Genomic DNA, 72,089 nt, shown 5'->3' on the forward strand with positions numbered 1-72,089 from the left:
TTCTTAAAGTTCTCTATCATCATCATGGGAAGTGAGTTTTAGATCCAAATCGTGCTTTTCCAATGTGATGGTGTATCCAGGATTTTCTGTGGTGGGGGAATTGTGTTCTGATGATGTCAAGTAAACCTAAATTCTGTTGCTTATGCTCTTAAGTTTGCTTCCCAGCCTCTGACTATCTTATTTCCACCTGTCCTCACTATATCTGACTGGAGCCTGTCCTTCCTATGATGCTGGTTGTATTAGAACTCCTCAGAGTTCAACTGTTTCTGTGATCCTATGATCTCAGGATCCTGAGATCCTGGGTGTGTCAGAGTTCCCGGGAATCAAGCTGCCTCTGAGACCCTGAGGTTCTAGTGTGACCAAGCTCCTGTGATCCTGTGATCCTGTGATGCTAGGCATGTTAGAGCACTTGGGAGTGGAGCTTCCTCTGGGTGTTGTGGGACTGATTGCAGAGTTCCTGCCCAAGTCTGCATCCAAAGTCTGTTCAGGGAACCTGCTCAGACCAGAAGTTACATTTAATTTTAAGGAGCACTTAAGTATTTAATTAATTAATATTCGAGTTTTGTATGTATGTTTTTCTGTATACTAACTGCATGTGTTTCCAGCAGACCCTGGAAGAGGGCTCAGATTCCCTAAAACTGAAGTTATAGTCAGTGGTAAGCTGTTCTGTGGGTGGTGCAAATTGCACCCAAGTCCTTTCAACCACTAAGCTATCTCTCCAGCTCCTATCCTCATTTTCAGTGGTACCCTCTACATAGTGCTCAACTCACTATTGGATCACTGTTGTACAATGCAGACAATGGGGAATGTTCTATTTGTTCTTGATGTGCCAGGGGATGTTCAAATCTCTTACTGATACAAAGAGGTAAGTATGGTTATCAGTCACTGACTCACAGAATTTGTAATTACCAGGAATATAACTGTGCTTGGTCCTTCACACAGTGTCAGAGACTCAGTGCACACCAATGAATCTCTTTTGTTTCAGAACACCATCCAGATGGACACAGGGTTTTTATCCTACAAATCTGAAATGTTGAGGTTCAAATGAAAGAAACACATGTGAATCACCATATAAAGTCCATGGTTCTTTTTTATTTCTGGGTGCTCGGTGTGATGTTTCTACTTTGCACAAATAAGAGCATCATATTTGGACTGTGTCTACACCCAAAATTAGGTTTTAGCACTTAGTGTAGGGCAAGTGGAGTGTAGACAAACCACAATGTCAGAATCTTTTATCTGAATTCACCCTGCTGAGAGGAGGATATGTATAGAATAACTCAGCCAAAGAATTAGAATAGGCCACTGTTACTCAACTTTTGGCTACTTTATTTCTTCTTTATTCTTATTCCTTCCAACCCCTCAACAAAAGGCAGGAGAGAAAGATGACAGGCAGAGGGGAAAGGGAATTTCTATATTGTTAGACTATGTTCTGCTTATTACAGGTGTCAAGATATTTGGGGTAATCTTGATCTTCACTGTCAGTTTATATAATTTCTTCTTATTAGCTCTTTGATCATGACCACTTAATAAACTACTGAAAAGCACATCCAACCGCCATCCAGCCAACCAGCCCTTTCTATCAGTCCTCTAACATTTGTATATCCTCTGAAAAGTCTCCAGAACTTCAAACATCATACACTTACCAAAACTACTTGCAGCTGGTAAAATCACACCCCTGCTAGAGCATCAAGGTGCTGTGGACAATCTGAAGCGGCCCCATATCCTATACCTGGGATCAACATTAAAACATATTCTTAAAACCTTTCTTTGTTTTTCAAAAAAAAAAAAACAAAAAAACAAAATTATTACTACAGAACTCACTCTAAATCTGGCCTTAGAAGATCTTTGGGCTTTCGAAAGTGTCTGGCTGAGGGAACTATAGAGTCTTATTAAAAGGGAGACCACTAGAAATCTTGGCTCCAGATCACTGTCCCTTGTCTCCTGACTCCAGGTGAGTGGGAGGAGTATAGGTAGGGTTGGAACATACCTGATAGAGCTAACAGAGAAGAATGATTTATTAGCTGTATGAATCTCATAGCTTATAGAACCAGCTATTGAACTGCCATGAGAGCCACAGGCAGGATTGGTCACTGGCATCTCTTTTTCCTGAGTATTAGTACAAGAGCACAGCTGCACGGATGTCCAGGCTATTAGGCAAACTGTTCTGATGTCTTACAAGACTTCACATGATGGTCAGGGTCCCTATGAGAGGAACAGCAGTCATAAGTCCTCCTTATGACTCCAGACCTCAGGGTTTAAGTCTAGACAAATCTTGCCTGCAGGCAAATAGTAACAGACACTGCTGGTCTAGACAGGTGACCTGTTCAAATGTCATGTTCCTGTTCATATTTGAACCATATTTTATAGACCTTGCAATATTCATTAACTATGGGTCCCATGACAAGGAAACTGAGAGATACAATGGCCACATCAGGCTCACATAGGCAGATTTGAAGCACAAACTATCTGTCTTAGTCACATATCCAGTGTCTCCACCCTGGAGGCCATCTCTGGTGTCTTTAGAAGGGAGGAGCTGTTTTAGAGAGGTATTAATCTCAGCCTTTGGCAGTTTGAGAGAACATCTGATCCAGGAACTGAAAACAAGTGGATGGTTAAGGGTTGACTCTAGAACTAAGTCACCGGCCTGTGTTCAATTTCTTCATAATTCCAGCACTCCCATCCCATTTACTAGACAAGATATTAAGTGTTATCTGGTGTGCCACTATCACTCCTCCTGGAACATAATGGACAGGGCTTTGCTTTGTTTCTCCCAGTAGATGCTGTACCATATACATGCCTTTCTCTGCTCAGTGAGTCACTGAATGCACACAATAGCATCAGTCTCTTATCTTACCTTGTTATATTCAAACAGTAGCATCTGCCTCACATTTTACCTCATTATGCATTTTAAAGAAATAATCATTACAGGAATTGGCCTTAGATCATAGGTATTAATAGCAATGGTCTTATACAGAGAAAATTAGTTTTCTATATCCCTAGCCCAGGTCTGTCACACATACCTCTTTCTTCTAGCCAGAGTTCTAGAAAGTTCTTGCTCTCTAACTTCTACCAGTCAGATCTGCTTCTGAAAATATCCATCTAAGAGAGCTGGAATGATAGTTGAATGGCTAAGAGGACTGGATACTCTTGTAAAGGATCCAAATTCAGTTCCCAGCACATAGATGACAGCTTATAACCATCCACAACTCCAGTTACAGGGAATTCAATGTCCTCTCCTTGCTTCTTTGGCACCAGACATGATTTTGTTTCACAGATATACATGTAGCCAAAATAAGTATATATATATATATATATATATATACACACACAAAAGGTTAAAAGAATGAAAATGCCACCTGTAGTTCACAAAATGTCTTTGCTTGATGTTTATCTGTATGAGACACATCATTAGAGGCCAGTGACAAAGCAATGGTCCTGCTTCAAGTCTGTCTCCCCCCATACTATAAGCATCCATGCTTACTATTTTAAGTTTACCTGTTATGGCTGGTCAAGGAATTAATCAGCCTCAGTTTGAAGGAACCACAGGAAGACTGGGGTTATCACAATATTATTGAGAACAATCAGACTTTTGTATAGCCTTATCAGAAACAGAATATAGCAGACACAGAATAGTGGCAGTTTCTATAATCAATAAAGTTGTAGTTGCCAGGATACAATGACATCTCTAAGGTATACAGGGTATATAAGATTAATATTTAAGACCAATTTCTGTATTAAATTCTATGCTTCCTTTCCTTTTAAGGGAACATAGAGAAACAAAGTAGATTAAATGATTCACTGCCTGAGGGAGTCCCCAGGTTTCTTAGTAACTGAAAGGTACACAGAGCCCCATGAGGCATGGACCCTAACCTTAAAATCCTATCATGCATACTTCTCAAAGTCAGGTAGTCAAAGCAAACTCTATGGTCTCCTGAACCATATCTTCAATATCCTAGATCATTCTGAGACTCATCCTTTAGTATTTGGTGTCCTGTACTTTACATCAGTAACCCTAAAACACCTAGGAAGATTGGTCCATGTTATTATCCAGCCTGAGTAGTTAGCTTAATTCCAAGTCTGCTCTTGGTATCATGTGTGAAATTTCTGTATAAACATCAAGTCCCGAGGATATATTGTGGGTGATTTTTAGGGAAGTTTAATGTGAAATCTTCATGTCTTATATAGTGAATAGTCTTGAGCAGTAAAGTCCTGGAAGGCACTCAACCCAGCTTAGAAATTGAGATCAATGAATCTGGAGGGACACAGTACTCCATAGTGCCAGGCAGGCAGAGGGTCTGTAAGAACCAGAAGAATCAATAGTGCGTTGATTCCAGGTTCTTGCAGCTCAGCTCCCATATCACAAAGACAGTTCCTCCTACAAAGCACAGGAGACCCACCACCTCTCACCACTCAGGTCCTGCTATATCTGCCTGTGTGTCATCTTATCTTTGATACTCTAAGGACATGAATTGGGGGTGAGTTTTAGAGAGGTTAATACTGGTTGAAAGAGGGAACACCAGGGCCAAAAAAATGGGAATGGGTGGGTAGGGAAGTGTGTGGGGGGGAAGGGTATGGGGGACTTTTGGGATAGCATTGGAAATGTAATTGAGGAAAATATGTAATAAAAAATATTAAAAAAAGAGGCCTTTTCAGAAGTCCCACTGTTGTCTGAACAGCACTGATACCTGAGGCTAACATCACAACTGACAATTCTAACCCCATGGGAGGGATGTTGAGGATGGTGCCTTAAAGCATGAACATAAAACTCAGAATATATCCTAATTGTGGAGAATAAATGGTCAAAACCTCTCAGAAGATTACAGACTGAAGCTGTCAGAGGACAATTAGACTCTCACTTATTCAATGTTACAATTGACATTAATCTGTAACTGAGTGGGTGTCATTTGAAATGACCCATTCATCCTGAATGTTAGCTAGCAGTAATTTCTGTTTCATCATGGCTATTACTGAGTAAATACAGAAGGCCAGAACAATAGTCCCACCTTGAGGTAGAATGGGTTGGAGGGACTTCTGCATTGAAAGGCTCATGGTGATAGAGACACATGGGATATCTCAGATTCATGCTCAGTGAACACTGTGTGTCTGTTTTGGGTTTATGCTGGTGATGGATCAGGGGCTTGTGCATGCTACATTAGAAATTTTGTACTCTTCTGTCCCTTAAGCTCAGGTTGGAACCTGTTTAACTGAGATGATAATAGCTCAAAGAGATATTATGGCCTTCTCTAGAACATAACTTCCCCTTCTATCTGTTGATATAACATGTGGCATTATTCTGCTTGTTCCAGATGGTTCAAATGTCTTGTGCTTATCCTTCTTGAATATTAATTTCTATCCAGATACAAACATCAACCTCGCCAGCCATGTTGCTTTTCACCCTCCTCCCTATACACAGTACTCTTGATGCATCAACAGGAAACCTCAATCATCCTTCCAAGAGTGCTTTATCCCCAGCATCACTATTAATAATAGCAGATAAGATTCTATGTATCACTTGTCCGGAACTATGCCACGAGTCTTGATAGGACCACAGTGAATAAAATTAAAGGTCTTTGTAAATGAATCTGTGAAGTGTTAGCACCGAGTGTTGGGGTGAAGCCTTGGATTTATGAATAGACAGAGAAACTAATTCCCAGCTTGTTTCTCTTTGTACAAACAAATCCCAGTTCTCTCATGAGATTTCAGCTCTGTTTCTTCCCCCTCTTCTTGCATCTCTGATTTCCACTGGGCATCCCTGAAGTGTAGAATTTGAAGGTGGGAGGAACTTCCCAGGTGGGGAAAGACTATTCTTAAGGACAAGTAGAGTTTCCTTCTGCCAATAACTTATGCCTTTCTGTCTTCTCCATTTGCTTTTATAATCTCCATGACCCAGAAGGAACACCCAGATCTTTAAATGATGCTCATGTTCTTTTGCCCCAAATGCTCCCAGCTCTTCTCTTGTATCAAGTAGTTATTGGCTTCATCTACTTCCAATAGAGCCAGAAGAGGCAATTGATGAATATGCCTTGGAGGTTTTTCCTGAGTCAGAATGAAACTAATATTTTGATGGTATTGTTTCACTTATTCTTCACTATGTCAGTGGTGGGCATCACAACAGGATCTGGGAAATGTGAAAAAGTGAAATGAGATACATGCCCAGAGATGTGTTTGGCTCTGAAGATACAGCTGTGTGTGTGTGCGTGTGTGTGTGTGTGGGGGGGGGCGCAGTGGGCAGCAGCACATGTCATGACCATAGAAGACAGAGTCGGACATTCACTTGAAATTTGTAGAATTTTGGTGAGTCTCTCTGTGGAGTAGGACTTAACAGTTTGAATTAGTGTCTTAGCATGAACCAGTTAACTTAACTCAGCCCCAAATTTTCTGAGTCTCAGCTGTAAAAGTTTTCTCATCTGAGTAACTGTCTTATCAAATTCCATTGTGGGCATATCTATGGGGGATTATTCTAACTGATGCAGGAGGACTCAGGCCACTCCAGGGACTACCATACATAGGAAGATGGTCCTAGTTTGTACAAGATTAGGTAAGTGTAAGCAACAGTGTGAAGCAGAGAATGAGTCAGCAAGCAGCATGTTTTCTGCCTTGAATTCCTTCAGTACAATACTATGACTCATATGTCAAAGGAAAGTGCATCCTTTCCTCTTCCAAAGTGCTTTTGTTCAGGGTGGATTTATCACAGCAAGAGAAGGAAACCTAGAAAACTGTATAGGTAAGAGTGTATGACACATACATTTGAATCAATATTCTCTATACTCAACAGCAGAGCCCGTCTGCACCCTCTAGGCAGAAAAGGGAAGGATTTAGATATCAGAGTAAGGCCAGAAAATGCAGGGGGAGCCCATACACTTATGTCTTTTCCTTTTATTAAAACTTATTTTTTACACTCCATATTTCATTCCCTTCTGTCCCCCATCCACCCTCTTGTGGGACTCTGGGTGTAGGGGAAGAGGAAGGAGGGAGAGAGCCTGAGTCCGGCCAGTGTTCCTGTGATCTGGACAGGTGGATACTGGAGGACTCCCAGATGCTTACTAAGTGTCCCCGGGTGGGCATCTGGCTGTGTGAAGCCACTGATCCCACACTGTGGTGGGGTGGACAAGGGGCAGCCCCCAGTACAAGGTTCTCAGTCTCTGGCATCCCATGCTGGACATGGCAGAGGAGCTGAGAACAGAATAGGGGCCCTGGGGTGGTACTCGGTCCTGGAGAGGAAAGAAAGAGAGGTCAGGGGCAAAAGAGGGGCGCTGGATGGTTCTCACACAGGTTAGTGTCTTTAGTCCGGGCCTTGATGAACAGAAACAGTCTATGGTTTTAGAACTTTATGGTAGAAAGGCAGGGGGAAAGATAGAAGATAAAAAAGAGAGAGACCACCAGAGACAAGAGGAAAGAAGGGTGAAGGGGAAGAGAAAGAGAGTTAGAGAGTAAGAAAGGTGAAGGCTTAGAGAAAGAGAGGTAAAAGCTTAGATAGTAATAGAGAGCTTAGAGAGTGAGAAGGGGCCAAACAGCCCCTCTTATAGTGGTATTGTTATCTTGTTGTTGCTAGGTAACTGTGCAGAAGAGTCTAGCCAGAAGGCAAGAAGCTTGGAATGTTGTCTACGTGACTGCTAGCTACATGCTTCTCTTGTGGGGCCAGTGGAGGCAGTAACTTTGAAAAGATCCAGGAGTCCAGGAGACATGAGGGAATGCCTTCCATCCCATGTAGGTGGAAATTACCACCGATTGGGTCCCATGGGGTTCAAGATCTCAGCTCGACTGGAGACAAAGCTGTCTGTGCATAGCCCATTGCCCCACACCCTCTGATTGCTCCACATCCCACACCTCCTCCCCATCCCCTGTCTCCATGTAGATGCCCCACCCCCACCTGACCTCTAGACTCCCTGGGGCCTTGTGGGTTAGATGCATCATCTCTGAATGAACACAGACTATGAAGTCCTATAGTGTATATGTGTTGGAGGCCTCATATCAGCTGGTGTATGCTGCCTGTTTTGTGGTCCAGTGTTTGAGAGATCTCCAGGGTCCAGATTAATTGAGACTGCTAGTCCTTCTACAGGATTGCCCTTCTCCTCAGTGTCTTTCAGTCTTCCCTAATTCAACAACAGGGGTCAGCTGCTTTTGTCCATTGGATGGGTGCAAATATCTGCATCTCACTCTTTCAGCTACTTGTTGGGTCTTTTGGAGGACAGTCATGATACATTCCTTTTTGTTAGTGCTCCATATTCTTAGTAATAGTGTCAGTCTTGGGACCTTCCCTTGAGCTGTATCTCACCTTGGGCCTATTACTGGACCTTCTTTTCCTCAGGTCCCTCTCCATTTCCATCCCTGCAGTTCTTTCAGACAGGAACAATTATGGGTCAGAGATGTGACTGTGGGCTGGCAATCCCATCCCTCACTTGATGTCCTGTCTTCCTGCTACAGGTGGGCTTTATAAGTTCCCTCTCCCTACTGTTGGGCATTTCATCCATGATCTCTCCCTTTAAGTCCTGAGAGTCTCTCACCTCCCAGGTCTCTGGTGCATTCAGGAGAGTGCCCCCAAACTATTTCCTGAGGTTGCCTGTTTCCATTCTTTCTGCTGGCCCTAAGGGCTTCAGTCCTTTTCCCTCACCCAATATCAGATCAGATTCCCCTCCCCGCACCGTGACTTTGCTTTTGAATATCAAGATAAATGTATATGGATTTATCTTTGAAAATTTGCAGACAAACATGTCCTTGAAAGACTTCCCATCCTTTGGAGGACCACTACTTTCAACTTTAGTCCAGGTTTTCCTAGGAAAAATTTGGAACCCTTTTTAGTCACATCCTACTCTAGATAGAATTAGGAGATCTTCAGAGCACAGTGAGCAGGATGACAGGCCCTGAATCCCATCTGTGCCAAAGGGGTCAAGGAAGGTCACATTTGACTTGTTGACCATGCCTGCTGTATGCCTAGACATGAGATTGTAGTTCTCCCAGTGATCTCCAGGAGACAATATCTGGATACACAATCAATACTCAGAAAAGTGCTTGAGCCATGTCTTTCCCTTGCAGACTGGTTTTCATCCCTAAGTCTACTAACCCAGAGATCCCATTCTAGACCCTACTCTGACCTACCAGCTACTTCCTGTGCCTGAGAACACCTCTCTATCTGAGTAACCTAGAATGCCTCTTCATCCTGGCTTCTCTCAGAAGGGTGATACCACTGAGAAATCACCTAGACAATGGACATAGGTGACCAAAGAAGAGCATAGAGGACATGGGCTCATCCAACACACAGTTCAGATAGCACATGAATCTAGAAAGTTTCACTGAAACTCTCTGTAGGAAAAATGGAGCACAAAGTTCTTTCTAGAACGCATGTCACCTTTTCTCATACACTGAAGACAAGAAACTCCTCACATAACTGCTATAGAACATTTCTCCTGCATCAGGAATTTGACTGGTGATAAATAATTGCTATTCATTCCTAGTCACCACTCAGCTGGTCCCTTTATCGCCCTCAGAGACATCTTTGTCACCTTCTTGCTGGGAATGAATCTCATCTTCTCAGAGCACTCAGTACACAGAGCAGACTGTGTTCTTGGTTGAGTCTCTGTGTCCAAAGGACACCTAGGTAGGATGGAGACTCCCTCTTTGATGCTGACAGACTCAAGGCCATGATTCAGCAGATGTCAGCCCTAGGATGAGCTGTTATTCTCTGAGGGCATGGGGATGCTTATCTGCTTTTTTGCTTAGTGTGCTTCTTGGAGGTAGAACATAAAGGGAGAAAAGTTGAGAGGGATTCAGGACAGTACTGAGAGTGGAAGGAATAGATCAGTGCCTTAGGCATAGACCCCACTACCCACAGCCCATTGGATTCTGGAAAGTGGTCCTTTCTTGGGAGACACTCAGCTAAGAAGAAGGACATACAGAAGAACTTGGGTGCTGTGCTAGAGCTAAAGCTTTTTTCCAGAGGGAGGAGAGCACAGATAGAAGAGAGATGGAAGCATCCTCTGTCCTTCCATGCAAGTGGTGTACCCACTTGCAGGGGCTTCTGCTCACAGGTAAGTGTACCCACTTTCTGAGTGTGGAGGTAGGGAAACTCAGTAGCCATCTGGGATCTCCTAAAGAGGGTAGGACCCCAAGATGAAACTCAGGATTTTTATTTGCAGCCATAGGGCAGAAGGTACACTGAGGGACAGAGGGTCAGCAGTCAGAAGCTCTCAGGAGACAAGAGATGATGAGGAATTAAAAAAGCCCCAACCACTCACTATTCAAAAGTCACAAGTCAGTCATAATGGCTGCCATAATCTGAAGATTGATGTTCCCAATTATAACAGTGGGACTCTGCAAAATGAGTAAAATTTGATGGGGCAGTGAGATGTCTCAGTGTTTCTATATGTGACAATCTGAATTTATTCCCTAACTCCTACATGGTAAGTGGAGGGAACAGAATCCTGAAAATGACAAATGTGCCCATAAATGCCCCCACCATGAGAAATGTTCTTCCACAGAGCACTGCTGCATGTGCACATTAAGACAGATACCATCACAAAACACATATACAACACATAAGACAATGGAAACAAAATCAAATCAAACTTGAGTACAATTATTATAGTTAATGGCAAACCTGGGACCTACGTAGATAAACCCATTGGCCCTTCCTTCCTTCCTTCCTTCCTTCCTTCCTTCCTTCCTTCCTTCCTTCCTTCCTTCCCTCCCTCCCTCCCTCCCTCCCTCCCTCCTTCCCTCTCTCCCTCCCTCCTTCCTTCCTTCCCTCCTAGCTATCCTCCCTCTATCCATCCCTTTCTCCCTCCCTCCTTTCATTCCTTTCTTTTTCCTCTCCCTCCTTCTCTTCCCCCTTCCTTCCTTTGGTTTTTGACTGGTTTCTGGTCTTTTATAGGAATTGCACCTTCCAAAGACATCAGACTGATAGATCAATGTAGCTCCCCACAAAACTCTGAATGTAGTGGATCAGAAATCAGACTGTCTTAGAGTTAACGTCACAGTTTCTCTAGAACCACAAAAGGAACATAGGAAAAAGGTCAGAAAGTGAGGACCTTCTAGAGGAGTAGGCCAGAAAAACCTTGACCCTTACACCAAATAAAATTTTAATGATGAGGGATGTGGGGATACTTAGCAGTGAATCAGGCAGCACATGATCAAAGAATCCCATAGAGAGGAAAGGACATAAATGGTCTGAGGGAGTGGAGGTTATATTGTTGACATTAATCAAGGAGGATGGGCACACCCCTATCCATACACCTAAGCTAAGTGATAAATACTTCTGTTCAATATTGACTGTTTTCCTCTATTCCTGCCTAGCCTCCTTTTTAACCTGCTGTCACCTGCCTACCACTGCACAAATAACCATTGAATTAGAGCCACCCCAAGTGATTGAAGGAGAAAATGTTCTCATACGTGTCAACAATTTGACAGAGAATCTTATAACCTTAGCCTGGTTCAGAGGAATGAGGATTAAGAGCCCTCAAATTGGACAATATACACCGGCCACTAAAGTTACTGTGCTGGGTCCTGGTCACAGTGGTAGAGAAACTTTGTACAGCAATGGATCCCTGCAGATCTACAATGTCACCCAGGAGGACATAGGATTCTACAGCCTACGAATCATAAATAAACATGCAGAAATTGTGTCAATAACATCCATATACCTCAACGTGTACTGTAAGTAATTATTTGTTATCTCTGGGTGCTGGGTGGGATTCATTTCACTAGAAACACAAAAGAATATCATGCCTGCCTGTGCCTACCTCCTTCTTCACTGTATCTTTGTGTTGGACTTTGAACATTTATTGCAGGACACACATGCTGTAGAACAAGGGCAATAGACCAGAATCCTTCATTTGACTTCCCCTTGCAGATAGGAAGACACGTGGTAGTGAAATCAGTCAAGGATGTCATCATCTCTTCAGGAATGTATAGTTGAGAAAGACCCTTAATCAAAAAATGTTGGGTCTTTTTGAGAAATTCCCTGATTTCTCACCAGGAATATGTCTTTGAGAAAGACCACAAGGGACAAGGATTCAGTCTGGTTGAGAAAGCAAATGGGGCCTCTGAAAAAGATGAGCATCAGGGAAAAAAAAAAAACCTACATTGCCAGGGAATCATATTCAAGTCTCCTTCCCCTAATGTAGTTTCTTTAGGAAAAATAGGGGGTTTTCAGAGAAAAAAATTTAATTAAAACAAGACAAAACAAAAAATGATGTGGAAGCCAAGGGGAATCATCTAGACAAATGTCCAAAGCATCCACAAAAGCCCAGAGAGCACATGTGCAGACCCATCACAATGCTCACCAAACAGAAGAAATGGGAGCATCATCCTGAAACTCTTCATGGGAGAGTGGAGCCCATCCCCTGTTTCCAGGAATCAGGTTACTTATTCACATAAACCTAAAGTGTGAAACTCCATAATCTGGTCAGAATTCTCCATTGAGAATAGTTCTGTCTCTTTACTCATGCACCGCTCACCTTGTCCTTTTGGTGCCTTCTCAGGAATCTCTGTCCCCTTCCAGCTGAATGAAATTCCATCTTTACAGAACATTGAGATCCCAGGGTAGACTGTGTGTGCAATTAAGTTTGTGCTTCACACAGGAAGCACAATAACTTTCTTTGGTGCTGACCGACCAAATCTATGTCACTGCAAAACTCAGCCCTGAGATAATCTGATGTCTTATCAAGGCACCAGGATACCCATAAGCCTTTTTGATTACAGTGTAGTTTGGAGAAGTAAAATATAAAGAGAGAACGAGGAGAGGGACAGCTGGCAGTACTGAGAGTAGAGTGGGCAGAGCAGTGTTTTGAACTCATACCCACCCATAGCTCATGAGACTCTGAGAGATGCTGCTGCCTGTGAGGAGGCTCAGCTCAGAAAGGAGGAAGGAAAACAGAGCTTGGGAGCTGTTATGTAGCAGAAGTTTCACAGTGAAAGGACTGGTCAGGTCACAGAGACCAGGGAGATACCCTTGTATGCCTTTGCAAGGGCTGTACTTTCTTTCTATTTTAAGCAAATTACAAACATTCAATTTAACTTAGGAACCAGACGCTGGGATGAAACTCTGCTAGCTCAGAGAGGTAGAGAAAGCATCCAGCTTACCTTATCAGTCAGTACCCCAGATGGAAGTTCTCCTTCTCTACCTCATCTCAGAAAACCCTCAAACTGAATGTCCCTCCCTTTTTCTTCCTGTGCATCTCTCTGTCTTTCCAGACTCCCTCTTACTTTCTGTTTTTTGTTTTTGTTTTTGTTTTTTTCTATGTCAGTCCCTGTAAACTGTCTGGTTGCTTTGCCTTTTGGCCTATGGTTGACTTTTTAAAATCTTGTTCACAGTAAACAGAAAGCTCTTGGATTAAAGGTGTGTGGTGTGGCTGAGCCAGACCATAACTAGAAACAGGTTTTTTTTTTTTTTTGAGTAAATAACATAATCTCAGGATTCACAGTATTATCAAATATCTTGCAACAGTTCCCCCTTTTTTCTCTAACTAAAAGAAAAGATTTTAACTCTAATACAGTAAAATTATTTACTATTATGGTCTGGGAATTGACACACAAATCATACATACACCAATCTCTGTTAAGCAAGCACAGCTTACTGAATGCACAGCATGCTAGGTATTGAGGACCGGAAGAAGGACAAACCTAATTGTGGCACCAGTCTCTCCTCAGGGCAGGCTTTTCATATGAAAAACCAGGTTCAAATGTTTGAACGCAAGCAGTGACGTGGTGCAGCATTTTTGACTAACTAGGCAAAGTATTACCAGCTAACCTTTAAACTGATTGGCCCTGAGTGAGTTAAGAAGGGTGGAGGACAGGTGGTGAATAGGAGAATTTCAGAACATTGAGACAACAAGATACACGTGATTCAACCATAACTTCTTGGCTTATTTGTAGCATTCTTTAGTGTCAGCTGTGGATAATTACTTTGGGAAATAGAGTCTGAAAATATGAACTTAATTTCACCTTATGAGCAAAATGGAGACTGAATACAAAATGACTAGTTATGTTAAAAAGAGCAGGCCTCAACATTTACAGCAATGAAGTATTTTTTTCCCCAAGCTTTCCATGATGTCCAGCTTGGTTGTGTTTGATAGTCTTAGGATGAAGTATTTTTGAGTTTTGTAAAAAATTCTTGTCAGTCTTCTATGAACTCAGGAATTTGAATGTCCTGAGCAGTTTTTAATTCAAAGTTGATTTTTGGATGATTGTCAGCTTAGTGGCAATCCTAGCTAGGTAGACCACAGCAGTCAACCCAAAGGTGTTACCTGTTTGTGGAGAATCTTCTGGCAGAAGAGGCATGGGGCATTTTTGTCTAGTGGCTAGTGTTACAACAATCTAGGTAGCTTCATCAGTGAAGGGCCAAACCATCTTCTCTCAGAACTCAAAGGTTACTGTTAGAAATGGTAGAAAACTTAAATAATTTTTTTGTTTGTTTTTCGAGACAAGGTTTCTCTGTGTATCCCTGGCTATCCTGGAACTCACTCTGTAGACCAGGCTGGCCTCGAACTCAGAAATCCACCTGCCTCTGCCTCCTGAGTGCTGGGATTAAAGGCATGCACCACCACGCCCAGCAAACTTAAATATTTTAAATGGAATATTAAGCAGATCTCAGAAAGTTTTGAGAACCACAGTCTATTAAGTATGCCCAAGGTACAGAAACTTTATTCTTAGATATCTGGTTCAGACTCAAACCTGAAAACACATGCAGGAAGTCAGATGAAGCTTAATTTGAAAATTAGTTAGTACTCTGTAGGACTATCAGTGCTATAACAGAAAGCAATATGTATATTCTGAAAGATTTTGAGATAATATTTATATATCAAGAAAAGTTTAGAGAGTCAAATGAAAACCAAAAGATTATGAGATTAGTGGAAATAACTTAGTCCCTTATTTTTTCTTTTCCTGTGTACCATACCAGGTGACACTTTTGATATGAAACAGTGATCTTGGATTTTCCTTTAACAAGCATGCATGGATTTAGAGACAAAGAAAACCATGCTCCTAACCTAAAGCCAGCTTTGATTTTAAATCCATTGGTCCCCACAGTTCAATATGTGCCTCTTTTCGGGGAAGGGTGACTGGCTTAGGGATGGGGATTATAGGCAAGTGAGCTATTTTCTCACTGCAGAAAGGCACAGACCCCTTTGCTACCATATATCTTGATCACTAAGGGATTAGGATACATACCAGTTCTATTGTAATACATTTCCTTCCATAGCTAAGTCGGCTAGGGTCTGTGTCCTTGAAAAGATCCAATTTATCATTTTAAGGGGCCACCTTATGACCATACGATGGTTGACAATTACTTACTATAAGGTTTCCCATGCCTCATGAAATGTCCAGATTTGTTTCTCAAAGACAGAATATTTATTCTCCATATAAGCAACGTGTTTTCAATTGAAGCCAACAGAAAATGCTGGAATATTCCTTTTTGATTTATAAAGAGTCCCTAATCACAAATTCACCAATAAATATTATATTCACAATTAGGGTATCATCTGGTTCAATATTGGTCAGGGCAGTATGTATAGAGATGACTTTACAGGCAGTCACAAAAGATACTCTTTGTTTATTTTCCCACTGGAAATTAGCTGACTTCCTAGTAACCATTTAGAGGGTTTTTATAGTAGTCTATAAATGTGGTATGTGATTTTTCTAGTGTGTGAACATATCAATTAGGAATTGTATCTGAATTTTGTCCCTGGGTAATGTGTGCCACCACCACCTTGCTCACTATAACTCTGTAGTTTAGAAAACTAAATTGTAGATATCAGTTTGTCTCTGCTGACATTAAAGGCATGGCTATCACCCCCTTGGTAAACTATTTAACTTAAGTCCAAATCACTCCAATTCTTTTTAAAAATAATCTTTTTAATATATAAGTATTAAATATATTATATACTTATTATTCCTTTTATTTTTTTTACAATCCAGGCATTGCCCCCTTCCTGGTCCACCCTCACACAGCTCCTCATCCCATTCCTTTCCCTCTGTCTCCAAGAGGATGCCTGCTGACCCCCCTCCTCTTGCAAGGCCTGCCCATTCCCTGAGTTCTCAAGTCTCTCGACTATTAGGCTACTCTTCTCCAACTGAGGACCCACCAGGAAGTCCTCCTTTGTATATGTGTCAGTGGGCCTCGGGTCAGCTCATGCATGCTGCCTTGTTGGTGGGTCAGTGTTTGAGTGATCTCAGAGGTCTGGGTTAGTTGAGATTGCTGGTTTTCCTATGGGGTCACCCTGCTCATCAGCTTCTTCCAGCCTTCTCCTAATTCAACCATAGTGGTCCCTGACTTCAGACCAATAGTTGGGTGTAAGAGTCTGTGTCTGTTCCAGTCAGCTGCTTGTTGGGCCTCTCAGAGGGTAGTCATTCTAGGTTGCTCTTTGTAAGTAAACCATAGCCTCAGTAATAGTGTCATGTTTTGAAGCCACCCCTTGAAACGAATCTCAAGTTGGACTGGTCATTGGAATGCCTTTCCCCCAATCTTCATCATTTTTGTCTCTACAGTTCTTTTAGACAGGAACAACTCTGGGTTGCTGCTCTGTCTTTCTATTGGAGGTGGACTCTACAAGTTTCCTCTCCCCACTCTTGGGCAGTTCATTTAAAGTCCTTCCCTTTGAGTACTGAGAGTTTCTCACCTTCCAGGTCTCTGGTACTTTCTAGATGGTCCCCCTACCTCCCAACTCACCTCCAGTTTTCATATTTCCATTTATTCTGCTGGCCCTCAGAGCCTCTCTCCTGTCTCCCCCATAATTTATCATGTTCCCCCTTTTCCTTCCCCCTTCTTTCCCACCTAGGTCACTTCCTTTCTCTGCCTCCCTTGATTGCTTTCTTCTTTTTCCAAAGTGGGATTGGAGCATCCTCATTTGTTGGGTCTGAGTTACCTCACTCAGAATATTTCCTAGCTCAATTGATTTACCTGCAAAATTCATGATGTTCTTGTTCTTAATAGCTAAATAATATTCCATTTTGTAAATGAACCACGTTTTCTGTATCCATTCTTTTGTTATGGAACATCTGGGTTGTTTTCAGGTTCTAGCTATCATAGATAAGGCTGCTATGAACATAGTGGAACATATGCTCCTGTGGTATGGTGGGGCAGCTTTTGGGTATATGCTCAAGGGTGGTATAGCTGGATCTTTAGCTGGATCTACTTCCAATTTTCTGAAGAACCTCCAGATTGATTTTCAGACTGGTTGTACCTGTGTGCAGTCCCACCAGCAATGGAGAAGTGTTCCTCTTTCTTCACGTTCTTGCCAACATGTGTTGTTACCTGAGTTTTTGATATTAGCCATTCTGATTTGTGTAATGTGGAATCTTAGGGTTGTTTTGATTTGCATTTCCCTAATCAGTAAGGACATAGGAACATTTCTCCTCCACTTGAGATTCTTCTGTTGTGTATCCTCTGCTTAGCACTATACTTCATTTTTTGATTGGGTTGTTTGGTTTTTGTGGAGTTTAGCTTCTTGAATTCTTTATATATTTTGGATTTTATCAGATGTGGGGTTAGTGAAGTGTTTTGTTTTGTTTTGTTTTTCTCGAATCTGCAGGTTGCCAATTTCTCCTATTGACTATTTCCTTTGCCTTACATAAACTTTTCAGTCTCATGAAGTCTCATTTATCAATTCTTGATCTTAGAGCCTGAGCCATTGAAGTTCTGTTTAGGAAATATCCCATCTCCCATCCCCGCACCAATGAATTCAAAGGTCTTTACCATTTTCTTTTCTATTCGATTCAGTGTATCTGGTTTATGTTGAGGTCCTTGATCCACTGGGACTTGAGCTTTGTACAGGGTGACAACATGGATCCATTTTCATTTTCTAAATACTGATTGACAATTATTCCAGCAGCATTTTATTGAAGATGATCTCTTCCTTTTTCTATTGTATATTTTTGGCTTATTTGTTAAGGATCAAGTGTTCATAAGTGTGTGGGGTTTGTTCCTGTGTCTTCAATTCTATTCCATTGATCAACCTGGCTGGCTCTGTTCCAATACCATGCAGGTTTTATTACTATTACTCTGTAGTACAGCTTGAGGTGAGGGATGGTGCTTTTGTGGAAGTTCTTTTGTGGTTAATGATTGTTTTTACTAGCATAGGTTTTTTTCTTTTTCCATATGATATTGAAAATTGCTCTTTCCATGTCTGGGAAGAATTGGATTGAAATTTTGATGGGGATTGCATTAAATCTGTAGATTGCTTTTGGTAGGACAGCCATTTTTTGAGATGTTAATCCTACCAATCAATGAGCATGGGAGTTCTATTTTCTGAGACTTCTACGATTTCTTTCTTGAGAGACTTGAAGTTCTTGTCATATAGATCTTTCACTTGACTGGTTAGAGTTAACCCAAGATATTTTATATTATTTGAGATTGTGGTGGAGGATGTTGTTTCCCTATTTCTTTCTCTGCCTGATTATCATTTGTATAGAGGAAGGCTACTGATTTGTTTGAATTAATTTTATTTCAAGCCATTTTGCTGAAGTTGTTTATCAACTGTAGAAGTTCTTTGGTAGAAGTTTTGGAGTAGCTTATGTATACTATCATATCATCTGAAAATAGTGATACCTTGACTCCTTTTTGCCAATTTGTATCCCCTTGATCACTTTTTTTTGTTGTGTTATTACTCTAACTAGAACTTCAATTACTATATTGAATAAATATGTGGAGAGTGGGCAGCTCCGATTTTAGTGGGATTGCTTCAAGTATCTATCCATTTAATTTTTTTTTAAGATTTATTTATTTATTATATGTAAGTACACTGTAGCTGTCTTCAGACACTCCAGAAGAGGGCATCAGATCTCATTACGGGTGGTTGTGAGCCACCATGTGGTTGCTGGGATTTGAACTTCGGACCTTCGGAAGAGCAGTCGGGTGCTCTTACCCACTGAGCCATCTCACCAGCCCTATCCATTTAATTTGATATTGGCTGTTGGTTTGCTCTATATTGCTTTTATTATGTTTAAGTATGGGCCATGAATTCCTGATCTCTAATATTCTTAACATGAAGAAGTGTTGTATTTTCTCAAATGCTTTTTCAACATCTAATGGGATGATCATGTAACTTTTTTCTTTGAGTTTGTTTATATAGACAATTATGTTGAAGAATTTTTATATATTGAATCAACCTTGCATTCCTGGGATGAAACCTACTTGATCATGGTGAATGATGGTTTTGATGTGTTATTGGATGCTGTTTGCAAGAATTTTACTGAGTATTTTTGAACTGGTATTCATAAGTGAAATTGGTCTAAGATTCTATTTCTATTTTTAGTTCTTTGTGTGGTTTAGGTATCATAGTAATCAATGCAAGACAGAATGAATTAAGTAGTGTTCCTTTTGTTTCTATTTTATGGAATATTTTGAGGAATGCTCATATTAGCTCTTCCTTGAAGTTCTCGTAGAATTCTGCATTAAAGCCACGTGGCCCTATGCTTTTTTAAAAATGAATTATTCTATTTCCTTAAGAGATATGGGAATGTTTAGATAGTTTACCTGCTTTTGGTTTGGCTTTGGTACATGGTATCTGTCTAGAAAATCATCCATTTTACCTAGATTTTCAAGTTTTGTTGAGTATACACTTTTATAGTAGGATCCAGTGACTTTTTAAAAATTTCCTCAGTTTCTGTTATGTCTTCCTTTTTTTCTGACTTTGTTAATTTGAATACTGTCTTTGCACCCTGTAGTTAGTTTGGCTAGGGGTTTATGTATCTTGTTGATTTTCTCAAAGAACCAGCTTTTGGTGGTGTTGATTCTGTGTATTGTTCTCTTTGTTTCTATTTGGTTGATTTTGGCCTTGAGTTTGACTATTTCCTGTCTTCTACTCCTCTTGGGAGTGTTTGACCTTTTTTATGTTCTAGGGCTTTAAGGTGTGCTGTTATGTTCCCAGTGTAAGTTCTCTCTAATTTCTTTATGAGGGCACTTATTGCTATGAATTACCTCTTAGCACTGCTTTCATTGTGTTCGATAAATTTGGGCATGCCATGTCATCCTTTTCATTGACTTCCAGGAAGTCTTTAATTTCTTTATTTCTTCCCTGACCAATTTAGTATTGAGTAGAGAGTTGTTCAGTTTCCATGAGTATGTGGGTTTTTGGTTGTTTTCATTATTATTAGTCTGTGGTGATCTGATAGAATGCATGAGATTATGTCAATCTCATTTTATCTGTTGAACTTATTTTATGACTTACTATATGACCAGTTTTTGGAAAAGAAGGTATATTCTTTTGTTTAGGATGAAGTGTTCTGTATATATCTGTTAAATCCATTTGGTTTAAATCCTCTATTAGTTTTGCTGTGTCTCTGTTTAGTTCTGTTTCAATGACATGTCTATTGGTGAGAATGTGGTATTGAAGTCTCTCACTGTTATTGTGTAGGGTTCAAGGTGTTTGGAGCTTTAGTAAAGTTTCTTTTACAAATATGGGTACCCTTGAATTGGGGGCATAGATGTTCAGAATAGAGAAGTTTTCCTGGTGGGTTTTTTTCTTTGGTAAATATGAAGTGTCCTTCCCCATCTCCCTTGGTAACTTTTGGTTGAAAGTCTATTTTATTGGGTATTAGAGAGGTAACTTCCACTTGTTTCTTGGGACCATTTGCTTGGAAGAATTTTATCTAGCCCTTTACTCTGAGGTAGTGTCTGTCTTTGTCATTGAAGTGTGTTTCTTGTATGCAGGAAGATGTTGGATCATGCTTGCATATCCTGTTTGTCAGCTTTGTCTTTGTATTGGAGAATTGAGTCTGTTGATATTGAGAGATATTAAAGACAGGTGACTGTTAGTTTCTGATATGTTTGTTTGTGTAGGTGGCATTATGTGTTTTTTACTGTTTCCTTTTGGTTTTGTTGTGAGATTATTAATTTCTTGGCTTTTTTCTTTCATGTTATTACCCTCCGTGTGCTAAAGTTTTCCTTCTTGAGTCCTCTGTAGGGCTGAATTGGTAGGTAGATATTGTTCAAATTTGGTTTTGCTATGGAATATTTTGGTTTCTCCATCTATGATGATTAAGAATTTTTCAGGGTATAGTATTCTGTCTTGGCAGTTGTGTTCTATTTGGGTCTACATGGCAACTATCCAGGCTCTTCTTGCTTTTAGGGTCTTTTTTGAGAAGTTTGGCATAATTCTGATAGGTCTGCATTTGTAGGTTACTTAGCCTTTTTCCCTTACAGCTTTCAATAATTCATTGTTCTGGGCATATAGTGTTTTGATTATTATGTGATGGAGGATTTTCTTTTCTGGTCCACTATATTTTGTGTCCTATATGTATTTTGTACATTTATGGACATGTCTTTCTGTAGGTTGGGGAAATTTTCTTCTGTGATTTTGTTGAAAACATTCTCTATTTCTTTGAGCTGGGAGTTTCACTCTCTTCAGTACCTATTATTCTTAGGTTTGTTCTATTCATTTTGTCCTGAATTTCCTGGATGTTTTTGGTTAGCAGGCTTTTTGTTTTTGTTTTTGTTTTGTTTTGACTAATAAAATTTATTTTTATTAAATATTTTCTTATTTACATTTCAAATGTTATCCCCTTACCTTCTTTCCCCTCCAAAAACTTCCCTCCACCTGCTCACTGACCCACCCACTCACACTTCCATATCCTGGCATTCCCTTATACTGGGGCAATGAGCCTTCTCAGGACCAAGGGCCTCTCCTCTCATTGATGTCTGAAAAGACCATCATCTGCTACATATGTGACTGGAGCCCTGGGTCCCTCCATGTGTACTCTTTGGTTGGTGGTTTAGTCCTGAGAGCTCTGGGGGTACTGGATGGGTTCATATTGTTGTTCATCCTATGGGGCTGCAAACACCTTCAGCTCCTTGTGTAATTTCTCTAACTCCTTAACTGGAAACCCTGTGCTCTGTCCAGTGGTTGGCTGAGAGCAACCTCCTCTGTATTTGTCAGGCACTGGTAGAGCCTCTCAGGAGATAGCTACATCAGGGTCCTGTTAGGATGCACTTGGCATCCACACTAATATCTTGGTTTGATAAATGTATATGGGATGGATCCCTAGGTAGGGGCAGTCTCTGGATGTCCTTTCCTTCTGTCTCTGCTCTACAATTTCTTTATGCATCTTCTCCCATGTGTATTTTGTTCCCCTTTCTAAGAAGCACTGAAGTGTCCACACTTTAGTCTCCCTTCTTAAGCTTCAAGTGGTTTGTGAATTATATTTTGGCTATTCTGAGCTTTTGGACTAATATCCATTTATAAATGAGTGCATACAATGTGTCTTCATTTGTGATTGGGTTACCTCACTCAGAATGATATTTTCTAGTTTCATTCATTTGCCTAAGAATTTCATAAATTAATTGTTTTAATAGCTGATTAGTACTACATTGTGTAAATGCACAAACTTTTCTGTATCTATTCCTCTGTGGAGGGATATCTGGTTTTTTTTTCTAGTTCCTTGCTATTATAAACCAGGCTGCTATGAACATAGTGGAGCATGTGTCCTTATTACAAGTTGGAGCATCTTTTTGGGTATATGTCCAGTAGTGGTATAGCTGGTTCCTCAAGTATTACTATATTCAATTTTCTGAGGAACCACCAGACTGATTTCCACAGTGGTTGTTCCAGATTGCAAGCCCACTAGCAATGGAAGAATTTTCCTCTATCTCCACATCCTTGACAGCATTTGCTGTTACCTGAGTTTTTGATTTTAGACATTCTTTCTGGTATGAAGTGGAAGTAATCTCAGGGTTGTTTTGATTTGCATTTCCCTGATGACTAAGAATGTTGAACATTACTTTAGGTGCTTCTCAGCCATTCAGTGTTCCTCAGTTGCAAATTAATTATTTAACTCTGTACCCTATTTTTAATAGGGCTATTTGGTTCTCTAGAGTCTAACTTCTTAAGTTCTTTGTATATATTGTATATTAGCCCTCTAGTAGATGTAGGATTGGTCAAAATATTTTCCCAATATATTGGTTGCCATTTTGTCCTATTGACAGTGTCCTTTGCCTTACAGAAGCTTTGCAAATTTATGAGGTCCCAGTTGTCAATTCTTGATATTAAATCATAAGCCATTGGCGTTTTTTTTCAGGAAATTTTCCACTGTGCCCATGCACTCAAGGCTCTACCCCACTTTGTTTTCTATTAGTTTCCGTGTATATAGTTTTATGTGGAGGTCTTGATCTACTTGGACTTGAGCTTTGTATAAAGAGAAAAAGGTTGATTGATTTGCATTCTTGTACACACTATCAGGCAGTTGAACCAGCACCATTTGCTGAAAATGCTGTCTTCCCCACCCCCACCACTGGATGAATTTGGTATTCTCCTCATTTACATTTCCAATGCTATCCCAAAAGTCCCCCATACCCTCCCCCACTCCCCTAACCACCCACTCCCACTTTTTGGCCCTGGCATTCCCCTGTACTGGGGCATATAAAGTTTGCAAGTCCAATGGGCCTCTCTTTCCAGTGATGGCCAACTAGGCCATCTTTTGATACATATGCAGCTAGAGTCAAGAACTCAGGGGTACTGGTTAGTTCATGATGTTGTTCCACCTATAGGGTTGCAGATCCCTTTAGCTCCTTGGGTAATTTCTCTAGCTCCTCCATTGGGGGCCCTGTGATCCAACCAATAGCTGACTGTGAGCATCCACTTCTGTGTTTGCTAGACCCCGGAATAGTCTAAGAAGAGAGAGCTCTATCTGGGTCCTTTCAGCAAAATCTTGCTAGTGTATGCAATGGTGTTAGCATTTGGAAGCTGATTATGGGATGGATCCCCGGATATGGCAGTCTCTAGACGGTCCATCCTTTTGTCACAGCTCCAAACTTTGTCTCTATAACTCCTTCCATTGATGTTTTGTTCCCAATTCTAAGAAGGGCCAAAGTGTCCACACTTTGGTCTTCGTTCTTGAGTTTCATGCGTTTAGCAAATTGTATCTTATATCTTGGGTATCCTACGTTTCTGGGCTAATATCCACTTATCAGTGAGTACATATTGTGTGAGTTCCTATGTGACTGGGTTACTTCACTCAGAATGATGCCCTCCAGGTCCATCCATTTGTGGAGGAATTTCATAAATTTATTCTTTTTAATAGCTGAGTAGTACTCCATTGTGTAATGTACCACATTTTCTGTATCCATATCTGCGTTGAGGGGCATCTGGGTCCTTTCCAGCTTCTGGCTATTATAAATAAGGCTGCTATGAACATAGTGGAGCATGTGTCCTTCTTACTGTTTGGGACATCTTCTGGATATATGCCCAGGAGAGGTATTGTGGGATCCTCAGGTAGTACTATGTCCAATTTTCTGAGGAACCGCCAGACTGATTTCCAGAGTGGTTGTACAAGCTTGCAATCCCACCAACAATGCAGGAGTGTTCCTCTTTCTCCACATCCTTGCCAGCATCTGCTGTCACCTGAGTCTTTGATTTTAGCCATTCTGACTGGTGTGAGGTGGAATCTCAGGGTTGTTTTGATTTGCATTTCCCTGATAATTAAGGATGTTGAACATTTTTTCAAGTTCTTCTCTGCCATTCGGTATTCCTCAGGTGAGAATTCTTTGTTCAGCTCTGAGCCCCATTTTTTAATGGGGTTATTTGATTTTCTGAAGTCCACCTTCTTGAGTTCTTTATATATATTGGATATTAGTCCCCTATCTGATTTAGGATAGGTAAAGATCCTTTCCCATTCTTTTGGTGGTCTTTTTGTCTTGTTGATGGTGTCTTTTGCCTTGCAGAGGCTTAACAACTTTATGAGGTCCCATTTATCGATTCTCGAACAAGCCATTGCTGTTCTATTCAGGAACTTTTCCCCTGTACCCATATCTTCGAGGCTTTTTCCTACTTTCTCCTCTATAAGTTTCAGTGACTCTGGTTTTATGTGGAGTTCCTTAATCCACTTAGATTTGACCTTAGTACAAGGAGATAGGAATGGATCAATTCACATTCTTCTACATGATAACAACCAGTTGTGCCAGAACCATTTGTTGAAAATGCTGTCTTTTTTCCACTGGATGGTTTTAGCTTCCTTGTCAAAGATCAATTGACCATAGGTGTGTGGGTTCATCTCTGGGTCTTCAATTCTGTTCCATTGATCTACTTATCTGTCGCTATACCACTACCATGCAGTTTTTATCACAATTGCTCTATAGTACAGCTTTAGGTCAGGCATGGTGATTCCACCAGACGTTCTTTTATCCTTGAGAAGAGTTTTTGCTATCCTACGTTTTTTGTTGTTCCAGACGAATTTGCAGATTTCTCTTTCTAATTCATTGAAGAATTGAGTTGGAATTTTGATGGGGATTGCATTGAATCTGTAGCTTGCTTTTGGCAAGATAGCCATTTTTACAATGTTGATCCTGCCAATCCATGAGAATGGGAGATCTTTCCATCTTCTGAGATCTTCTTTAATTTCTTTCTTCAGAGACTTGAAGTTCTTATCATATAGCTCTTTCACTTCCTTAGTTAGAGTCACACCAAGGTATTTTATATTATTTGTGACTATTTTGAAGGGTGTTGTTTCCCTAATTTCTTTCTCAGCCTGTTTATCCTTTGTGTACACAAAGGCCATTGACTTGTTTGAGTTAATTTTATATACAGCCACTTCATTGAAGTTGTTTATCAGGCTTAGGAATTCTCTGGTAGAATTTTTAGGGTCACTTATATATACTAACATATCATCAGCAAAAAGTGATATTTTGACTTCTTTCTTTCCAATTTGTATCCCCTTGATCTCCTTTTGTTGTCTAATTGCTCTGGCTAGGACTTTAAGTACAATGTTGAGTAAGTAGGGAGAGATTGGACAGCCTTGTCTAGTCCCTGATTTTAATGAGATTGCTTCCAGCTTCTCACCATTACTTTGATGTTGGCTACTGGTTTGCTGTGGATTGCTTTCATCATGGTTAGGTATAGGCCTTGAATTCCTGATCTTTCCAAGACTTTATCATGAATGGGTGTTGGATTTTGTCAAATGCTTTCTCCGCATCTAACGAGAAGATCGTGTGGTTTTTGTCTTTGAGTTTGTTTATATACTGGATTATGTTGATGGATTTCCGTATATTGAACCATCCCTGCATCCCTGGTCTGAAACCTACTTGGTCAGGATATATGATTGTTTTGATGTGTTCTTGGATTCGGTTAGCAAGAACTTTATTGAGGATTTTTGCATCAATATTCATAAGGGAAATTCGTCTGAAGTTCTCTATCTTTGTTGGGGCTTTTTGTGGTTTAGGTATCAGAGTAATTGTGGCTTCATAGAATGAGTTGGGTAGAGTACCTTCTGTTTCTATTTTGTGGAATAGAGTGTGAAGAACTGGGATTAGATCTTCTCTGAAGGTCTGGTAGAACTCTGAACTAAACCCATCTGGTCCTGGTTTTTTTTTTTTTTTGTTTGGGAGACTATTAATGACTGCTTCTATTTCTTTAGGGGATATAGGACTGTTTAGATCATTAACCGGATCTTGATTTAACATTGGTACCTGGTATCTGTCTAGAAACTTGTCCATTTCATCCCGGTTCTCCAGTTTTGTTGAGTATAGTCTTTTGTAGAAGGATCTGATGGTGTTTTGGATTTCTTCAGGATCTGTTGTTATGTCTCCCTTTAAATTTCAGATTTTGTTAATTAGAATGCTTTCCCTGTGCCCTCTAGTGAGTCTAGCTAAGGGTTTATCTATCTTGCTGATTTTCTCAAAGAACCAGCTCCTCCTTTGGTTGATTCTTTGAATAGTTCTTCTTGTTTCCACTTGGTTGATTTCGCCCCTGAGTTTGATTATTTCCTGCCATCTACTCCTCTTGGGTGAATTTGCTTCCTTTTTTTTCTAGAGCTTTTAGGTGTGTTGTCAAGCTGCTAATGTGTGCTCACTCTAGTTTCTTTTTGGAGGCACTCAGAGCTATGAGTTTTTCTCTTAGAAATGCTTTCATTGTGTCCCATAAGTTTGGGTATGTTGTGGCTTCATTTTCATTAAACCCCAAAAAGTCTTTAATTTCTTTCTTTATTCCTTCCTTGACCAAGGTATCATTGAGAAGAGTGTTGTTCAGTTTCCACATGAATGTTGGCTTTCTTTTATTGATGTTGTTATTGAAGATCAGCCTTAGTCCATGGTGATCTGATAGGATACATGGGACAATTTCAATATTTTTGCATATGTTGAGGCTTGTTTTGTGACCAATTATGCGGTGAATTTTGGAGAAGTTACCATAAGGTGCTGAGAAGAAAGTATATCCTTTTTTTTTAGGATAAAATGTTCTGTAGATATCTGTTAAGTCCATTTGTTTCATAACTTCTGTTAGTTTCACTGTATCCCTGTTAAGTTTCTGTTTCCATGATCTGTCCATTGATTAAAGTGGTGTGTTGAAGTCTTCCACTATTATTGTGTGAGGTGCAATATCTGCTTTGAGCTTTACTAAAGTTTCTTTAATGAATGTGTCTGCCCTTGTATTTGGAGCATAGATATTCAGAATTGATCGTTCCTCTTGGAAGATTTTACCTTTGATGAGTATGAAGTGCCCCTCCTGGTCTTTTTTGATGACTTTGGTTTGGAAGTCGATTTTATTAGATATTAACATGGCTACTCCAGCTTGTTTCTTCATACCATTTGCTTGGTAAATTGTTTTCCAGCCTGTCATTCTTAGGTAGTGTTGATCTTTTTCTCTGAGATGAGTTTCCTGTAAGCAGCAAAATGTTGGGTCTTGTTTGTGTAGCCAGTCTGTTAGTGTATGTCTTTTTATTGGGGAGTTGATCCCATTGATTATAGAGATATTAAGGAAAGCTAATTGTTTCTTCCTGATATTTTTGTTGTTAAAGTTGGTGTTATGTTCTTGTAGCTGTCTTCTTTTAGGTTTGTTAAGGGATTACCTTCTTGCTTTTTCTAGGATGTGGTTTCAGTCCTTGTATTGTTTTTTTTTTTCTTCTGTTATTATCCTTTGAAGGGCTGGATTCGTGGAAAGATAATGTGTGAATTTGGTTTTGTTGTGGAATACTTTGGTTTCTCCATCTATCGTAATTGAGAGTTTGGCTGGGTATTGTAGCCTGGGCTGTAATTTGTGTTCCCTTAGTGTCTGTATAACATCTGTCCAGGCTCTTCTGGCTTTCATAGTCTCTGGTGAAAACTCTGGTGTAATTCTGATAGACTTGCCTTTATATGTTACTTGACCTTTTTCCCTTACTGCTTTTAGTGTTTTATCTTTATTTAGTGCATTTTTTGTTCTGATTATTATGTGTCGGGAGCAAATTCTTTTCTGGTCCAGTCTATTTCGAGTTCTGTAGGTTATTTGTATCTTCATGGGCATCTCTTTCTTTAGGTTTGGGAAGTTTTCTTCTATAATTTTGTTGAAGATATTTGCTGGTCCTTTGAGTTGAAAATCTTCATTCTCATCTACTCCTATTATCCGTAGGTTTGGTCTTCTCATTGTGTCCTGGATTTCCTGGATGTTTTGAGTTAGGATCTTTTTGCATTTTGCATTTTCTTTGATTTTTGTGCCGATGTTCTCTATGGAATCTTCTGCACCTGAGATTCTCTCTTCCATCTCTTGTATTCTTTTGCTGATGCTCACATCTATGGTTCCAGATTTCTTTCCTAAGGTTTCTATTTCCAGCATTGCCTCACTTTGGGTTATCTTTATTGTGTCTACTTCCCTTTTTAGGTATTGGATGGTTTTATTCAATTCCATCACCTGTTTGGTTGTGCTTTCCTGCAATTCTTTAAGGGATTTTTGTGCTTCCTCTTTAATGTCTTCTACCTGTTTAGCAGTGTTCTCCTGTATTTCTTTAAGTGAGTTATTAAAGTTCTTCTTGATGTCCTATACCATCATCATGAGATATGCTTTTAAATCAGGGTCTAGCTTTTCTGCTGTGTTGGGGTGCCCTGGACTGGGCGTAGTGGGAGTGCTGGATTCTGATGATGGTGAGTGGTCTTGGTTTCTGTTATTAAGATTTTTATGTTTACCTTTTGCCATCTGGTAATCTCTGGAGTTAGTTGTTATAGTTGTCTTTGTTTAGAGATTGTTCCTCTGGTGATTCTGTTACCCTCTATCAGCAGACATTGGAGACTAGCTCTCTCCTCTGAGTTTCAGTGGTCAGAGCACTCTCTGCAGGCAAGCTCTCCTCTTACAGGGAAGGTGCACAGATATGTGGCTTTCGGACCTCCCTTCTGGCCGAAGATGAAGGCCCAAAACAGGACCTTTCCTGTTTTGCTTTGTTTTCCTGTGTTGCTTTGTCCTGTCACAGAATCTGTTAGCTTCTGTGTGCACACTCTCACCTGTGTAGACTACTTTTCGGTGGAGTCCTGGAACCAAGATGGCCTCCCCCGATCCTGAGGCAAAGGCCTCCCAGGCCAGGGGGACACCTGTCCTCTGGCCAGGAAGGTGGTCAGATGTCTGGAGCCTGAAAAGGGCGCTGCCTCAGAAGCTGTGTGGCTCCAGCCTGTCCCAGAATCTGTCAGCTTCTGTGTGCACACTCTCACCTGTGCAGACTACTTTTAGGGGGAGTCCTGGAACCCGCCATTTTTCCTATATTAATCCTGCCAATCCATGGGACATCTTTCCATCTTCTGAGATCTTTGATTTCCTTCTTCAGAGACTGAAGTCCTTATACAGGTCTTTCACTTGCTCAGTTAGAGTCATACCAAGGTATTATAGATTATTTGTGACCATTGTGATGGGTGTTGTTTCCCTAATTTCTTTCTCAGCCTGTTTATCCTTTGTGTAGAGAAAGGTCATTGACTTGTTTGAGTTAATTTTATATCCAGCCACTTTCCTGAAGTTGTTTATCAGGTTTAGGAGTTCTCTGGTGGAATTTTGAGGTCGCATAAGTATAGTATCATATCATCTGCAAGTATTGCTATTTTGACTTCTTCCTTTCCAATTTGTTTCCCTTTCATTTCTTTTTGTTAACTAATTGCTCTGCCTAGGAATTCAAGTATTATATTGAATACGTAGGGAGAGAGTGGAAAGCCTTGTCTAGTCTCTGACTTTAGTAGGATTGCTTTAGTTTCTCTCCATTTAGTTTGATGTTGGCTATTGGTCTGCTGTATATTTCTTTTAATATATTTAGGTATGGGCCTTATCTTCCTGATCTTTCCAAGAATTCTGCCATGAAGCAATGTTGGATTTTGTCAAATGCTTTCTCACCATCTACTAAAATGATCACATGTATTTTTTTCTTTGAGTTCATTTATATAGTGGATTACACTGGTGGATTTCCATATATTGAATCATCTTTGCGTCCCTGGGTTGAAGCCTACTTGATCATGATGGATGATCATTTTGACATGTTCTTGGATTCGTTTTGTTAAAATTTTATTGAGTATTTTCCATAGATATTGATAAGGGAAATTAGTCTGTAGTTCTCCTTTTTTGGTCATTGTGTGTTTTAGGTATCAGAGTAATTGTGGCTTATAAAATGAATTGGGTTGTGTTCCTTCTATTTCTATTTTGTGGAATAGTTTGAAGAGTATTGATATTAGGTCTTCATTGAAGGTGTGGTAGAAATCTGCCCTAAACCCATCTGGTCCTGTGATTTTTGTGCTTGGGAGGTTATTTGTGATTCTATTTCTCTAGGGTTTATGAAAATGTTTAAATGGTTTATCTGATCCTGATTTAATTTTGGTACCTTGCATTTATCTAGAAAATTGTCCATTTCATCCAGATTTTCCAGTTTTGTTGAATATAACTTTTTGTAGTTGGATTTGATGATTTTTGTATTTCTTCAGTTTCTGTTGTTATCTCTCCCCTTTCTTTTCTGATTTTATTAATTTGGATACTGTCTCTGTGCCCTTTGGTTTGTCTGCCTAAGGGTTTATCTATCTTGTTGATTTTTTTCAAAGAAACAGCTCCTGGTTTGGTTGATTCTTTGTATAGTTCTTTTTATTTCTACTTGGTTGATTTTACCCCTGAGTTTGATTATTTCGTGGCATCTACTTCTTTTGGGTGTATTTGCTTCATTTTTAAATAGAGCTTTCAGATGTGTTGTCCGGCTGTTAGTGTATGCTCTCTCAAGTTTCTTTTTGGAGGCACTCAGAGCTCTGAGTTTTCCTCTTAGCACCACATACATTCTAGCCCATAAGTTTGGGTATGTTATAGCTTCATTTTCATTAAACTCTAAAAGTCTTTAATTTCATTCTTTATTTCTTCCTTGACCAAGTTGTCAATGAATAGAGTGTTGTTCATCCTCCATGTGTATGTGAGTTTTCTATTTTGTTGTTGTTGTTATTGAAGACCAGCCTTAGTTTATGGTGATCTGTTAGGTTGCATGGGATTATTTCAATTTGCTTGTATCTCTTGTGTCCTGTTTTATGACCGATTATATAGTCAATTTTTGAGAAAAAGCTGTGAGGTGCTAAGAAGAAGATATATTTTTTGTTGTAGAATAAAACATTATATAGATAACTTTTAAATCCATTTGGTTCATAACTTCTATTAGTTTCAATGTTTTTATATTTAGTTTCTGTTTCCATGATCTGTCCACTGATGAGAGTAGTGTTTTGAAGTCCACTACTATCATTGTGTGAGTTGCAATGTTTGCTTTGAGTTTCAGTAAATTTTCTTTTGTGAATATGGGTGCCCTTGCATTTGAAGCATAGGTGTTCAGAATTGATAGTTCTTCCTTGTAGTTTTTTTTTTTATATGATGAGTATGCAGTGTCCTTCCTTATCTTTTTCTGATAATTTTAGGTTGAATATTGATTTTATTCGATATTAGAATGCTACTGCAGCTTGTTTCTTGGGACCATTTGTTTGGAAAATTGTTTTCCAACCTTTTATTCTGAGGTAGTGTCTCTCTTTGTCACCGAGGTGAGTTTCTTGTATGTAGCAATGTGTTGGGTCCTGTTTACATGTCCATTCTTTAGTCTATGTCTTTTTATTGGGGGAATTGAGTCCACTGATATTAAGAGGTATCAAGGAAAAGCGACTGTTCCTGTTATTTTTGTTGTTAGTGGTGTAATTACATTTTTTGTGGCTATATTTTTAGGTTTATTAAAAGAATATTATTCTCTTGCTTTTTCTAGGGTATAGATTCCCTCCTTGTGTTGAAGCTTCCCATGTATTATTCTTTGAAGGGCTGGACTTGTGGAAAGATATTGTGTAAATTTTACTTTGTCATGGAGTACATTCTTTTCTCCATATATGGTAATTGAGAGTTTTGCTGGGTATAGTAGCCTGGGCTGGCATTTGTGTTCTCTTTGGGTCTGAGTGACACCAGCCCAGTATCTTCTGGCTTTTATAGTCTTTGGCGAGAAGCCTGGTGTAATTCTGATAGGTCTGCCTTCCTATTTTACTTGATGCTTTCCCTTACTGCTTTTAATATTCTTTCTTTGTTTAGTGCATTTGGTGTTTTGATTATTATGTGATGGGAGGAATTTCATTTCTGGTCCAATCAATTTGGAGTTCTGTAGACTTCATATATGTACATGGGTATCTCTTTCTTTAGGTTAGAGAAGTTTTCTTCTCTAATTTTGTTGAAGATATTTTCTGGCCTTTAAGTTGGGTATCTTTGCTCCACTTTATACCTATTATTGTTAGGTTTGGTCTTCCTATTGTGTCCTGGATTTCCTGGATGTTTTGAGTTAGGAGATTTTCACACTTTTCATTTTCTTTGACTGTTGTGTCAATGTTTTCTATGGTATCTTCTGTACCAGAGATTCTCTCTTCAATCTCTTGTATTCTGTTTGTGATGCTTGCATCTATGACTCCTGATCTCTTTCCTATGTTTTATATCTCCACAGTTGTCTCCATTTGTGATTCCTTTATTGTTTCTACTTCCATTTTTAGATCCTGTATAGTTTTGTTCAATTCCTTCACCTGTTTGGTTATGTTTTCCTGTAATTCTTTAAGGGATTTTTGTATTTCCAATTTAAGGGCTTCTATCTGTTTACTTGTGTTCTACTGTAAGCCTGTGTCAGCACTCTTGGGAGACCAGCTGTATTCTGGCAGGACCCATGCACAGAGGGCTGTGAAAAAGCCCCAGCTCCTGAGTGCAGATTAGTAGGTTTTTATGCTTTGTATTTTCTTTGACTGTTGTGTCAATATCTTCTAAGGTATTGTGTACACCTGAGTTTGTCTCTTACATCTCTGTATTCTGTTGGTAATGCTTGAACCTGTGTCTCCTAACCTTTTTCTTAGGTTTTCCATTTCTAGGGTTGCCTCCTTTTGTCATTTCTTTATTGTTTCTACTTCCACCTTTAGATCTCAGACTGCTTTGTTCAATTCCTTCACCTGTTTGTTTTTTCCTGTATTTCTTTAAGGAATTTATTTGTTTCCTCTTTAAGGGCTTCTACCTGTTTTCTTGTGTTTTTCTGGATTTCTTTCAGTGAGTTATTTATATCCTCTTCAAAGTATTCTATGATCTTCATGATATAGTTTTAGGTCAGCTTCATGGTTTGTTGCTGCTCCCAGGGCAAAAAACCCCAAGGTCTGAAGGCTGCACAGGAGACCTCCTTCACCCAGGTCAACAGATCATTGGCATGTATGCCCTTTTGAACACTCCACAGCCTAAAGGACTCCCATATGTTCTGCTGCAGACAGGGCTGGTATGTTGGGATATCCAGGGCTTGCTATGGTGAGAGAATGTGCTTTGATAGTGCCAAAGTATATTGACTCCTTTTGCTTATGGTCCTGTGCTTGCCTCTCACTCTCTAGTTACCTAGTTGTTAACTGGCCTGAGTGTCTCTGTCTGGAGCCTGTCTCCCCTATCCCTCCATTTTTCTAGGTCTCCTGGGATACCTCTGGCCCTTTCTGCAGCAAATCTCTTGTGATGCCTTCAAGACAATGGGGTCTGTTGCCCTGTGTGCAGAAAATCTCCTGGGAGTTCTTCATATGTGGAGTCTTCAGAGGGCCAGACACTCTGATGATCTACCTAGTGAAAAGGGCAGTAGGGTTCCAGTGGAGGGGTATGGGGCATTGGGCTATGCACAGACAGGCTGATCTCCAGTCGAGCTGAGGTCTGAACCCTGAAGGGTGATAATTCACTTACATGACATGGTAGGCCTTCCCTTAGGCTCCTGGAACTCTGGCTTCTGCCTAAGTTACCACTCCCCACAGCCCCCACGAGAGAAGCATGGCTGGAAGTCACATAGGCAATGACCCAAGCTTCTGACCTTCAGGCTAAACTCCTCCCCAGTTACCTAGCAACGGTAAAGACCATAAAAGGGCTGTTCATCCCCTGCTTGCTCTCTTACTACTTACTCTCTTACTTCTTACCCCTCACTCTCACCCCTCCCCCTCTCCTCTCCTCTCCTCTCCTCTCCTCTCCTCTCCTCTCCTCTCCTCTCCTCTCCTCTCCTCTCCTCTCCTCTCCTCTCCTCTCCTCTCTCCCCTCCCCTCCCCTCCCCTCCCCTCCCCTCCCCTCCCCTCCCCTCTCCTCTCCTCTCCTCTCCTCTCCTCTCCTCTCCTCTCCTCTCTCCCTTCTTCTCTCTCTTTCTCCTTAGCATTTCCCCTCTCTCTCTTTTCTACCTTCTCTCCTCCCCCCTGCCTTTCTACAATAAAGCTCTAAAACCATAGACAAGTCTTTGCTCCAGTCAAGATCTTCTGTGTTCACTCTTGCCTGTGTTGGGAACCTCTCTTTCCTCATCCCTCTCTCCCATAACCCTGGTGGCTTTAGCAAAGTAGCTCTGGACCTCCCAGGTAGGGTTGCCCCTTGGCCACCTCCAGAAGAGTGGGTCAGAGGCTTAGATGCCCACTGGGGGATGAGTGGAAAGTGTATGGCAGCCCTCCCACGCCTGACTAACCAGAGAATAGGTGAAACTCTGGTGGGGTGTGGGTCTCCCCTTCCCCCTCTTCCCCTGGGCCCCCTTTTTAGTTCCAAACAGAGGGGATGGGTCCTGTGCCCACTGGGCTCCTTGATGGTCCCAGCTGTGGTTAAGTGGAGGATCCCTTACCTGCTACCTTGGGAGCAGAAGATCTACTTGGAGGCCTTCAGACTGTGGGGTCTTCAGAGGGGCAGACATGCTGATCATGCTGATGATCTGTTCTACTGGAAGGCACAGGATGGGAGGGAGGTGAGGTTTGAGCAGAGAGGATGGGTCCCTAGTTTGCTGGGCTTCTCTGTGGTCCCAGCTGCTGCAGTTATTTGGGAGAGTCCCTTACTTGTTGCCTTGGGTATAGCAGATCTCCTGGGAGACCTTCAGACTGTGGGATCTTTAGAGGGCAGACATGCTGATGATCTGCCCTGGTGGAATGCACAGGTTGGATGTAATTCTTAGACCTTTAGAAAACAAGTTTGAACTTTAATAGCCTTTGAATTTACTTAAAACATTTTAAACCTGTTAATTGTATTTTAATACAAAATGACAAAAATATCCTTTTTATTTAAGAAGAAAACTTAAAAGATAATTTTCAAGATGGCATGGGTCATGTTACAACCTGCAGCCTCATATTCTAACATGAAACTAAGACATCTGGTTTAAGAAAACCTATTCTTATTCCATTCCAATAAGGCACATTCCCCTTTGGTAAAATATCATTTAAAATTATTATTATTATTATTATTATTATTAATTTCCTGATCAAAATAAAGGCAATTTTTAGTCTTTATAATTCTGGTTGGACTGAATGATCAAGTTGTCTGATGAACTACTGCCTCTCCTTTTTCAGGTTATCTCTCCTGTTCAAATCTAATCTATCAATTTTGATGGTATCCACAGCTTTTCTTCTCTTGTGGCAACAATTTCCCCAACATAACATATATCTTCACTTCTATTCTGAGGTCAATTCATCTTTAAAATATACAGACTTATTTAAATCAGCAAATTTTCTATCTGAGGTATCTCCACAGCTGTTGCTCCTTTCTCATTAGCATTTACAGCACTTCTTTATTATCCCTTTCTGTTTGTTAAGTATCTCTTTCAAAGTAGATCCTTCTACAACTGCCTGTCCTACAAGACTATGTGGTATAGCTTTAATATAATTTATATCATAATATGCAAAAAGTTGTTTCATTTTACTAGATTCATATGCTGAAGCATTGTCAGTATTAATTTGTACAGATATCCCATAATAGCCATATGTTCAAATAAATGTGTGATTACAAACTGAGAAATTTCAGAACTTAAAGCAGATTCCCATTGAAGCTCTGTGTATGTATCTATTGTACAATGTACATGCTTTAATTTTCTAAACTCTGCAAAATGAAACACATTTATTTGCCAAATTTGAATTCCTTGGGTACATTTTGGGGTACTTCCTGCGGGTAATGGTGTTTGGTCACATAAAGAACAATTAGCACTTTTCCTTATAATTTTCTTGGCTTGTTGTTAAATCCTGAGAACTTTGCTGATAACATCGTATTTCTTATGAAATTCTGAAATTCTAGTACATTTCCTATTAATAACTGCTCAGATTCATCACTATTTTGTGCTAAGAGGGCATGGTAGACCCATATGGTATCTGATGTTTTATATACAATGGATGAATTCTATTTCAGATTACTTGTAGTTGGATAAATAGTTGGACATACTGAATCATCTGAAATAAGTTAAGGGAGCTTAATATGTAAAACAAGCCTGTATATTGAGATTCAATAACTATATCAAGATATTCAGGAAAAATCTGAAAATACAATAAGAATTATACATAGCTTTGATTTTTTTAAACTGAATAACAAGACCTCTGAGCCACTTTACTCATTTTTTTAACTTATAATCTGCCTTTCCTGATTTATTTGCATCTGTATAGAATGTAGAGGCTTAAAAATTGGTGTTACTTTTACTACATGAGGGAGAATTAAAATTGTACTTTTTATAAACTAATGTCTTTTGATTTTGGGTTATTTGTTGATAACCCTCCCAATTTCTGCAAGATCTTTGCCAATGTTCTTTCTCTGCCCATAATGACACAATTTCAGCAGTAGTGGAAGGTACCATAATGTTTTGTGTGTCTATTCCTGCTAATTGATGAAGATTTATTTTTTCATTCAGAATTAATTCAGAAACCTTTTCTACATAGGCCTTTAAGTTTTTAATGTTTGTGTGCTAAAAAATTCATTCTAAGATATTATCTTCTCTCTGCATAAGAATTCCTGTGGAAGAATGAGTAGAAGTAAAATAACTAAAACACTATCTTGCTTCAGATCCAAATGATCTACATGTGAATCCTGCAATTTCTTTTCTACCAGAGCCAATTCTCAGTCTTAGCTGATAACCTTCTTGGACTATGTAAGTCCTTATCACCTTGTAAGGTTTGAAATAAATTACTTAGTCCCTTAACCATTGATTGATTAACTTACTTTACAACCCAATCACACCTTCCCCTCCTCCTCCCAGCCCATCCCTTTCCCTTCTCTTTCCCCCACAACTTCCTTTCTCATCAAAGAAGGGGGGAACATGTGAATATAAACCACTTTGGCATATCAAATTAGAGTAGAAATTGGGGAATTTTCTTCTGTTGAGTTTATATAAGACAGCTCAGTTAGGGGGAAAAGTTCCAAGGCTGCCAAGAGAATCATACTCTTATTCTACTCTATTCTACTACTCTACTCTACTCTTTTATTCATTCACTTCCTATCCTGATGTTGGGCCTTGTCCCTTCTCTCCTCCCAGTCCCACTCTTAAATATCCTTCCCCTCATTATTTCCTTTCCTTCTCCTCAGAGAGGGAAGGCCCCACCTGGGTACAACTCTACTCTGGGACATCCAGTCCAAGCAGGAATAAATGCATCTTCTTCCACTGAGGCCCAACCAGGAAGTCTAGCTAGAAGAAGGGGTTCCATTGAAAGATATCAGAGTCAGAGACAGCCCTTATTCCAATTGTTAGGGGGCCCATATGAACACCATGCTACACATCTCTTACAAATGTGTGGGGGCCTAGGCCCAACCCATGCCTACTCTTTAGTTGGTAGCTCAGTCTCTGTGAGCTTCCAATGGGCCCAAATTAGTTGACTGTGTAGGTCTTTTGTAGAGTCCTTGACCATTCTGCCTCCCCCAATTCTATCCCCAACTCTTCCACACAACTTGCTGACCACTGCCTGATGTTTGGCTGTGGATCTCCATATTTGTTTCCATTAATTGCTGGATGAAGCCTTTTAGGAGACAGATATTCCAGGCTCCTACATACAAGCATAGCAGAGTGTCATTAATAGTGCCAGGGATCAGCTCTTTTATATGGGATAGGTCTCAAATTGGGCCAGTCATTGGTTGGCCATTCTCTCAGTCTCTGCTTCATTGTTACCCCTGAGCATCTGTAGGCAGAAAAATTTTTAGTTGGAGGTTTTTCTGGGTGGGTTGATGTCCCCTCCTTGCTGAAAGTTCTACCTGGTTACTGGAAGTGGCCATTTTAGCCTCCATATCCCCTGATGTAGGAGTTTTAGCTAAGGTCATTCCCATAGGCTTCTCAGAGACTCCCTTGTTCCATGTCTCCAGGTAGACCCAGAGATGGCCTGCATTGATTTCTATTCTCACTCTCAGCCTTCTCTCATGACCATTTTCCCATGTGATTCCTTACTTATTCTCATTTTCACCTTTTACCCACCCAGTTTCCTCCCTCCTCCCACATATATAGGCTTTTCAGTTAAACATTTTAAAGTTAGGACATTTGGTACTTTTGAAAGACTGAGATCTGTCATGTCCTGCTTATGTACAACCTGGACAATCTGTGACTCTTCTCAATAATTCCTTTTAATATTAAAAACATTCCTTATTTTTTGTTTGTTTCTGAGATTGGAGGAATGTTAATTTTTGCAATTTTTATTGCTCTGAAAAATCATGGCCCCATAAATTCATGGCACTATTAGCCATACATGGCTTTAATTTTCCTATTTGACCTCCTGTTTCTATGCACTTAAGCCATCTCATATTTTGCTTTACCTGAGATGATCCAGTCCCTAAGAGCTGAATGTTTACCTCCTGAAAAGGTCAATTTTGATGCCTAGATTTTGTTGATATTAATGTTACATTAGCTTCTGTGTCTACTAGCCTTAAATTTCAAATCCATTTATTTGTATTTTCAGCTTCTGACTCTGATAACATTTACAGAAGTTTTCCAAAATACTTATTTTCTGATCTCTCCTGAATTTTTTGTTTTATTTATTGAAATGTTCCATTCTTGATTACATCCAGAGCAGTGTTGTTTTTAACAAGACCCATTCAATCATTTAATTGCTCTGTGACTGAGTTTCTCTGATCATGTCAGGGAAGGATTTAATTGAATTGAATACTGGGGTGTGCAGGAAGCCACTTAGGGTGTTCTTGGAGGGCAAAGAGTCACCTTTCTATTCCTTGTTGATCTGCACTCATTTAGTTCAATGCATTTTCCACACCTTCTTACTAGTCTAGAAGTGTGAGAACTCCTTTTCAGATTTTCTTTAGAAAAAAACCTTGTTTCTAAAAACATCTTGCCTATAATTCTTTTTTTTTCCTCAAATGACCTTGCTTACCACAATTAAATCATCTGGAATTTTGATTTTTCTTAAAACTTTTATAAATTCCTTCTCCCATTAGAGTATTTTCATAAATGTGAGAGTGGGTATCAGCCATATTTCTAATCCATCTATCTATTGGTGTTGATCTTACCTTTAATGTTGTAATCACCCTTTTGCATTCTAAATTAGAATTTTCAAATGCCAAGGTTTGATTAACATTTGTCTGACTTTTTATATAATACTATTTTATTTACAACTGAGGTCAATCTTTGTAAAAGAAAAATCAGTGAAAATTTATTTTGGGCTTTGTATAAATTTAGTAAATGACTCTCACCTCAATCTTTATTCTTCAGCCTTGTCCCAAGAAGTTAAAGCTACTAATTAACATAGAATCAAAGTGTGATCATCAGATGTAAGCTGGCTTTGTAAGTTTGCATATTGACCTTCACCTGGCAACTGAACTGGGGAAGTATTAATACCTCTAGCACTATTTCATTATTCCATGTCCTTTGCCTCCTCTTTCCAATATGTTCACCTTTGTAATTGAGGACCAGCATCTAATATTGTTGTTACCAAGTGTTTCCAGTCTTGGGGGATAATTATATTCTGAGTTGCCCATGAATTTAATGTCTGCTTTACATAGGGTGAATATATACCGTATAATATGATCATTTACTTGAATCTCCTCATATGTCATATGTTTATAGGATTCCATTTATTTTTTTCCATAACCATGATGGTGTGTATTGTCTGCTGGTAGTTAATGTGTAGTAACTGGATTAACTAAGGTTGGTTTTCTAATGACTTTGGGCTCCCTCTTCAGTTTCATCATGTGGTGGTTTGGTAGATTCTTGTCTAAAGTACTCTGTCTGAGTATTTTTCTTATTTTTCACTTATAAATCTATGACTATAGAGGATAAAATATGAATTAACTGACCAATAGTAATTGTAATTGACATTATGTCAATCTCAATTATAGTTCTATTATCTACTTCTATTTTCAAGCCATCTAAGGCAGCACTATGTATACTGTCCTAGCTCCTTGGTTTTTTTGTTTGTTTGTTTGTTTGTTTGGGTTTTTTTTTGTTTGTATTCTCCATCCTTTACCCTCTCCTTGACAACTTTTCAGATGATTTACCAAATCTGATGGCTTCTCAGGTTGTGTGCATCTGGCATGATTTCTCTGTCCTGGTGCTTGTGCCAGGTGTGTGTGTACCAAATGGTGTTTTTTGAAAGATAAAAATCTCAATTTTACAAAAAAAAAGTCTCAGGAGCCAGATGCTTGTGTGAGAACCTGCTAAATAAGAGAAGCAGAGAAAACACCTAGCTGATCTTCATCCTCAGTTGACATTCCCCCAATAGAGAGTTCTCATTCTCTATGCCTTCACAAAACCCTTTCAAATTGAATATTCCTCCCCTATTCCTGTGAGCATCTATATCCATCCTCCCGACTCCCTCTTAATCTAGTATTTTTATGTTTACTCCCTGCCAACTGGTTGCTTGTCCTGACTCTTAAAGCTCTTGGACTAAAGGTGAGGCTGAACAGCACAACTAGAAACAGGTTTTTCCAATAAATAACAAAATCTCAGGGTTCATAGTGTAATCAAAATTCTACCACAGTGCATTAATTGTCAGGAGCTCACTCTAATAGGTGAGGAAGATCATGAGAATAAATCACTCTACTGCCTGGATTCTCCTAAGTAGGACAACAACTTGATAGGAGTCTCAGTGTTTTTAGGACAGAATTCACAGAACTAGACAGAGGCTCAGCCTCAGGAAGCACACAATGAAAAAGAGATGGTAAGGATAGATGTGAGAGTTTTCTTACATAAACTTAACCACTATTAAAGTCTTTTGGAAGCTGGTGTTCTAAGCTATGATTTAGTAGACAAAAAATCAAGCACATGTTGATCAGTGACATAGTTCAATGGACATAGGCATTTGCATCATGGTCTGATAATGTGAGATCCAATGAACTCAAAGTGTCTTCAAACCTTAACTATGTCCTGCACCTACCTACACAGTGTGACATACTCATGCACATCACACAATGTAATTTGTAAATAAGTGTAAAAAGTTTAAAAAAGTAAAGAAATTAAGCATGGTATGTCTAAATTTACTAATATTTCAAATAAATCTAAGGGCATTCAGAGTACTATAACAAAATAGATTCATTCATAGGTATCTGATTGTTTTTCAGGATACATTTTCTTAAAAATTATAAGACAAATCACAGTTCTCATGATGCCACTGCCCTAGTTGACAAGAAGAATGGCAGGTTAAAAAAAAGCTTGAAGTTTAAATATGGTATTGACTGGAACCACAAGAGGAAGAGAAAAATAACAACAAAGAGTCAGAGAGTTAAGCTACAGGGTGTGTAGGAAAAAAGTTATGAGAGGCATCAATCCAATACCAATCTACACTGAATGTTAACAGGTAAATCAAGGGCAGTGAGTCAGAGCCATGCTGACACCTGAGTAGAGAGTACCATGCAAAGGAAAATAGAAGTGCAGGAACACAAAGTAGGACAGAGAGACACTAACCCACACAGTTAAGCTTAACAATGAACATACCTAGGCAGGATACAGGACTTCATATTACCAAAAAGCACTGTAAATTATATGGATCTCTCTTTTTGTTTCTAGCATCTCTATGGACATGTGAGCACCCTTCTCCCCATGCCAAGCTCACCATTGAATCAGTGCCACCCGGCATTTCTGAAGGGGGAAGTGTTCTTCTACTGGTTAAAAATCTCCCCCAAAATCTTCTATCCCTTTTCTGGTACAAAGGAGTTATTGCAGTGAAGAAATTTGAGATTGCCAGACACATAAAAGCCACAAATTCAAGTGTTCCAGGGCCTGCACACACTGGTCGTGAGACAGTATTCAGCAATGGATCCCTTCTGCTACAGGAAGTTATGCAGAGTGATACTGGATTCTATACTCTACGAACTATGAGTACAGATCTGAAAGATGAAGTAGCACATGTGCAGCTGTACATGGACAGTAAGTGGTTCTCTGTGAATGTTTAATGCAGGGTGGGGCTTAGACACACAGGATTGTCATGCCTGTACTGTTTCTCCTTCTCCGACTGCACTGTGTACCCAGGATGTGTTTTAAGCACTTAGTGCAGAACACGCACAGTGGAGCCAAGCCACCATAGATCAGACATTGTTGTGTGACTCTCCCCTGTATCAAGCAAGTCATCGATGGAAAGCAACTCAGTGTAAGAAGTCAGAGTCTCCCGCAAATTTTAACCACGTATATGAGGAAACCATTGCATTCTCACAGGGAAGTGAGTCCTAGGAAGTCTTGGTAACTGTCATCAGACCCAGGATTAAACACGGGTGACCCTCAAGATCATTTGCTATGACATTATCCTTACTTTTTGCAGTGATTAGAGGGAACCATGATCTAAGGCCAATCATGTCAAATGGGATATTTATTAGCTCCAAGTGTTAGAGGTCTGTAAATATAATCTACAATCTCATGCAGATAAAATGAGGAGTGCAGCATACTGGCTTGCCCCTTATGGCTTTCTCAGTGTGCTCTGTTCTCTCTTACCATCCACCCAGGGGTGGATTTTCCTGTAGTGGTCTGGTCCCTACAATATCAACATCCAATTGAACATTATATACTACAGGTGAATCTTGTAGTGGCATATTGAACTGAGGCTTCCATTTTCCAAAAGACTCTAGCTTGTGTCAAGATCACTTAAAGCCAGCCATTCTACTACCTGAAACTTTTCTAATACCTGAGCCTGCAAAGTTCAGACTTCTCCTTGCCCTCATTTGCCCCAATCATGTGGACTTCAGTGCAGACAAGCAGCACACCTATCAGCTGGAGTAGTGGTTGTCTGTAGCAATAAAGGAAATTGGAACCAAAGTCACAAAGAGTTAAGGGGAAATATCATATCAAACGTCAGTGGGCATGAGAGTGCTCACTATCTAACTGAGGGCAGTGAGGAGCCAGGCTTGGAAAAAATAATAGAATGTGTACACACACACACACACACACACACACACACACACACACACACATATATATATATATATATATATATATATATATATATATATATATACATATACATATACATATACACACACATATGTATTTATAAGAAAGAGAGAGAGAGAGAGAGAGAGAGAGAGAGAGAGAGAGAGAGAGAGAGAGAGACCCTAGCAGAGAAATGATACACTCAGTGTCCCTGAGAGAATAGAAGTCAAGTTGTTGACATTCACCAAGTAGGATAGGCATACCCATACCTACAACTTTACGCTGAGTGATAAATCTACTTGCACATGACAAAGATTATCACTTTTCCTCCAACTCAATATTCACAGTGATAATTTTTCTTTCTCTTTTTTGTCTAGCCTATCTTTTGACTTGTTATCACCCTTTGCAAGTCAAGATCGAATCACTTCCTCAGAATGTTGCTGTAGGGAAAACTGTTCTTCTCTTAGTTCATAATTTGCCTGAAGACTTTCAAGCATTTTTCTGGTACAAATCAGCATATAGAAGAGATACATACAAAATTGCAGAATACAAGAGAGCCATGGATGCCACCATTTTGGGGAGTGCATACAGTTCAAGAGAGTTTATATACAACAACGGATCCATGCTAATAATTGATGTCACTGAGGATGATGCAGGATATTTCCTGCTAGAAATTTTAAGAGAAGACTTAAAGATTGAAAAAGCCTACATTCAACTCCATGTAAATAGTAAGTGACTCTTCTACTTTATACACTGAACTGTCTAGAAGGAACTAGACATATTGACTTTCCCATTGCATTTTTTCTTAAATCTGGGGTTTTTGTACTTACTTCAGTATACACATAGACAACTCCCTCTCTGTTGTATCTCCCTGTTAGGGCTTGGGCATTTAGTGTAGGACTCACATGGTGCAGAATAACTGTAATTGATTAGAATGTTTTATTTGACTTCACCATGCAGGTAAAGTCATGGTGGGTAATTCATCCCAAGGATATCAGCCCCTGCCTACATCCTTGGGATTCTGTCCAGGAACTTGTCCTTGAGAAAGATCCTCAGAGACTATGAATACACCTGTTTGAGAAGAAAATGGGATACTTCCTAGTTACCGAGCAAGGATAGCATAGCTGGACATGTTTCCAGCCTATTAACTAACTGTCTTGATGGGCTTATGGGGCTTATAGGAAAGTCATAGTTGACAAGGAGAGAGGAATGGATATTAGTCTGCCTAAGAAATGTTTGTCCTCTCAGGTCTAGCTCAGGGAATTCTTTTCTGCAGGCACATGGCAACAGGCTATATTTATCTGGATAGTTCTCCAGGTATAAGCTGCAGTTCCCCTAGTTATCAATGTGTGCACTATTATGACACACAATCCATATTCAGAATTGTATTTATCTGAACCAGAACCTTACCTTTTATCCTGGCTTCTACTTCTTTCCCTATAGATCAGAAAGTCAAGGACACAGACTTTTTAGACCTAATGGCTGGCTCCCATGTATGCTACATTGTGAGTGCATCATGTTCATTTATCTCTTTTATACATTTCCTTTGGGAAAGATATGATAGCTGAGGGACATCACCTAGAGAGAAGTTCAGGGCATCCCAGAAAGCCCAGGGATCACACAGGGAGACCCTTCACACAGCTCATCAAGCAGAACTGGGAGCATCATCTTGAAACTCTTCAAGGGACAATGAAGTCCACCCCATTTTCCAGGACTCAGCTTATACACTCTCACAAACCCAAGATGTGAAATTGCATAAATCTGTTCCTGGTCCTATGTCTTGTTTCAGAATGCTGCCTGGTAGCTCCACTCAGAAGAGTTCTACCCCTTCCTTCACATATCATACTGCTGATCCTATTTGGAGCACTCACAGGCATCTCTTCCCATTTCTAGCTTAGAGAAATATTCCATCTGTATAGAACTTTGACATCAGTGGGTAGACTGGGTCAGCAGTTGTGTTTGTGCTTCACTCATGAAGCACAGAGTCTCTCCCTTTGGTGATGACAGACCAAACCCAGGTGTACTGGTTGGTTTTGGGTGTCAACTTTACACAGGCTGGAGTTACCACAGAGAAAGGAGCTTTAGTTTGGGAGATGCCTCCATGAGATGCAGCTGTAAGGCATTTTTTCAATTAGTGATCAACGGGGAAAGGCCCCTTGTGGGTGGGACTATCTCTGGGCTGGTAGTCTTGGGTTCTATAAGATAGAAGGCTGAGCAAGCCAGTAAAGAACATCCCTCCATGGCTTCTTCATCAGCTCCTGATTTCTCATCTGCTTGAGTTCCAGTTCTGCATCCTTTGGTGATAAACAGCAGTATGGAAATGTAAGCCAAATAAACCCTTTCCTCCCCAACTTGCTTCTTGGTCATGATATTTGTGCAGGAATAGAAACCCTGACTAAGACACCAGGACACAGTAGAAATCAGCCCTGAGTTAAGTTGCTATCCTCTCAGGGCACAGGAATGTTTCTAAGCTTTTGATCACCATGTGGTTTTGAGAATTAAAATATAAAGAGAGAAGGTGAAGAGGGACATCAGGAAGTACTAAATGTGGAGAGGGGAGAGCAGTATTTTTAATACAGACAAATCCATAGCTCATGGAACTCTGGGAAATGCCCCTTCCTGAGATGCTGCTCATGTGGGAGGAAAAGTACAACAGAGATGAGGAACTGGGCTAGAACTGAAGTTTCACAGAAGGAGGACATCCTTGTAGCTCTCTGCCAAGGGCACACCATCTGTAAGGAGCTCTGCTCATGGTTGATCAGGAGAATGCTAGTAGTTTAGTCTGCTGTCTAGATTCTCCTAATGGGCATAAGGACCTGAGAGAAGTCATGAGGTTTTAGAAGAGAATACAAAGAGTCAGACAGAATCTCATCATCAGGAAGCTCATAGGAACATAAATTTTAAGGATGGGCATGAGATTTTTCTTATGTAATATGAGTTACCATGACAAGAATATTATCAAGGCTAATGTTCTCAGCTATTCCCTCCATAATAAAAAAATTACCCTGGTGTTAATCGGTGCCATGGATTAAGAGATTTAGGCATTTGCTTCATTGTCTGATGACCTGAGAAGTGATTAACACAGTGTGTCCCCTGACCTCCAAATTGGTGATATGTCCTGCATCCTTTCACAAACACTGAGACACAGCCTTGCACAGCACTTACTAATTTATATATAATTGTAAAAATCCAAGCCATTAGAGTCCTAATGGATACTACAACTTCATCCTTTCATTAATACAGACATTCACTTTCCAGATGTATGTGATTATTTTTCTAGGCTGTAGTTCCTTAAAAATATAAAACAAATCCCAATTCTAATAATGTCCCAGACACAGTTGATTGGACGAATGGCCAGGAAAAAAAAAAAAGGAAGAAACTGAAGTTAGGTGATTGGAACCACAGGAAGTACAGAAGAGTACAACAACAACAACAACAGTAAAAACAATAACAAAGGGTCAGGGAATTAAGATGTAGTATGTGTAGGGACAAAGATTAGAGGTGCATCACCCCAACACCAGTCTATGCTAAATGATATCAGAAATCTCAGGACAGTGAGCTAGAACCAAAAAGAGAGCACCATGCAGAGAATATTTCAAGTAGAGGGACACAAAGTAGGACAGGGAGACACTTCCTCCACAGGCTTTACAATGAGCACTCCTCAGGGCACAGGGCCTCATCTTAAAAGTATACAATGGTCACAATTAATACGATTCTCTCTTTCTGCCTTTAGGCTTTGTTTCAAACTCCAAGGACTCTGCCTCCACTGCAAGGCTCAGTATAGAATCAGTGCCACCGAGCATTGTTGAAGGGGGAAGTGTTCTTTTACTGGTTCACAATCTCCCAAAAAATCTTCAATCCCTTTTCTGGTACAAAGGGATGATTGCAGAGAAGAAATCTGAGCTCATACAACACATAATAGCCACAAGTTCAAGCTTGCCAGGGCCTGCACACAGTGGTCGAGAAACAGTATACAACAATGGATCCCTGCTGCTCCAGAGGGTCATGCAAAATGATACTCAATTTTATACTCTACAAACTATGGATACAGATCTGAAATATGAAGTAGCACATGTTCAACTCCAGCTGGACAGTAAGTGGTTCTCTGTGATTGTTCACTGATGGGTGAGGCTTATACTGATAGTATTGTCATGCCTGTATTGTGTCTCCTTCCAAAACTTCACCGTGTCTCCATGTTGGGGTTTGAGCGCTTAGTGTAGGACACTTAGGGTACAGCCAAACAGCCATAGATCAGACTTAATTTCCGACTTTCCCCAATACTAAAGAAATCACTGATGGAAAGCAACTCAGCTTAAGATGTCATGGTCTGCCAAAAATGAAGGTTGTAGCAATGTATATGAGGAAACCATTGCATTCTCACAGGGAAGTAAGTACCATGAAGCCCTGATAACAGTCATCAGACCCAGGTTTGACTACAGGTGATCCTGGGGATCATTTACTATGACATTACCCAACTTTTCTCAGTGCTTAGAGGGAACCATGGTCTAAGGCCAATCATGTCAAAATGGGATATTTATTAGCTCCAAGTGTCATAGATCTGTAAATATAATCTACAGTCTCATGCAGATAAAATGAGGAGTGCTGCATACTGGCTTGGCCCCTATAGCTTTCTAAGTGTGCTTTGTTCTCCTTTATCATCCACCCAGGGGTGGATTTTCCTGGAGTTGTCTGGACCCTGCAATATCAACATCCCATTGAACACTATATACTACATGTCAATCTTGTAGTGGCATATTAAACTGAGGCTTCCATTTTCCAAAGGACTCTAGCATGTGTCAAGATCACTTGAAGCCAGGCATTTTATTATCTAAATCTTTTCTAATACCTTTGTGTGAGAAGAAGATCAGACTTCTCCTTGCTATCAATAAGCCCCAGTTCAGAGAGATGCAGGGCAGAGCAGCAAGCATATACATCAAGTGGAGTTAGTGGTTGGCTGTAGCTATAAAGCTAATTGGAACAAAAGTCACAGAATTCATAGGAGGCATTATATAAAACTTCAGTGGGCATGAGAGTGCCCAGTATCTAACTGAGGGCAGTGAGGAGCCAGGCATGGAAAAAATGAGAGAGAGAGAGAGAGAGAGAGAGAGAGAGAGAGAGAGAGAGAGAGAAAGAAAGAATCATTGCAGAGAAATTACACACTTAGCATCCCTGAGAGAATGGAAGTCTAGTTGCTGACATTCACCAGGTCAGATAGACATGCCCACACATGCAACTTTAGGCTAAGTGATAAATCTAACTGCTCATGACAAAGAACATCACCTTTCCACCAACCTAATATTCACAATGGTGATTTCTCTTTTTTTTTTCCTTTGTCTAGCTTCCCTTTCTACTTGGTATCACCCTTTGCAAGTCAAGATCGAATCACTTCCTCGGAATGTTGCTGTAGGAAAAAGTGTTCTTTTTCTGGTTCATAATTTTCCAGAAGTCTTTCGAGCATTTTCCTGGTATAAACCAGCGTATAAGTCACATACATCCAAAATTGTAGAATACCACAGATTCACGGATTCTGCCACCGTGGGGGCTGCATACAGAGGAATAGAGGTGATATTCACCAACGGATCCATGGTGATGATTGATGTCACTGAGGATGATGCAGGGTTTTACATGCTAGAAATTTTAAGAGAAGACTTCAAAGTTGAAAAAGCCTATGTTCAACTCCATGTAAATAGTAAGTGACTCTAGATGGCTTCCAGGTGGTGTACATGCTTATCCTACTTTATACACAGAACTGTTTAGTAGGAGCTGGGGTTATTGATTTTTCCATTGCATTTTTTCTAGAAACTGGGGGTTTTGCACTTACTTCAGTATACACATGGAGTAGACAAACTCCCTCTCTGTTGTATCTCCATGTTGGGGCTTGGGCATTTAGTGCTGGACTCACATGGTGCAGAATAACTGCAATTCATCAGAATGCTTCTTTTGACTTCACCATGCAGGTAAAGTCATGGTGGGTAATTCATCCCAAGGATATCAGCCCCTGCCTACATCCTTGGGATTCTGTCCAGGAACTTGTCCTTGAGAAAGATCCTCAGAGACTATGAAAACACCTGTTTGAGAAGATAATGGGATACTTCCTAGTTACCGAGCAAGGATAGCATAGCTGGACATGTTTCCAGCCTATTAACTAACTGTCTTGATGGGCTTATGGGGCTTATAGGAAAGTCATGGTTGCCAGGGAGAGGGGAATGGACATTAGCCTACCTAAGAAATGTTTGTCCTCTCAGGTCTAGCTCAGGGAATTCTTTTCTGCAGGCACATGGCAACAGGCTATATTTATCTGGATAGTTCTCCAGGTATAAGCTGCAGTTTCCCTAGTTATCAATGTGTGCACTATTATGACACACAATCCATATTCAGAATAGTACTTATCTGAACCAGGACCTCACCTTTTAGCCTGGCTTCTACTTCTTTCCCTATAGATCAGAAAGTCAAGGACATAGACTTTTTAGACCTAATGGCTGGCTCCCATGTATGCTACACTGTGAGTGCATCATGTTCATTTATCTCTTATATACATTTCCTTTGGGAAAGATATGGTAGCTGAGGGACATCACCTAGAGAGAAGTTCAGGGCATCCCAGAAAGCCCAGGGATCACACAGGAAGACCCTTCACACAGCTCATCAAGCAGAACTGGGAGCATCATCTTGAAACTCTTCTAGGGACAATGGAGTCCATCCCATTTTCCAGGACTCAGCTTATACACTCCCACAAACCCAAGACGTGAAATTGCATAAATCTGTTCCTGGTCCTATGTCTTGGGTCAGAATGCTGCCTGGTAGCTCCACTCAGAAGAGTTCTACCCCTTTCCTCATGTATCACTCTGCTGGTCCTATTTGGGCCAGCACATGTTGGGACTCATTGATACTAACAGGCATCAATGTTTACTTCTGGTTGAGATTTAAATTCCATCTTTATAAAACTTTGAGAACAGTGTGTAGACGGTGTCTGCTGTTGACTTTGTGTTTCACATAATATGCACAGAATCTCTCTCTTTAGTGGTGCCAGACCAAATCCAGGGTACAGTAGATGTCAACCCTGAGATAAGTTGCTGTGCTCTTAGGACACAGGGAAACTTATGAAGTCGGTTTTGTTGTTGTTGTTGTTGTTTTGTTTGTTTGTTTTAGCAGTGTGGTTGAGAACTAAAATATAAAGGGAGAAGGGAGAGAGATACTGGGCAATACTGAAAGTGTGTGTGTTTGGGAGCTCTGTTTTGAATACAGAACAATCCTCTGCTCATGGAACTCTGGGAGATGCACCTGCTTGGGAGGGGGCTCCACTTAGAAAGCTAAAGTACAAAAGAGCTCAGTAGCTGTATTGGCGCTGAATTTTCATAAAAGGAGGACACCCTTTTGGTCCTCTGAAAAGGGCACAGCATATGTAAGGAGCTAGGCTCACAGTTGATCAGGAGAAAGTTAGTAGTTCAGTGTGCTGTCTAAATTCTCCTAATAGGAAAAAGGTCCTGAGAGAAGTCCTGGGATTGTAGAAGAGAATGCAATGTGTCATACAGAAGCTCATCATCAAGAAGCTCTTAGTGAACATAAATTTTAAGCATGGGCATGAGATTTTTCTTAGGTATAGTTGACTTCAGAGAAGAATATTAAGAGACTAATATTCTCATCTATGCCTTCCCTAACAAAAATTACTCTCATGTTGATCAGTAATATGTATTAAAGCATATAGTTATTTGCTACATTGTCTGATGACATGAGAATTTATGAACCTAGTGTGCCCTCTGATTTCTACCTAGATGCTATGTCCTACATCCATCCACACACACTGAGACACAGTTTTTCACAGGACTCATATAAAAATATAATTTGAAAATAAGTGTAAAAATCAAAGCATTTTGAAAAATTTTGCTTTGTATGCCCAAACATTTGAATCATACATGTATATATGTGATTTTATATATACTTATATATGCATATGTATATATACATTTATATACATATACATACACATGCACACACACACACACACACACACATATATATATATATATATATATATATATATATATATATATATATATATATACACATGTATCAATCATTTATATATACGCATACAGAGAGAAACATAAAGGATGCTGTAACTTCATTCAGTCATTCTTTCAGTCATTCATTGTCCAGACTTATCTGTTTATTTTTCTAGACTGTATTTCCTTAAAAATTATAAGACAAATTCCAATTCTTATAATGTCACAGTCTATGTTGACTGGAAGAATGGCCAGTAAAGAAAGGTAGAAACTGAAGCTAGGTTATTTGAACCACAAGAAGTATATAAAAGGACAACAACAACACCAACACAAACAATAAAGACAATAACAAAGAGTCAGGGAGTAAAAATACAGGGTGTGTAGGGACAAAGATTAGGGGTGCATCACCGCAACACAAGTCTATGCTTAATGATATCAGGGATCTGAGGACAATGAGCTAGAACCACATTGATATCCGAGTATAGAACACCATTCAGAGACTATCACAAGTAGAGGGACACAAAGTAAGATAGGGAGACATTCCCTCCACAGATAGGCTTCACAATGAACACTCTTCAGGACACAAGGACTTGTCTTAAAAATACACAATAGAGAGAAATTATTTTATCATTAAGTATAGGACACATGCTCTCCTATGTTCATCACAGCTTTATTTATAACAGCAAGGAGCTGGAAAGAACCAATATGACCCTCAACAGAGGAATGGATACATTTACACAATGGAGTACTACTCAGTTATTAAAGCAATAAATTTATGAAATTCTTAGGCAAATGGATGGAGTAGAAAGTATTATCCTGAGTGAGGTAACCCAATCACAAAAGAACACACATGGTATACACTCACTGATAAGTGGATATTAGCCCAAAAGCTCGGAATACCCAAGATATAATTCACAGACCACATGAAACTCAAGAAGGAAGACCAAAATGTGGATACTTTGGCCCTTCTTACAAGGGGAAACAAAATACCCATGGAAGGAGTTACAGAGACAAGGTGTGGAGCAGAGACTGAAGGAATGACCGTCCAGAGACTGCCCCACTTGGGGATCCATCTCATATACCCTCACCAAACACAGGCACTTTTGTGGATGTCAACAAGTGCTTACTTACAGAAGCCTGTTATTGCTGTCTCTGGGGAGGTTCCACCAGTGCCTGACAAATACAGAGGTGGATCCTCGCAGCCTACCATTGGACTGAGCACAGGTTCCCCAATGAAGGAGCAAGAGAAAGTACCCAAGGAGCTGAAATGTTTGGCAGCCCCATAGGAAGAACAACAAAATGAACTAACCAGTAAACCCAGAGCTCCAAGGGACTAAATCACCAATCAAAAGTAAACATGTTGGGACTCAGGGCTCCAGTTGCCTGTGCAGCAGAGGGTGACTTAGTTGGTCATCAATGGGAGGAGAGGCCCTTGCTCCTGTGAAGGCTTGATGCCCCAGTGTAGGAGAATGTCAGGGCTAGGAAGCAGCTGTGGGTGAGTTGGTGAGTAGGGGAAGGAGGTAGGGATAGGGAGTTTTTAGAGGGAAAACCAGGAAAGGGGACAACATTTGAAATGTGAATAATGTAAATACCTAATAAAAATTTCAACATTGCAAAAATTCTTTGATGTTAAACATTAAGAAAATGCTAATTTCAAGCACAGTGAGAAATATTTCCATGATTTTTGTCGAACATGATTTTAATATTTTTAACTGTTAATATTCAACAAACCGAATAATTATTTTTAGATATATTTCATTATGTCTCACTTTTCATTTCTGATTTTATTAATTTTGTTACTGTCTCTGTGCCCTCTGGTTTGTCTGGCTAGGGTTTTATCTACCTTGTTGATTTTCTCAAAGAACCAGCTCCTGGTTTTGTTGATTCTTTGTATAGTTCTTTTTGTTTCTAATTGGTTGATTTCAGCCCTGAGTTTGATTAATTCTTGCCATCTACTCCTCTTGGGTATATTTGCTTCTTTTTGTTCTATATGTTTCAGGTGTGCTGTCAAGTTGCTAGTGTAAGTTCTCTTCAGTTTCTTTTTGGAGGCACTTAGAGCTATGTGTTTTCCTCTTATCGCTGCTTCCAATGTGTCCCATAAATTTTTGTATTATGTGTCTTCATTGCATTAAACTCTAAAAAGTCTTTAAATTTTTTCTTTATTTCTTCCTTGACCAAGTTATCATCAAGTAGAGTGGTGTTCCATTGTGTTTTTGGTGTTTGAGACCAGCCTTAGTCTGTCTTGATCTGACAGGGTGCATGGAATATTTTTAATCTTGTGTCTGTTGAGGTCTGTTTAGTGCAATTTTGGAGAAGGTACCATGAGGTGCTGAGAAAAAGGTATATTCTTTTGCTTTAGGATGAAATGTTCTAGAAACACTGATAAACTTTTTAAAGTAGACATATAGTTAGACAATGTACACAGATATATAATGCATTTTAAATACTCTCTCACTATGTCAGTGGTATTATATAGGGTTTAAAAAATCTATTTCTTAATAATTAATTTTTAATATTTTATGGTCTTTTGCTATGCTTAATTCCCAAAAAATATTTTGTATGTTTTGAAATAACTTAATATTCTACATTAGATATAGGATCCTCACTTATGGATACTATTAAATGTTCATTAATGATATTTTTGGGTATGAAAGGATATAAATATAAAAGTTGAACAAAATTTCTATGTACTATTTGATTCTCAAAATACTCGATATTATTACTAAGGTTGATGTATAAAATGCATTTAAATAATAAAAAGTTAAGAAAAATACACAATGGTCACAATAAACATGATTCTCTCTCTTTGCCTTTAGGCTTTGTTCCAAACTCAAAGGTCTCTGTCTCCACTGCAAGGCTCAGTATAGAATCAGTGCCCCCCAGCATTGTTGGAGGGGAAAGTGTTCTTCTACTGGTTCACAATCTTCCAAAAAATCTTCAATCTCTTTTCTGGTACAAAGGCGTGATTGCCGAGGAGAAATCTGAGCTCATCCAACACATAATAGCCACAAGTTCAAGCTTGCCAGGGCCTGCACACAGTGGTCGAGAAACAGTGTACAGCAATGGATCCCTGCTGCTCCAGAGGGTCATGCAGAATGATACTGGATTCTATACTCTACTAACTATGAGTACAGATCTGAAAGATGAAATAGCACATGTGCAACTCCAGCTGGACAGTAAGTGGTTCTCTGTGATTGTTCATTGCTGGGTGGGGTTCAGGACTCACAGGATTGTCATGACTGTATTGTGTCTCCTTCCCCACTGCATTGTGTCTCAATGTTGGGGTTTGAACACTTAGTGTAGGTCACACAGGGTGGAGCCAGACTTTTGTTTGACTCTCACTGGTGGAAAGCAACTGAGCTTAAGATGTCAGAGTCTGCCAAGAATCAGAGTTGAAGCCATGTATAGGAGGAGACCATTAATTCTGACAGTGAAGTGAGTATCAGGAAGCCCTGTCCACAGTCATCTGACCCAGGTTTAACCACAGGTGACCCTGAGGATCCTTTGCCATGGTTTTGCCCTTTACTCAGTGCTTAGAGGGAACCAGGGTTTTAGGCCAATCATGTCAAAATTGGGTATATATTAGGTCCAAGCATCAGAGGTCTGTAATTATAATTTACAATCTCATGCAGATAAAAGGAATTGTGATGCTTACTGGCTTAGTCCTTATGGCTTGTTCAGGGTGCTATGTTTCCTTCTATCCACCAGAACTGATAGCATAGGGGTGGATTGTCTTGCAGTGGTCTGGACCCTGCATTATCAATATCCTATGATACATTATATATTGCTGGCTTTCCCAGAGGCCAATCCTGTTGTGGCATATTAAACTATGGTTTCCATTTTCCAAAATATTCTAGTTTGCTTGACCTTGACATACTGTCGGCCATTCTAGTCTTTGAAAATTTTCTAATACCTGAGCCTGCCAAGAAAATCAGACTTCTTACCCTCATCCAGCACCAGTTCCATGGGCTGCAGGGCAGACTAGCAAGCATGTGTATTAGGGAAATTTAGTGGCTGTCTGTAGTTATAAAGTAGATTAAGTTACAAAGTGTTCAGGGGAGACATCATCACAAATTTCAGTGGGCATGAGTGTGCCCAGTGTCTGACTGAGGGGAGTGAAGAGGTAGCCATGGAAAAAAATTAGAGAGAGAGAGAGAAGAGAGGAAAAAGAGAGAGGGAGGTGGAGTGAGGGAGAGAGGGAAGGGGAGGCGGAAGGGGAGGGGGAGGGGGAGGGAAAGGGAGAAGGAGAGAGAGAGAGAAAGAGAGGGAGAGAGAGAGAGAGAGAGAGAGAGAGAGAGAGAGAGAGAGAGAGAGAGAGAGAGAGAGAATCCTTGTAGAGGAAATGATAAATTCAGCAACCCTGAGAGACTTGATGTTATATTGCTCACCTCCATCACATAGTAGAGACAAACCTATGCCACCATGTTCAGACTGAGGGATCAATTATCTGCTCCAGACAAAGCTCACTAACTTTATCTCCAACCATATGTTCCTGAATTGATAACTTTTCTCTTTTCTTGTAGCCTCTACTTGCTGTAGCCTTCTCACCTCTGACCAACTCATAATTGTACCAGTGCCTCGGAATATTGCTGTAGGGAAAAGTGTTCTTCTCCTTGTTTGCAATGTGCCAAAGGATGTTCAGACAATTTTCTGGTACAAATCGGTGTATCGAACAGATATTTTTAAAATTGCAGAATATAGCAGATCCATGGAATCTACTATCTGGGGGCTTGCACACAGTGGAAAAGAGATGGTGTACACTAATGGATCCCTTCTGATCCAGAATGTCACTGAGCATGATGCAGGATTGTACATGTTAGAAATTTTACATAAGGACTACAAACTTGAGAGAGCACATGTGCAAGTCCATGTAAATAGTAAGTAACTCTCACTGCCCTCCAGCTGTTTTGTATGGCTTCTCCTGCTTTATATGCTGTCCTGTCTAGAAAGAGCCAGACCTATTTACTCTCCCATTCCATTTTTCCCCCACACTGGGGTTTGGGCAATTACTGCAGGAAATGCATTCCTTAGACAAACTGCAGTAGACCAGAATCCCTCACCAGTAACTTCTTGCAGAGAGGAGGACATATGCTGAATAAACGTACTAGTACATCAGAACCAACACAAACTCTTGGGGTTCTCTCCATACACCTGGTTCCAAGAGAGACCCAGTTAAGGAAGACATTGAGTCCTCACAAAGCTCACCAGGATCCTCTTGCTCAAAACTCTGTTCATGCTTCATCTCCATGTGCCACTGGAAACATTTTTGTCAATGTTTTGTTTTGATTTTACCTTAGCGCTTGCAGAGAACACACTTAAAGTGAACTCACAAGTTCCATAGACTATCGAACCAGTTATAGACTGCCATGGAAGCTGAAGTTTTGTAGGTCATGTGGGCCATCACCTTCTTCTGAATCACACTGCACATATTCTTGGAGCTTTAATCAATTATTGTTTTGGGTTTCTGAGACTTCACAGGAAGGTCAGTCCCCAGTGGGAGAAGCAATGGAGACGGTTATTCAATCCTACTACTTGTCCTCAGGGGTACACGATAGGGAATACTCTTCTCCAGGTATATACTTAGAGTTTGAGCAGCTACCCCATTCCAAAATCTTGAGATTGATCATAACTAAGCTTAACTCATAGACACAGCAATGATCATTGCACCAACTGCCATGTTATAGAGAAACCAAGGCACAATACTCTCACAATACCTAAGTGGGTGAATTAGGGTTACACAGCCCATGGATAATAAATCGAAAACATAAGATATGTCTATAGTAACATCTCCAATTTCTCCTCCCTGGAAGCTTTCAGTGTGAACTATAGAGTGAATCATTGAGCTTTCTGAAGGACTACTGTCATTTTGTCCCCTTCTCTGTTTCTTTACAGACCCTGTTTCATGGCCTTTTGTGCGAGTGACTGACACCACAGTCAGAGTACAGAGCTCAGTAGTCTTCACTTGCTTCTCAGCTGACCCTGGTGTCTCCATCCGTTGGCTCTTCAATAAGCAGAGTCTGCAGCTCACAGAGAGAATGACACTTTCCCCATCAAAGTGCCAACTCAGCATAGATCCTGTCTGGAGGGAGGATGCTGGAAAGTATCAATGTGAGGTCTCCAACCCAGTCAGTTCAAAGTCCAGTCTCCCAGTCCGTCTGGCTGTGATAGAAGAGTGACCTCTCTCCTCTCATCCTACAGCAGAGTGGAGTCATTTCCTTATTGATGGGGTGCAAAATGGAGATGAGTCAAGTGGTAAAAGTTGTCAGTTACCACTCAAGTACTGCCTTCATTGTAACTCATACCTGTAGTCCTGACATAATCATGTGTGGAAGGACAGGCCATGATTTAATGTGAAACATGTTTTTCAAAGCAAAATAAAGACATCAATATAATAAATACAATTGAGTTTAAGATCTTAGGTTGTGGATCAAATATATAGTTTTTTTCCTGTAGAATCCTTGAAGACTAATTTTAGCAGCCTCAAGTTTCCAAGTGTTCTGAGTCCCCTTTTAAATAATGCAGTGATTGCATGGAGACAAACATCCCCTCATATATTTTCATCTAACACCCATTCTACCAGAAGGGACTGCCAATAGTTTACTGTGCACATTGGTGGTTTCTAAACAGTTTAACCCACAATGTTTTTGATGTCCACATTTAAAGTCCTCGGTGCAATGCTCCACTCACTGTTTTTATCTTGAGACTGACTTTCACTGTCAGATCTCATAATGATAGTTTTCATGTTTATATGTGTTTTGAGATGTATGGGATTATGTTACATATTATGTATTATATATCATATCATACCATTACACATTCTGTATCACATATATTAATCATATACCATCTCACATTCCATATATATATATTGCAAAGCCTGTCTGCACCATTCACATTGCTACTTCATTCTTAGAGTCATGGGGATCATGCCTGTCTCCTAGACAGGTTCTGTCTCACCATTGTTTGGTAATGTCATCCCTGTTGGGTCCTGGGAACCTCTCTCTTCCCTGGCATCTGGAACTTTCTAGTGGCTACCCCCTGGTCTCTTTCCCCCACTGCTATATATTTTTATTCAATTTTCTGACCCTCTGTAATTCTCTCCTGTCTCTTCCCATACCTGATTCTGCCTCTCTTTCTACCATCCTCCTTCTATCTCCCTCCAAAGCCCCCCTCTCCCTCTGCCTCTGCCTTCCATTATTATTTTTCCCCTTTCCAAGTAAGACTGAAGCATCTACATTTTGATCTTCCTTTTTCAGCTTCATATGGTCTGTGATTTGTGTCACCACAAGTATTCTGAGCTTTGGGGCTAATATCCACTTATCAGTGAGTACACATGATGTGTTTGTTTGTTTGTTTCTGTATTATATCACTCAGGATGATATTTTCTAGTTCCATCCATCCATTTGCCTAAGAATTTCATGAATTCATCATTTTTAATAGCTGAATAGTAATACATTGTGTAAACATACCATATTTTCTGTACACATTCTTTAGTTGAGGAACATCTGGGCTGTTTCAAGATTCTGGTTATTATAAATAAGGCTGTTATGAACATAGTGGAGCATGTGCCCTTATTACAAGTTGGAGCATCTTTTGAGTACATGCCCAGTAGTTGATCTTCAGGCAGAACTATTTCCAATTTCCTGATGTACCTCCAGATTGTTTTCCAAAGTGGTTCTAGCAGCTTGCAATCCCACCAGCAATGGAGAAGTGTTTCTCTTGTTCTGCAGCATGTGCTGTCATCTGAATTTTTTATCTTAGCCATTCTGATTGGTGTGAGGTGGAATCTCAGGGTCATTTCGAATTGCACTTCCCTGATAATTAAGGACTTTGAACTTTTCTTTAGATGCTTTTCAGCCATTCGATATTTTTCAGTTGAAAATTCTTTGCTTAGAACTGTACCTCATTTTTAATAGGACTATTTGGTTCTCTGGAGTCTAACTTCTTGAGTTCTTTGTATATATTGTATATTAGCCCTTTGAATATATTATATATTAGCCCTCTATCAGATGTAGGATTTGTAAAGATCTTTTTCTAATCTGCTGATTGCTATTTTGTACTATTGACAGTATCCTTTGCCTGACAGAACCTTTGTACTTTTGTGAGGTCCCATTTGTCAATTCTTGATCTTAGAGGATAAGCCATTGGTGTTCTGCTTAGGAACTTTTTGCCTGTGACCCTGTGTTAGAGACTTTCTCCACTTTTTCTTCTATTAGAGTCAGTATATCTGGCTTTATGTGGAGGTACTTGATCCACTTGAACTTGAGCTGTGCACAAGGAGATAAGAATGGATCAATTTGCATTCTTCTACATGTTGACCACCAGTCGAACCAGTACCATTTGTTGAAAATGCTGTCTTTTTTTCCACCGGATGGTTTTAGCTTTGTCAAAGATCAAGTGACCATAGGTGTGTGGGTTTGTTCTGGGTCTTCAATTCTATTCCATTGATCTGTCTGTCTGTCACTGTACCAGTACCATGCAGTTTTTATCACTTCTGCTCTGTAGTACAGCTTGAGGTTAGTGATGGTGATTCCCCCAGAAGTTCTTTTATTGTTGAGAATAGTTTTCGCTCTCCTGGGTTTTTTTTTTCATTATTCTAAATTAATTTGAGAATTGTTCTTTTTAACTCTATGACGAATTGAGTTGGAAATTTGATGAGTATCGCATTGAATCTGTAGATAATGCTTTTGGCAAGATGGACATTTGTACTACATTAATCCTGCCAATCCATGATCATGGGAGATCTTTTCATCTTCTGAAGTCTTTGTTGGTTTTTTTTTTTTTTTTCAGATAATTGAAGTTCTTGTCATACAGATCTTTTACTTGTTTGGTTAGAGATACACCAAGATACTTTATATTGTTTGTGACTATTTTGAAGGGTGTTGATTCCCTAGTTTCTTTCTCAGCCTGTTTATCCTTTGAGTATAGGAAGGCTACTGATTTGTTTGAGTTGATTTTATATTCAGCCACTTTGCTGAACTTCTTTATCAACTGTCAGAATTTTCTGGTGGAGTTTTTGGGGTCACTTAAGTATCTACAAATAGTGATATTTTGCCTTCTTCATTTCTGATTTGTATCCCTTTGACCTCCTTTTGTTGTCTAATGGCTTTAGCTAGAACTTCAAGAACTATATCGAATAGATAGGGAGAGATAGGGCAACCTTGTTTAGTCCTGATTTTAGTGGGATTGCTTCAAGTTTCTCTCCATTTAGTTTCACATTGGCTACTGGTTTTCTGTATATTACTTTTACTATGTTTATGTATGGGCCTTGAATTCCTGATCTTTCCAAGACTTTTAACATGAAAGGAGGTTGAATTTATGTCAAATGCTTTTTCAGCATTTAATGAAATACTCATGTGGTTTTTTTCGTTGAATTTGTTTATGTAGTGGATTATATCGATGGACTTCTGTATATTAAACCATCCCTGCATCCCTGGGATGAAGCCTACTTGATCTTGATGAATGATCATTTTGATGTGTACTTGTATCCAGTTTGTGAGAATTTTATTGAGTATTTTTACATCAATAAGGAAATTTGGTCTGAAGTTCTCTTTCTTTGTTGGGCCTTTGTGAGGTTTTGGTTTCAGCATAACTGTGGCTTCATAGAACAAATTGGGTAGATTACCTTCTGTTTCAATTTTGTGGAATAGTTTCAAGAGTATTGGTATTAGGTCTTCTTTGAAGCTCTGGTAGAATTCTTCAGTAAACCCATCTGGTCCTGGGCTTTTTTTTTTCTATTTCTTTACAGGTTCTGGGATTTTTTTAGGTGGTTTATCTGATCCTGATTAATCTTGGTATTTGGCATCTTTCTAGAAAATTGTCCATTTCATTCAGATTTTCCAGTTGTGTTGAGTATAAGCTTTTGTAGTAGGATCTGATGAGTTTTGGGATTTCCTCAGTTTCTTTTGTTATATCTTCCTTTTCATTTCTGATTTGATTAATTTGGATACTTTCTCTGTGCCCTCTAGTTAATAAGGGTTTATCTATCTGTTGATTTTGTTAAAGAACCAGTTCCTTGTTCTGTTGATTATTTGTATAGTTCTTTTTGTTTCTACTTGGTTCATTTCAGCCCTGAGTTTGATTATTTCCTGGTGTCTACTCCTCTTGGGTGTATTTGCTTCTTTTTGTTCTAGAGCTTTCATGTGTGCTATCAAGGTGCTAGTGTATGCTCCCTCCAGTTTCTTTTTGGAGGTACTCAGAGCTGTGAGTTTTCCTCTTAGCACTGCTTTCATTGTGTCCCATAAGTTTGGGTAGGCTGTACCTTTATATTCATTAAATTATAAAACATCTTTAATTTCTTTCTTTATTTCTCCCTTGACCAAGTTATTATTGAATAGGGTGTTGTTCAGTTTCCATGTGTATGTGGGTATTCTGCCGGTTTTGTTGCTATTGAAGAAAAGCCTTAGTCCTTGGAGATCTAATAGTATGCATGGGATTTTTTCAATCTTGTACGAGTTTAGACTGATTTTGTGTCCATTTATATGGTCAAGTTTGATTAACGTACCATGAGGTGCTGAGAAGAAGGTTTATTCTTTTGATTTAGGATGAAATGTTCTACAGAAATCTGTTAAATTCATTTAAAAACTTCTGTTAGTTTCACTGTGTCTCTTTTCAGTTTGTGTTCCCATGATCTGTCTATTGATGAGTGGGGTGTTTAAGGCTCCCACTATTATTGTGTGAGGTGCAATATGTGTTTTAAGCTTAGTAAAGTTTCTTTTATGAATATGGGTCCCCTTTTATATGGAGCATAGATGTTCAGAATTCAGAGTTCTTCTTTGTAAATTTTTTCTTTGATGAGTGTGAAGTGTCATTCCTTATTTTTTGATGAGTATTGGTTGAAAGTTGATTTTATCTGATATTAAAATAGGTACTCTAGATTGTTTCTTATCACCATTTGCTTGGTAAAATTTTTACTGATTTCTAGCCCTTTACTCTGAGGTTGTGTTTGTCTTTGACAATGAGGTACATTTCTTGTATGAAGCAAAATGTCTGGTCCTGTTTATTAATTCACTCTCTTAGTCTATGTCTTTTTATTGGGGAATTGAGCCCTTACATGCTAAGAGATATTAAGGAATAGTGATTGTTGCTTCCTGTTATTTTTGATGTTATTTTTATGTTTGTGTGGCTATCTTCTTTTGAGTTTTTTGAAAAATTACTTTCTTGCTTTTTCTAGGGTGTAGTTTCCCTCCTTGTGTTGGCGTTTTCCATCTGTTATCCTTTGTAGAGCTGGCTTTGTGGAAAAATAATATGTAAATAGTTTTTATTGATTTAATTTTTATTGCATTATGATGAGAAAAGATACATAATTTCAATTTATCTGAATTTGTTAACATTTAAAAATGTATTTTAAGTAAATAGAATTATATGAAATTCTTCTTTCCCTTTTGTACACCAACTCCTGCCAGAGTCCCCCCTTCAATACCTGCACACCTTTCTTTTTTATGTTATCATATTATTCAAAATTTATAAAATATTATAACAATAAAATGAGTATTATGAAAGTTGTTTGACATAAAACAACAATCAATTTGACAGTCCTATGTAGATGCTTGTCTACAGCAATACTGAAAATACATCTGTTTTTCTCAATACAAATGTCAAATAACTCCAAATATATTAATTGCATGATATTTTAAAATAATATATCACTATTAGTTTTTTAAAGTGAATATAAATAGGTAATGTCTTTTTGTTTGTTTTGTTTTTAGTAGAGCTTAGAATCTTGTCTCTTAATGTAGTATAAACCCAAAATAAGAACAAGTTTTAGACAATGGAGTTCATTGTAATAAGACTGTACTTCAATGTCCCTCACATCACCAAAGGATTTTACCTCCACAGTAGCTAAGAGTTGACATTTCTACTGCACCAATGAATAAGTGATATTCTGACTTTCCTCAGTCTTTTCATTGTTTGTGCCATTGTTCTTCCCCCTCCTTATATCCCTCATGTTTCCCCTAGAACCTACCAGTTTTCAGCCCCAATCTGTTCCACTCAGCTATCTACTTCTAATGCATTTTCAGGATTCCTCCATCAGGCTTACAGAGTCCCATGATACATCTGCAATCATATTTAAAGTATTTCTCAATATTTATTCTGAGTTTGAAATTGTTCATTGAAGAGTTCTTTCATCTCCTTGCATAGGTTTATTAATAGATATTCTTAGTCTAGAGTGGGTAGGAGTGTGGCAACTGGAATCCAGTGAGTGCCAATGTGATTTACATTATTAACCTCAATATGAGCTCAGAGTACATTTGGTTCCTTAATACCTACACACAACAGTAGACCATGAACACTCGGTTGCTCTTGGGTTCACGTACCAAAGCATGCACATGGACAGCAAGGTTGAAAATGCAAGCCTTTGTTATCCCATGCCAAACCTTTCTAGCCCAGTCTTGTGTCAGGAATGGGGTTTAGAGGTCATTCCTATTTGGAATAGAACCAGGTTTCTTCCAGTGATGGAGGAATAGGGTCATATCAGACTCAATCTTAGTGAACACTTGAGAGTATCAAACAATCCTCTTTATGTATATGCTGCTAGAACCTTGTGTGTGGTGGTCAAGTACATTCCCACTTAGCTAAATCCTGATCTATGGTTGGGATGTATTAATTTGTGCTTACATCATAACACAGACAAAACCTGTGGCCTACTATAGATCATGAATTTCACAATGTCCTCTGTTGATATCAGAAATGGCTTTAGAAGTGAATTGTTTTCCTGTTTTCATGATGTGTCAGAAATGGTCCATTAATAACACATTAGTTGTCGCGTCTGCTCTCAACCAGCAAGAACGACACAACCACCAGTCCTTCTAACAGCAGTTTATTCAGCAAACTTCTGTCTTCATCTCTCTTGCTTCAACTTTTTCTCTCTCAATTTTATCTCTCTTGCTTCAACTTTTTCTCATCTCTCTCCCCCTAACCCCAGGCCTCTCACTCTTATATACTCTCAGTCCCCATCCACTCACAGCAGGCCACGTCACCTCACCAGGCACAAAGCTTCAGCCAATCAGGGCGGCAGGGGCATGTCTCCACCAAATATGGACTTGTTTAAACCGCCAGCATCATGGTGCACCCGTGCAGCTCTCACGATGGTTGTGGATTATTTTCAGGTGTATGAGGAAGTCAGGTACAAGTCATAAGACTTAGCTGCAGTCCCGGGCGCCATCTTGGGACTGCTGCCACACCCGCTCCTCACATCTCCCCCTTTTTTCTTTTTTGGCAGAGAGAATGTCTGTCTTAGATTGCCCCCTGCAGCAATGCCCCTTACCCATCTTAGGTTGGTGACACACCCAGGGAGTCTTATCTGTCACTACTTCTCTAGCATGTCAAGCCACACATGGGGAGATTGTCCTGTCTGCATGTGGCAGATGCACCAGAAGGCCAGGGCGCTGATTAATCTATGGCCCGATCTTGATGGCTGCAAGCAAGCCTCATGGGTGAAGGTAGAGTCTGATCCCCAGTGTGCAAGTATAGCGGCCCTACACAAAACCATCCCTTGGGCTCATCTTACCCAGAGAGGTCTTGGCCAGCTCCCGTATTGTTTTTTCCTGGGGGAAGGGAACTAGGACACTGAACCTTCATGCAATCAGACGTGCCTTCCACAGGATGCCAACAGCAAGCTATCCTCTGTGCAGTGCTTAGCCTTGCAACCCACGGCATAACGCAGCATTATTTCTTTAGAGCAGCAAGCCAAATCTGAGGAGATTGTCCTGCCTCCACTGCAGCAAAGGCCTGTGCCACCATGGCGGAAGTGCGGGCCTGCACACGCTGCACCTGACACATGCACCAAACACACAACACACACACTATTACAAGCATACATCCTAGGGCTCCCATCAGCCCTGAGGCAAGGGATCTTATAAACAATAAACACAAAAGGAGGTCACATACAAACAGGCGTAGCCTGAAAAGAAACATTCCTTCCTCCAGCAAATTGAAATACAGAAGTTTTAAACACATTAGAACCATTCCAATAAAATTTTGCATTACCCCAGGCCCCTCCTGCCACCTGGCTTAAAGGGGAAAGATCAGTGCAACTAACATTCACCACACATAACAACCATACATATAAGGGGCACTGCCCAAGGTGGAAGGGAATCAGGAACACTCCTACAAAAAGGAAGGGGGGCCCATCTAGGTTGGGAGGGTATAGTGCCATTGCCCTTGGATATACTGGCAGGCCACACCCCTCGAATCCAGGTAGCATTAGCTTTAGTAGATACAGCTGAGCACAATCACTCATCTGTGAAATATTTTGAATCATCTGAAAATGCAACAATCCCTTTAGCTGAAGTAGCATAGAAAAAAGGCAATTGTAGTGAAGCATTAGATGTAAAGAATTAAGGAAACACTTGAATGTGTCAATGGCATGGGCCTCAGGAACACAGACATAATTCCCCAACATAGCTCTTTAGTTCTCACTAGCAGGAGCATTCCCAGCCACAGGAAAATCCACGTTCTCATAGCTCTGCTTGTTTTGAATTGCTCTGGTCAGCCATACTGGGACCCACAGCTGTTGTCCATGATTCTGGGGAAACACACAAACAGACCCTCTCTCCCAAACCAATTGAGAGCGCTCCTCTCTCACCTGATTCAGCGCCTCATTACCTCTCTAGAGTTCTGCGCCACATCTTTATCTTCTATGCAATTTCTCACTAACTTCCAGACTGGCAAAGCCCCTTTTGGTAAAACCCTCTGTTCCTCTGCAAACGTCAATTCCCAATGGTGCTTGGTGCAACTTGTCCCAAACCCGTGTGCCTTAACTTGTCCCAAAACTGTGAACCTTAACTTGTCCCCATGGTTTCACTTTTACTTTGTGCCTGCTTCCTGGCAACTTTATATTCGCCTCTGTTTTATCGAGGTCCTTCCCAATTCACTTTTACTTTGTGCCTGCTTCCTGGCAACTTTATATTCATCTCTATTTTATCCAAGGTCCTTCCCAAAACTCCTGGGTTACTTTGTGCCTCCTTCCTGGCAACTTTATATTCGCCTCTATTTTATCTGAGGTCCTTCCCATAACTCCTGGGTTATTTTGTGTCTGCTTCCTGGCAACTTTATATTTGCCTCTATTTTATCTGAGGTTCTTCCCAAACTTCTGGGGTTGTAAGTTTCACTTTCTGTGAACTTACCCTGCCGGCAAACACTGACTGCTGAAAGTTATGAACTCGTTGCTGTGGGAGTCGGTTCCCCGTACGGGCCTCCAATTGTCGCATCCACTCTCTACCAGCAAGAACGACACAGCCACCAGTCCTTCTAACAGCAGTTTATTCAGGAAACTTCTGTCTTCATCTCTCTTGCTTCAACTTTTTCTCTCTCAACTTTATCTTTCTTGCTTCAACTCTTTCTCATCTTTCTCCCCCGAACCCCGGGCCTCTCACTATTATATACTCTCAGTCCCCATCCACTCACAACAGGCTATGTCACCTCACCAGGCATGCAGCTTCAGCCAATCGGGGCGGCAGGGGCATGTCTCCACCAAATATGGACTTGTTTAAACCGCCAGCATCATGGTGCACCTGTGCAGCTCTCACGATGGTTGTGGATTATTTTCAGGTGTATGAGGAAGTCAGGTACAAGTCATAAGACTTAGCTGCAGTCCCTGGCGCCTTCTTGGGACTGCTGCCACACCTGCTCCTCACAATTAGTCTTTTATTTCTACCCAGAAGCAAACCTCTGCCTTTCCTGCTAGGAAGTCCCTTACACATTTGTATATTCCTGATTGTCTTATTGATATGGACCTTCAGGATCTTTATGAAATCGTATTTTCTTGCACATCATTATTAACAACACGGACGTCATTTCTGCCTTATCCATAGCTCTCTCACCATGCTCAATAGGACTATAGATGAGAAAACTATATCCTATTCTGATTGGATCTACACTGAGCTTTAGGTGGAATCTTGGTTTTCTGGAGAGACACAGAAGATGATTTCAAGTCTATGTGGCTATAATCATTTCTCAGTCTTCTTCAATGCCTCCTTATTTGACTCTCAGTTGACCTCTCTTTAATTTTCTGATTTTTGTCCAGGTAGGCCTAGAATATTTTGTGGGGAGTTATAAAAACTCTCAGTCAATGTATTGATTGTTTTCTTATCTATCAACATGAAACTCCATTTAAAGACAGTGCATTGATATATTCATTCATTCACTCACTCACTCCTTCATTCATTCACTTACTCCCTCACACATTCATTTATTCATGAGCATATATCTGTAAGTTTTCCAAGCTAGATCTTACCCAAAATGCAGTCAAATTTCTGTCTTAACCAAGTTTTCAATGCATTGTAAAGCGGAATGGCATCTAGAAGGAAGAGTCAAGGGATGACCAGAAGGACAAAGCCACAAAGCATTGAAACATGGAAGAAAGGCTGGAGAGATTGACTCAGTGGTTAAGAGTACTTGTGATTCTCTTAGATGATATGAAATCAGTTCCCAGCAACAATCTTAGGATACTACACAATCTTAAATATCTCTAGCTCCAGAAAATTTCATAAAGTCCTCTGTCCTCACAGGGCTCTTGGACCCTCTCCCTCTCCCTCTCCCTCTCCCTCTCCCTCTCCCTCTCCCTCTCCCTCTCCCGGGCCCTCTCCCGGGCCCTCTCCCTCTCCCTCCCTCCCTCCCCCCCCTCTCTCACACACACACTATAAATCTTATAAAATGAAATGATTAAAAGATGATGCAGGTATTCTAGTGGAAGAGTTTGGATAGGTATCCCCATTCCCCACAAATGATCTTGAATGTGAGCAGAGATCTGAATTGCACTCAGGTGTGTTTTATTGACAAACCTGAGAAGAAGGTTCAATATAGATTAGCCAGTGCTCTAAACCACTAAGTCATCTCCCGAGGTCTTAGCCCGACTTTCAATGGTCCTCTTTCTTTAGTGCTCAACTTAGTATTGGATCATTGTTGTGCAATGCAGCTGAAAGGAAGATGTTCAATTTGTCCTTAATGTGCCAGAGAATATTGAAGACATTTACTGATACAATGTGGTAACTGTGGTAGAGATAATTGAAATTGCACAGTTTGTAATAGCCACCAATTAATATGCTGAGGCCTTCATACAGTGTCAGTAAGACAATATACACCAACGAATTTTCTACATTTCAGATGCCACACAAGTGAAAACAAAAATTTGTACCCTACAAATGTGATATGCTGAGTTTGAAACTAAAGAAATCCATGTATTTCACCATGAAAAAGGGCAATTCTTTCTCTTTTTAACTTTTGGATGCCTCATACAGTGTCTCCATTTTGTAAACAAAAGCATCATATCTGGACTTGAATACTCTCTGTTGGATATTCTATACCCACATTTGGCATGAGCATTTATCAAGGCACAAGCTATGTAGGGAAACTGAAAGATCAGAATTTTTATTCTGAATTTATCCTGCTGAGAATAGGATGTGTAGAGGGGTAACTAAGTCAAAGAATCTGAATATACCAATAATATGTTATTCTCACCATTAATGTTGACCTATGAAAGTTATTTGTGCTTCAGGTATGGTATATTTCAGGTACTATCAAGTCTTATTAGAGGGTGGCCACCAAGAAGAAGTCCTGGATCCAGGTCAGAGTTCCAGACTTCTGACATCAAGTTACTCTGGGAAAGTAGGGGCTGGATTGGAACATGACCCGTTAAAGGTAACAGATCAGACTGACTTATTACTAGTCTGAGTCTCCTAGTTCTTGAGACCAACCTGTGTACTGCTGTGAGAGCCACAGTTATTCAACATCACTAACTGGGCATCTCCTTTTGAGTCTGCATGAAGAACAGAGTTGCACAGGTGCCCGATTCATAAGGCAAGTGTTCTGATGGAATTATGACACTTCATAGAATAGTAAATATTCCCAAGGGATGAGCAGAGGACATAGATCCTCCTGACACATCAGTGTCTTCAGGTATTAAATCCAGTGCAGTCTTTTCCTCATGCAAATAGGAACAGATGCTGTTCATGTACACAGTTGTCCTGTACCAAAATTTGGTGGTGTTCACATATAAACCTACATTATAGATATATTAGCATTTACTAACCATGTGTCCTATATCTGTGAAATTGATACTCAAAAAGAATGCCTGCCTCTGCAAATTTCCACAGAATTCTAGGACTATGCATTCTAACACTACAGATGAAATTGTGTGTTATCTGGTGTGTCACTGTCACTCCTCCTGGAATGTAAAGGAAAAGGCTTTGTTGTGTCCCTTCCAATAAATCTTCAATCTAACACAGGGCTCACTCTATTTAGGTTCACACAGACCATAGGTGGTATGTGAGCATGAGCTATTTGTCTGCAGCCATATATCTACTGTCTTTGCTCTGGAGGCTTTCTCACCTGTCTATGGACAAGGAAGGAGATGATGTTAATATTGGTCATTCATAGCTTGAGTAGACATTTTGTTCAGGAAGCAAAAACAAATGGAAATTTAGATTTGATTCCAAATCTATCTAAGACATATGCCTCTGGAAATTTTCTGCAGAATTCCAAGTACTAGATAGGAAATAATGTTTTCTAGTTTGCCACTCTTAATAATCTTGAAGGTAAATGACATTGTTTGGCTTCACCCTCCACTTGAAGGTAAATGACACCTGCACCTTCACATGCATCTAACACAGGGATTTCTCTGCTCAGAGTCCTTGATTTCATACAGATTCAGGGTCTTTCTCTCATACCAAATTGTGCTCTTCAGAGAAATAGCTCTCACGGGTATTGGCTTTAGAGATTGGATAATAGAAACAATGCTGTCATATGGAGATCATTGAAACCCCTATCCTAGATCTACTGACCACATCCATCTCTTCCTGTCATCTACCTTCTACCAGTCAGATCTGCCTTTGAAAGGATCCAGCTAGGAGTGCTGGAGATCTGTCTCCATATTTAAGATCACAGGCCACTCATGTAGAAGATCAAATTAAACTTTCTAGCACTCCAGTGGAAGCTCATAAACATCTGTAAATCCAGTTCTATGGGACCCAGTGTGGACTGACTTTTGTAGGTACCAGGTTTGCATGCAGTATAGAGATAATCATATAATCAAAATAACCAAACACAAAAAATTTAAAGAAATAAACCAGTCATCTCCACTTCAGAAATTATCTCTCATTGTGTTTACATGTTTGAGAAAATCATTATAGGACAATTGTAAAAAATAGTGGTTCCAAAACAGAATGTTAAAACAATCTTGCAGGTAGCCCTTACCCCTCATCCTCCAAGATCATTCTGAGACTTATCCCTTGAGTGTCATTCTTTGCCTTTCAGGCTCCCTAGTTTATGTGAAGTGGGGAATTGCAGGCTAGTCTCCAGTTACCCACAATGTGAGTCATCATCAAACACCTTGAAAAATTGGCCCATGTTATGGTCCAGCCTGCGCAGTTGACTGAATTCTAATCATGCACCAGATCTGGTGTGTGAGATTTCTATGCACATACCAAATCCCATAGGTAGGCTATGGGTGCTTCTCAGGAAGATTACTGCAAAGTTTTATTCTGTCCTAATGTAAGACAGCTTTGAACAATAAACCCTTGGAAGGTACTGGCCCAGGCTGAACAGTGAAGACCATTGCAGATAGAGGGATACAGAATTCTGTTGTGCCACAGGAAAGGAGAGACAATGGAGCACCAACTTTAGGTCCTATGTCTGTACCATCAAGTTCTGCATCTTAGCTCACATGTGACAAAGACTGGTTACCCCACCCAGCAAAGGGGCCCAATATCTTAGGTCACTGAGCTCCTCTTTCATCTGCCTTAGTCACCTTATGTCTAGTTTTTTAAGGGAATGTATTGGGAGTGAAGGTAAGAAAGACTACCAGTGCATGAAAGAGGCCTTTGCATAGACCAGAGTTCCCTCAAGAATCCATGTTCTACCTGTTGCCGATACAGCACTACTACCCAATTTCATATCACAAGTGTCAGTTTTAACCCCACCAAGTGGAAAATTAACTTGTAATCCTGAAACTCAACATACAACCTCTCTATTGTGGTTCAGTCTTCGGAGGTTCCCACATAATCTTATGATTTATGTGTCTGAAGGAAGTATGACTCTCAATTTACCTATTGTCACAATGAATGGCTTAAGATTTTATGAGTATTGAACTTGAAACTTACTGAGTGCCAACAGAAATGAGAGAACCAACCTAAATGCTAGCTCGGAAGTAATTTGACTACCTAAATACCTACCAAGAGTAGACCATGAATTCCAAGTTTATTAACCAGGAATATCTCTAGGATTTATGGCCCAAAGGATCCACATGGACATGTAGGTTGAAATTGTCAGGCATTGTTTTCCCAAGTCAAAACTTTCTGACCCTTTCTTTGGTAAGAATGTGGTTGAGGGGCCATTACTTTTTGGAGTAGAAGAAGGTTCCTCCCTGTGATGGTGGGATAGGGGTATCTCAGATTCAGTTTTAGTGAATGTATGAGAGTGTACTTCAGTCTTTGTGTGTGTGCTCCCATGGCTTTGTATATGTTAGCCAAACAAAGTTCCGTTAAGTTACACACTGATCTGCCTTTAAAGGCAATGCATTGCTATACTCCTTCCTTCCTTCCTTCCTTCCTTCCTTCCTTCCTTCCTTCCTTCCTTCCTTCCTTCCTTCCCTCCCTCCCCCTCCCTCCCTCCCTCCCTCCCTCCCTCCCTTCTTTCCTTCTTTCCTTCCTTCCTCCCTTCCATCCTTCATTCACTTATTTATTCATTCATTCACATATATCTGACAAATTTCCAGGTAGTATATCTTCCCTCAAATGCAGGCAAATTCCTGTATTCACAAAGATATAGTTGCAATGGACTATAAATCAGACTGGCTCCTAGAAGGTAAGGTTAGGGTATGACTGAAACCACAAAGGTCAT

General features: G+C 40.0%; 1 protein-coding gene across 2 annotated transcripts; it reads left to right on the top strand.

Moving 5' to 3' along the window:
• Window positions 1-9,730: 9,730 nt before the first annotated feature.
• On the top strand, window positions 9,731-57,636 carry Ceacam5 (carcinoembryonic antigen-related cell adhesion molecule 5). Of its 2 annotated transcripts, NM_028480.2 has the most exons (9): window positions 9,767-10,025; window positions 11,290-11,649; window positions 41,899-42,258; window positions 43,629-43,979; window positions 46,985-47,344; window positions 48,590-48,940; window positions 54,068-54,427; window positions 55,775-56,128; window positions 57,144-57,636. In NM_028480.2, the coding sequence occupies exons 1-9, from the start codon at window positions 9,962-9,964 to the stop codon at window positions 57,425-57,427; spliced, it is 2,844 nt and encodes a 947-aa protein (NP_082756.1). In that variant the 5' UTR covers window positions 9,767-9,961; the 3' UTR covers window positions 57,428-57,636. The 2 variants fall into 2 exon arrangements, with proteins under 2 accessions (XP_006540452.1, NP_082756.1); XM_006540389.3 differs by lacking the exon at window positions 55,775-56,128 and having other exon boundaries at window positions 9,731-10,025; window positions 57,144-57,427.
• The last annotated feature ends 14,453 nt before the right edge of the window (window positions 57,637-72,089 follow it).

This window comes from Mus musculus, chromosome 7, assembly GCF_000001635.26.
Source record: "Mus musculus strain C57BL/6J chromosome 7, GRCm38.p6 C57BL/6J".
NCBI classification, from domain to species: Eukaryota; Metazoa; Chordata; class Mammalia; order Rodentia; family Muridae; genus Mus; species Mus musculus.

Coding starts and splice junctions, on each gene's coding strand:
- Ceacam5 (NM_028480.2), top strand. CDS start 9,962: ATGGAAGCATCCTCTGTCCTTCCATGCAAGTGGTGTACCCACTTGCAG. Junction 48,941..54,067: donor TGTTCAACTCCATGTAAATA/GTAAGTGACTCT, acceptor CTTTGCCTTTAG/GCTTTGTTCCAAACTCAAAG. Junction 56,129..57,143: donor TGTGCAAGTCCATGTAAATA/GTAAGTAACTCT, acceptor GTTTCTTTACAG/ACCCTGTTTCATGGCCTTTT.